Source organism: Pinus tabuliformis, chromosome 6 (genome assembly GCF_031772625.1).
Source record: "Pinus tabuliformis cultivar Carrire ecotype Pingquan chromosome 6, CPIR1, whole genome shotgun sequence".
Taxonomy (NCBI): Eukaryota; Viridiplantae; Streptophyta; class Pinopsida; order Pinales; family Pinaceae; genus Pinus; species Pinus tabuliformis.
Genome location: NC_142292.1, coordinates 451,456,476 through 451,528,564, shown reverse-complemented (window position 1 = coordinate 451,528,564; position 72,089 = coordinate 451,456,476). Strand labels below are relative to the sequence as shown.

Here is a 72,089-nt window from a genome sequence, read left to right as displayed (position 1 = left end):
CATGGTACAACCAGAGTTAGATCAGGATACAAACCTCATGCATTATAACTAAGAGGTCACCCCACCAGCTTCACCAGATCTAGAAGCAGAGCTAGTCCCAAGTGACCAAGGAGACACAAATATTCTTGAAAACAATCTAGAAGTGAATATACACAACATATTTTTGACAAGTCGCAACACAGAGTTGTGCAATCGCACAGAGTGCCTACTCTGGATGTCCACACATCTCCTGCGTAGCTTGTAGAACGAGTGATCGTATTAGATGTGCAAAAACATCCAACAACATTGGTCGATGCTACCAGAGCATATGCAGAGCCCACTAGCTCAAGTGTTTGATTCTTGATAGCAGAGAATTAGTGCATGGGCAAGGAGTTGCAAGCGGCCAAGCAAGGAGGAGAACAGGTTACATCATCCACTAGAGTAGATTTGAAGTGAGCGATACTGTATGAAGTATTGTCCCTTGAAACAGTCATGCAAATGTTCTATTCCATATTGAGCACTGTGCATAAGGAAGTTGTCCATCTCAACGATTGGCAGCTGTGTTGTTCTAGGAGAACACTCATCTTGTCAAATCTACACACTATTGTTGACCGCATGCAGACATGGACAATGAGATACAAAGAAGCCCCATTGTATTTTCCAAAGATGTTGAAGCCGAGGACGGTAGAGTTGAAAGCATGCATCCGGAGTCAGATACAGAACTATGAGGAACTCCCGCGGCTCATCATCAGTTTGCAAGCTTCGCATGCATGGGTATTCAAAAGCATGGATGTCTTTGTGCATGCTCACATGATCCCATCTATTGGCACACTCACTAAAGCGAAGTCGAAGAACCAAGTCTGAACGGAGTTGGACATGTACTTTGACGAGTTGATGCGTGTAGCCACCAGCGCAGTCTTGGAGATCAGCGCAGACACTATGCATAAGTATGTTGTTGGTCTGCCTACACTCAAGACTATGATGCGCATGTTAACAGATGATTTGGACAGAGGTGCAAGATTAGTGTACCCAGATGCAATGAAGGTGAGAGTTCGCTTTCAGTAGGATGTCACCATTGAGCATGCAGACACCATCACAAACTACCAAGCTTGGCATCAGTTCGCCACCATCGATCATCGTGAGGATGTCGAAGAGTTGGTCTTACCATAGCTGTTTGAGTCTAAGTGATAGCTTGCATGGCTTGCTCAAGCCTATTTTGTCTCACATGGGTACATGTGTAGATTGTAATGTAACATCTTGTAAAAGTGAAAGACCAAGTGTTGATGGTCTATAGTAGTTGAAAAGTCATGAGGGTAGGTCAAGAGTCACAAAGGGGAATGTCAAGGGTCACCCCACCCTTTGCTATTTATAGAACCTCATAACTCATTGTACAGGCTTTGGGGAGCCAAGCTTCCTATAGGTGCATCTTAGAGAAAGCTTGGATTGTATTGTAACAAGCATTAGCTTCTCCATAGTGCAGAGCTAGTATATCTTTTTGGAGGAGAAGGTGACAGTGATTGCAACGTTTCGCAATTGGAACTAGTGGTTTGTCATGGTTGCATGTATGATTGGAACTTCCACTTTCTTAATATAACAAAGCCAACACGTTTCGTGCATATGTTTTTATTGTATTTCAAATGTCTTGGTTACTCTAATGATATATGTAGCTATTTTCTTATGCATGTATATATGGACTCTTTCTATATGTGTATGTATGAATCTTGTTGAGATGTGTTGTTGGTTTAACCATCACATTGGATCATTGGTTTCCCTGCTTTCCAGCTAGTGAAGTATCTTTTCTCGTGTGTTCCCTTTCAAAGTGTGTGTTTCCATAGGTTTCCAAGGGGTGCACTTATTCCACCTTCCATGTGTTACAACCCTTCATGCACCTTCCTTGGCTTGCCACGCCGGTCACACCCTTGCTACCAATAAGGACATCCTGCTTGCCTCTTCACGCAACCATGGTCAAGGCGATACCATACGACTCACTGCTAGGACTCCTACACCAAACAGTCTGGGGTCTAAATGGGACTTCTTACCGCGGAGATCCCCTGACATGTTGGCAGGTCCAGCACTATCAACATTTCTAGCGCTAGAAGGAGGGCCAGATGACAAGCTGAGCCCTTACACCCTATTTTGAATCTTCACATGTCTGTCATGGATACTGTTAGACTCATTCCTCTGTGATGTTTCTCTTATGCCGAACATCTCAACATCACGAGGGAGTTTTTTTATCTCTTGTTGGAATTCATGTATGATGGTGAAAGCGAAGTGGCCTGGCCCGAGCACTTACAAGACTTCTATGCATGTATTGATAATGCAAATGCCTTCTCTGATGAAGAGGCCAGTTTCTTGCTTTCGTGCACACTTCGTGAATCCCCACAATGATGGTGCCACAACCTACCTCCCGGTAACGTGCACTCACTTGACCAGTTTTATGATCTCATTGAATCTACTTTCCATCATTTTGATCCAAAACCTCTTGACAAAAAACTGTGAAAACAACGGAAGAATTTGCAAGAATCACCTATGGAGTTTTTTCAGCGCTTCCATGTATTGCAGTTTCAAGCTCCGAAAAGCCATATGAAGTTTCAATATCTTTGGGACATATTCGAATATTGTCTTCGCAAATCAGTCAATCCCAATATGAAGTTGAAGTTCAAACCCCACTCAGCATACTTCAATAATGGAGTTGCACAATCACAGATGGACATAGTCACTGTCAAAGGTGACTTTCCATCTTCCCCTCATCAAACAACTTGACCACTGCAGAGTGATGTGGGAGAACATGCACACACGTCTGTTCAACTGTCATATCCTCCCAACATCAATTCTCTCAATTTTCACGAAAATTCTGTTGTAAATCCCATAGTTTGTCATATGCCTTTGTTACCACAACCTCTATCTTTATTTTTTGTTGATCCTTCGAATTGTGTTGTCTTGTGTTCTTCTGTTCCAGACTCTACACCTATTGTGAATGAGGATCAAGTCATCAAGGGAGTTGGTGTTGCACAACCAACCTGCACTGTCATTTATGATGAGTATGACTGGGAGCTTGAACATCAACCCACGGTGAAGGATGATCTCCTTCTGTCTGTGGCTCCTCTGCTTTTCCCTGACATTTTTGGTGATTCTGCCATCTCTCATTTTCCTTGTGTAAATCTACCAAAGGATGCACCTATTGTTGATCCTTCGCAGAATGCACCAGATGTTAGACCATCATTCAACAGTGGAGAGGACAAGTGCTTCATTGAAAATGCACTTGATTTTTCATCTGTTTTTTCTAGAAACACAAAGGGTGAACATTCTTCCTTCTCATCTACCCATCTGTTTGATTTATCTGATCATGATGATGTCGACGAAATCTTTGATTCTTTTGATCATAGCCATTGTGATTCATTTACTCTCGTTTTCGATCATGATGATGATTCTATCACTGTTGATTTTTCAAATCCACCTCTTTATGATGATCTATCTGGCGACGAAGTCGAAACCCCGTAGAGTGTCAAGGCACTTCAGCCTGAGCTGATTGTTATGTCAAGCCCTCATTGTCCTGAGGTTGGTTTCACTTCCAATTAGGAAATTTTTCAAACACCCAAGGCTCCTCATCACTCATCTTTATGCATTGAAAAATCAATCTCACACACAGATTTCACTTCCCCCACTCGAACTACATGATCCCATCGCTGGTGCATTGGAGGAATCTTACACAACAAGCACATAGGTGCGATGCAATTTTTCTTTGTTTCTCTCCTTTGCTTGCATGTCACAATCAAGAGAATGCATAAGCTTAAAATATGCACGTAATTTCACACAGCACCATGGTAAGTCCACAGGTTGCATGTCATGCGCTTACACTCATCTATGTTCTGTGGATGCATTTAAACTCAGAGTGTCTTTGTCTTCATTGTTATATCTTCTAGGTTTACTCGTTCACACAACTACAATTTTCGTGAACCATACCTTCACCAACATGGGTTGACCAATGTATCGATGGATGCATTGGAAATATCACTTCAGGTGATCTTCCCATGCACGGTTAGCTTAGGAGTAGGAGTAGAGTTTGTTTCTTGTCTTGTTTGCTTACATGCATGTTTGTTTCTTGCTTTGTGTGTTTATTTGCTTGCTTGCTTGTTTGCTTACTCACTTTGCTTTCGCATTTTACTTCTGATCTTCACTATTTTAGTTGTTTGTTTGCTTTTTTACGTTTGTAGGTTAGTTTCACATGAAACCGTGTATGACTCTTCAAACAAATGAGGGTAACGTGAAAGAGGACTTGTGAAATTATCAATACTTGGCTATCTATTGTCATGTCTCTGTGTGTATAACTTGTTAACTGCAGTCCATGATACGCCAATGGAAAATACGTTATGTTTGATGTGAACCTTGATGAAAATGCGAACGCTTGCGCACTAACTAGTATCACCTAATCTAGTTAGTTGTTTTGGGTTAACCCTTTTCAGCTTAGTCAAGTAGAGTAAGGTGAGGGGGAAAACCTTAACAAGTATGTCAGAGGTATGTACAAAATACTTCTCTGAAGGAACAACCTCTTCTGCTCTCAATAAGTCGGGATCCCTCTTCCGCCTCTGAAATGAATAAGTGCTATGCACAGTTATAAAATGAACAAAATGAAAAAATTGAAAATGTGAATTTTTTTGAAAAGAATGAAAAAATGAATAAGGCGAAAGAAGAGAAAGGCCTCCTAGGCAGAGAGGTGATGCAAGTAACTCTGTCGGGGTAACGACTGAGGTCGCTAGTAGCAAAGAGATGCTTGTGTTCCTGCGTGACTCCGCTGGGGTATTGTTCAGGCATGTTGGTAGTGGAGCAACATTAGAGATGAAACTTAAACTCTGACTATCATATTGCTTGTTTACCAATATACCCCTCATCCCAATCGAAACAACTGTGTTGACTTGGATTGGAATGTGTGTCGACCGACCATGAGCATGGTAGATGCTACATCTTTCAATCAAGCTAGTGTGGGAGTCAAGATGATCAGAGAATGGAACGATACTTCTGGAGGTGTTAGACTTCCTTTTCACGAAACAAGTTTCGTTCGCAGAGCTGGAGTTCTACCAGTGTGTCGCCAAGTGTTGTAAAGGCTATAACCACCCCCCAAAATTTTTCCTTATCTTCATTTTTTAGCCCCCCTACCAACCATCCATAGCAGTGTATCTTGCACTGTCAAGTACATAGGCTTCAGTTGAGTTTCAAAGGCTTTCCATCCTATGCATGTCAACTTTCTTGTCTCCCATCACAGGCTGCCTTTCCGGACTTGGGTTATTTTCTGGCTGAGAGGTTCACTCAGAAAATTACGCAATTCTGGAGGGGAACCAGCCTTCCCTCTAGAAATTGTGCAATTTTGCTGGGCTCCAGAATTGCGCAATCCATCCAGGTAGCCCTCCCTCAGAAAACAGCGCAATCCAGCTAGTCACTGGGCTTCAGCCCAAGAATTTCACAATTCTGGGAGGCAGTGACCTACTGACCCTAGAAATTGTACAATTCCTGAGAAACATCGAGCCCTGCTCAGCCCAGAAATTGTGCAAATCCCTTTCCCAGTCTTGTAGACTGCTGAATGTGCCTTCAGGCTAATTGGTTCCCTCCCGAACAGAGTAATCTTGATTTGCATGCATGGGTTGCTTTTTTCCTGAAATAGCAAAAGGAATCATGCAAAAATAATCCTTAAATTTTATTGATCCATTTTTGGTAGCTGGAGGTTACATGCAAAGATCGTTTTAGAAACTTCCCTCTAAGTGTCACTTTTTCCTAGATTTGTGGCATGTGCATCATAAGCCTCAAACTTATTTATTTGATGCTGCAGAGCTCATTCCTCACATCGATCTTGGAGGTCTAACATCCCATGACACATCTAGGAGTATTCGGCACATTCAGCTCAATTGTTTCCGGGTAAGTCTGCTTTTCATGTCATTTGTTTCTTTTCTATCGCTTTTTGTATTTTGCTTTGTATTAATGTCATTTTCTTGGTTTTTTTAATGCATGTTGTCATTTTAATGTATATTAGCTTGTAGAAGCATCGTTTCAGTTTTTGTTTGCATCTCACTGTTGTCGCATGCATGAAATTATTTTTACATTGACGGTCATCATTACAGTGACTCATTTCACACATGCATGTGTTTCCATTTTCTAAATCTAGCATTCACTGTTTGCATGCATGATCATTCACTCTTGCTTACACTCAGTCTCACCATGCATTCAAATCTTTTCATGTTTTCAGTCACCCGTTGGTGGGTCTCGGCTGCCTGGCCCGAACCTTGCATCACCCAGATAGAAATGCACATTTCTAGAAGTGAAGGCTCTTCCTTCACTCCAGAAATTGTGAAAACCTGGCCAGCACTAACATCTAGGCTTCCATTGCTTAATTCTAGGAGGCAGTGCCCTGTTGACCCATAAAATTGCGCATGCAGTTTCTGGGCTTGCATGTCCTTTTCGACTGAAATTGTGCATTGCGCAGTTTCAGCCCTCAGCAGGCATGCTGGACTATGTATTGCAAAAATCCATAGCCATTCAGCCTCCTGACAGCCTGGACTGTGCTTTGTGCAGTTTTGGCAATGAGTCTCCTGGCCTCCCGGTGAAAATTTCCCAATCTTTACTACCAGTCACCTAGGTATGTTGCATGTCAGTCCTCAAATTTGTTTTAGTTTTAGCTAAAATATTTCTTGCCATGAGTGTGACTAAGTATCCAGGTATAGCAGGTGTTCGTTTGTATCTCATTAGTATAGGTACAATGGCCTCCAAGAGAGCAAGGTCAAAGGACACCATTAGAAGTGAAACTGGAGATGCAGTTGAACAAGTGTCTATGGGCCTGCCCATTTATGAAGACACCAAGTTTCTCATAGACAAAGACATCAATATGAAATGGCAAGACATCAATGATACATTCTCAGGCACATTTGAGGAAGATCTAGAAGACAACAGGGTCTATGTCAACATCCACAATTCTGGCTTCTACTGGATTGCATGTAGGTATCCCGCGTTTCCATGCCCAGACATGATACATTGGATATCTCGCACATTGCTCCTGAGACGATGATATTGAATAGTTTCAATGGGACATAGCTTTCTACCTTCAAGGCAAAGGACTATCAGGAGATGTATCACTTGCCACAGTCAGTGATCACAATGGAGAAACTCTTCAGCATACGTAGCAATGAAAACTCGAGAGATATCTCGAAGAGTTGGGTGAAAGAGCCAGCCAAGTTTAGAACAACACCCAGTATGTTTAACAAGATGAATATACTATTGAAGGCGTATCAGTACATGGTCATCTTTTCATGCCACTTGTATGGCCAAGAGAGCACAAAGACCTTACCACAGAGTTGGGTGATTACATTGGACCTACTAGCCAGCGAAGGAATGCCATGCAACTGGTCCGAAATGTTGGCTCTCAGGTTGAAGGAACATGTGACATAAGCTCAACATCCACCCAAAGGTCAGCAAGCAGAGATATACATGTCCACTTATATTCTGGATGCGATCTTATGCAGATTTTTCTCTGAATGCAGCTTCCGCGAAGTCATCACATAGTTGTCAGACCACTTTTTCACCCCGGTGTACAATATGATATTCGAGTAGGATCCACCTTGCATGTCGCAGAGAGAGATGGAGGCGTTGATCGACATAGTAGATTGATATGCCTCACCCCTTAGCATCTTCACACATATGTACAGGGTGGAGAAGCCCTCGTATGTTTTACCGAAATTTTCCATGGACAAGCTCGTCATGCAAGAAGTGTCATATCACATCTCAAAAGGGTTGTCATGTAGACTGTACATAATAAGAAGGCACCTTAGCCCACTCTTCCTTTGTGGATAGGGTTATACAAGATACAGAATCTCAAGCATGCTGATGCTGAGATAAAGGAGTTCAAAAGATTCACTTTCGGCACTAGAAGTTTCAATCTGTATGACCCACATTTCTTTGTAAAATACCACTGTGTGAAAGTGCAATTTCCATGGATCTACTGGGCGTGTTATTGGCCTGAGGAAGACCCATGGAGATATTGTCACAACTTATCTAGGTTCAATGAACCGGTAGGCATAGCTATGGAATGGTTAGAAAAATGATGTGAAGAAGCATCTTAGAGAGCACCATCATCAGCAGCAGCAGACAGTAAGAAACCTGCACATGACAAAGGCAAGAGAAAGGTTGATAACAGCACAGAGGTAGAAGAAAGATGCAAGTTCAAAGAAGATCCAATTGTGATGAACAAAGCTTTGGAGATTGAGGCTAAGAGGTGATAGTGCAACAAGAGGAACACATAAAGGCAAAGAGATAAATGGAGGATGGAGGAAAGAGAAAATGAGTTTCAAGAGTTGAAGCAGCAACTCCAGGAAAAACAGGAGCCGCACAGAAGAGAGAAGCGTAGCAGGGACAGACACAGCAGGAGGTGAAGCATGCGCAAATTGCGTAAACTGTGCCCATACAAGTTGTAGACTCATCTAAGCAACTGGCATGGAGTATACAGGGTGAGAAATCACAGGAGAAAGAATTAGCTCAAGAGATTGAATAGATGCTAGAGCAGATGGATATGGAAATGGTATAACCATAGTTAGATTAGGATACAAACCTCATGCCTCATAACCAAGAGGTCACCCCACTGGCTTCACCTGATCAGGAAGCAGAGCTAGTCCCAAGCGATCAAGGAGACACAAAGATCCTTGAAAACAATACGGAAGTAGATATGCACAACATATCTTTCAACGAGTCACAACAAAAAGTTGTGCAATCCGGTAGAGTGCCTACTCCGGATGTCCACACATATCCTGCACAGTTTGCAAAATGATTGAACGTATCGAATGTGCGCAAACATCCAACAACATTAGCCGATGCTACCAGAGCATATGCCAAGGCCACCAACTCAAGTGTTTGATTCTTGATAGCAGAGAACGAGTGCATGTCCAAGGAGTTGAAGGCAGCCAAGCAGGGAGGAGAACAAGTTACATCATCACCAGAGTAGAGTTGAAGAGAGTGATACTAGATAAAGTATCATCCCTTGAAACATTCATGCGAATGTTGTATTCTAGATTCAGCACCGTGCATAAGGCAGTTGTCCATCTCAATGGTTGGTAGCAGTGTTGTGCTAGGAGAGTGTGCATCTTGTCAAATTTGCACACTATTGTTGACCCCATGTAGACATGGACAATGAGATACAAAGGATCCCCATTGCATTTTCCAAAGATGATGAAGCTGAGGACGATAGAGTTAAAGGCATGCATCTGGATTCAGATCTGGAACTATAAGGAACTCCCGCAGTTCAACACCATTTTGCAAGCTTCGCATGCATGGGTATTCAAAAGCATGGATGTCATTATGCACGCACATGCGATCTCATCTATTGGCACACTCACTGAGGTGAAGTCGAAGAACCAAATATGAACGAAGTTGGACATGTATTTTGACAATTTGATGCATGTAGCCACTAACATAGACTTGGAGATCAATGCAGACACTATGCATAAGTATGTTGGTGGTCCAGCTGCACTCAATACTATGATGCACATGTTAAAAAATGAGTTGGATAGAGGTTCCAGATTAGCGTACCCAGATGCAACGAAGGCGAGAGTTCGCTTTCAGCAGGATGTCACCATTGAGTACGCAGACACCATCACAAACTACCAAGCTTGGCATCAGTTCGCCACCGTCGATCATCGCGAGGATGTCAAAGAGTTGGTATTCCCATAGATGTTGGAGTCTTAGTAATAGCTTTCATGGCTTGCTCAAGCCTATTTTGTCTCACATGGGTACATGTGCAGATTGTAATGTAACATCTTGTAAAACTGAAAGACCAAGTGTTAATGGTCGAATGTAATAGTCATGTAGTAGTTGAAGAGTCATGAGGGTAGGTCAAGAGTCACAAAGGGGAATGTCAAGTGTCACCCCACCCTTTTCTATTTATAGAACCTCATAACTCATTATACAGGCTTTGGGGAGCCAGTTTCCTATAGGTGTATCTTAGAGAAAGATTGGAGTGTATTGTAACGAGGCTTGGCTTCTCCATAGTGTAGAGATAGTATATCTCTTTGGAGGAGCAGGTGGCAGTGATTGTAACGTTTCGTTGTTGGAACTAGTGGTTGGTCATGGTTGCACGTATGATTGGAACTTTCACTTTCTTAATATAACAGAGCCAACATGTTTCATTCATATGTTTTTATTGTATTTCAGTTGTCTTGGTTACTCTAATTATATATGTAGGTGTTTGCCTACCCATGTATGTATGGATTCTTTCCAGCTGGTGATGTATCTTTGCTCCTGTGTTCCTTTTCAAGTTGTGTGTTTCCACAGGTTTTCAAGGGGTGCACTTATTCCACCTTCCATGTGTTAAAACCCTTCATGCACCTTCCTTGGCTTGTCACGCCAGTCACACCCTTTCTACCAATAAGGACATCCTTCTTTCCTCTGCGCGCAACCGTAGTCAAGGCGATACTGTACAACCCACTGCTGGGACTCCCACACCAAATGGTCTGAGGTCTGGTTGGGACTTCTTACCAAGGAGATCGCCTAACATGTTGGTGGGTCCAGCACCATCAACATTGCCAATAGTGGCTAATTTACAGTATCTTATAACACAATCAACTTTTAGTCATATTTAGCTTAGTTATTAATTAGTTGTCTCAATTTTATCATCTAGTAGTATATTTAGTCATAACTTTTGTCATTAATGTAATCATTGATTTAGTCATTAATTGTGACAATTAATGACCAAATACACACAAAAAATATACTACTACATGATCACCCGATAAAACCGATTAATGACCAAATAAATATGACCAAAACGTTGGTCGTGTTATAAGATACTGTAAATTAGCTACTAATAGTCATATATATGAAAATTTTAGTCATCCTTTGAAACCAATCAATGACCAAAGAAATATGACTAAATTTCGGTCATATTATAAGATATTATAAATTAGCTACTAATAGTCATATATATGCAAAATATATTCATCATTTGTAATCACACATTTATCATTTACAGTAGTCATTTATCTTTTTTTAGTAGTTTCATATTCACTATATAAACAAGTGTACATTCTCGATTTGGGGAGAGAAAGCTTGAGGTGCGAGAATGCCTCTGTTCGATTGCCTGCTGCTGCTGAAACCCCAGGTGGAGAGGGCGGCCATTGTCGAGCTTCTCTCTCGTTTGGGAAGGCGCGTTTATTCATTGAACGGAGTCGTGACAGATATCAAGTCACTCGGAAAGGTGTATTTGGGTTACGGCATCAAGAAGCTCGATGGCAGAGACTATCAGGAAGCCTTCAGCCGCGAGCAAATGATGGAGGTTGTGCAGGAGGCGGCAACGAAGCACAGCAATGTTCTCGACTTGGTGCGATCAATAGCCGACGAGAACCCCGAGCAGAGAAAGCTCTTCGTGCGAGGCCTCCACTGGGATACGAATACAGAGTCGCTTATGGCACTCTTCTCGCAGTTCGGGGAACTGGAGGAAGGATTTGTGATCCTTGACAAGAGAACTCGGAAGAGCAAAGGCTACGGTTTCGTCACCTTTAAGCACATTGACGGTGCCCTCAAAGCCCTGGGTAACCTTGTTTTCAACATGTATGCAAAAAGCCAAAGCACGGAGGATGCGCGGCAAGTGTTTGACGAAATACCCCTGGCAACCACCGCACTCTTCCACATGCAGCAGCAGTATTGCCATGATCTGGAGCTGGTTCTGCAGTCCCGCAATCTCATTGTTTCAACCTCGATTCCTCATTCAGGCATCCGAGATCCTATTCATCTCCAGCAGGCGAATTTTCAGATTCAAATAATTCTTCTGACAAGCAAAACCCTGCTCCTTGGGGTCCAGCCGTCTTTCACAGTGAGCCATCTCTTAAAGATACTCGAACAGAGGTTGGGGATCCCGTCCTCCCTTCTGCGGCTACTCTTTGCAGGTAAGCAGCTTGATAACAATCTGCCTCTTTCCTTTTATAATATTGAAAGAAATGCCACAGTGATCCTATCACTTTGACTAAGGGGAGGTGCAGTTGGGCAATCCTCGGCCTCCAAAGGTTTTTCCTACAAAGACGCAGTGCATGCACAGCCTACCAAGAAGTCTGCCCAATCTGCCGAGGCTCCCAAACCTTTCTTGGTGGACAAAATGGAGGAAACCCCTGCCATTGAAATCTCTCATCCATCTCTGGATGATCAATACCAGACATTTGCAGAAACAGCCCTCATCTGCAGATTTAATGGCCTATGGCCCCGCACTGCTGATCTATTCCAGTGGATCCATTCCAATTGGACCGAAAACTGCAAAGTCTTCCTATGCTCGAAAGGCTTCTTTGTTGTAGCCTTTGCCTTCAACGGAGATTACCAGAAAGCCTTAACGGGAGGCCCCTGGTTCTGGGGATTAGCTGGACTCTTCTTCTCCCCCTGGTTCCCAGACTTTGACCCCTCCACTGCGGTCATCATAAAGCTTCCTATCTGGGTCAGGCTTCCAAACCTCCTTGCACATCTATGGCATTTTTCTGTCTTTCAAGGAATCGGGAACACCCTAGGCCGCTTCCTGGCTACAGATACCTCAAGGGCGAAGAAAGGAATATATACCTTTGGCAGAATTTGTGCAGAAATAGACATTAGTAAAGGGTTGCCAGATCAGATCATCCTCAAAGTCGGGGACTTCCATTGGACGCAAACTTTGGACTATGAGAACACAGCTTTCAGGTGTCACCATTGCCATCAGACGGGGCATCTCCAGAACTCATGTGCATCGTTCTCTGACAAAAAGAAGAATATCACTCGCAAATCCAAATCCAAGAGTTGGAAACCTTGTGATATACCCCCTATGGATGACATAGATTCCTCTAGCTCTGATGAGGAGAACATTGAAGTGGAAGAGGAGAATCTGGAGCAACCGAAGGACGCACCCTCAGCCCGCGCCGAGGATCCTTTTGCGCCTCTATTCTCGCAGAAACGTTCTCATGAGTCTTCGCCTTCTGATTCAGACAAGGAGTCTCCTCCTTTAGCACAGAACAATCTGCAAGTAGTTTCGATCCAGCCAGATCAAAATGGTTGGGTCAAAGTCAGTAAAAAGAAAGGTAAAAAATGTAGATTAGAAGATTCTGCCCATGCTGGGTAGACTCCCTAGACTAGCTCGTTCCTTCTGTCCTCTCTGTCATCTTTTTCTTATGTCGTGGTTGCTCCTTGGGACCGAGGTTGATATCATATCATTTCCGGCTCTCTTGCTCTTTAACTTCCCTTCTCTGAAAGCTCTGATTGTACCATATGTCTTTTCTTAATAGAATTAGTCTTATTCAGAAAAAAAATAGATATATATATATATATATATATTCACTATATAAACGACTGATTTAATAGTTTATACTTATTTCATTTAATTTCATTAATAATCATTAAAACGACTAATTTAGTTGTCATATATTCATTTTATTTGTTTTCATCATTAATCAATATAAACTATTAATTTAGTAGTTTTAGATTGATTTTATATGTTCATTATTAATCAACATAAACTAATTAGTATTATTTTGCGACTAAATTTTAAAAAAAAAATGTCATACAATGTACATGTTCATCTAATATGAAATCGCAAAATTACATATGCTAATTACAACATTAAATAATATTAAGTACAACTATAAATAACTTCAACCACATAAATTATATTATATGAAATGTCAAATGTTACAATATGAGTTTCCAACTTAATATTGGTTGGACTAGAATTTACACATGAAATATTGTTTCATCACTTCAAAACATTATCATTGTGTTTCCAAATCATTGCAAATAAATTCACCAACTCTAAAGGCTTGACCATCAGTCTGTATGTGTGTCTCTCATGTGGAATATTGGCTTTAAGGGTATCACTAGATTGGTTCTCTTATCTCTCTCTCTTTTCATTTTCTGCTCCAATGTTATTATTCTCCTGTTTATTCAATTCTTGTTTGGGTATTGTGTGTAGGAAGGGTCATACTCTTGTTTTCTGCCATATTCCATAGCTTCAGTGACTGCTATCAATCACAATAAAGATCATCAAATCACATATCTCAAGCACAATGTCTATCATTACCAAATATTACAAGGAAAAATTCCATATTAAATAAGTAATAGTTTTGAAGTCAAATACTGAATGTGACTAACCTGATAGCATCCAATTACTAAAAGTTACCAACTCCTACAAGGAAAAAAAAAACTATATTAACTAAGTAATAGTTTTGAAGTCAAATATTGAATGTGACTAACCCGATAACATCCAATTACCAAAAATTTTGGATAGCTTGGATGAAATACACGTGAATGGAATTGATTTCCACTACAGCTTAGTTCATGTACACATTCACCACTTTTTCTATAACGAAAATACCACACCCTAACAAAATCCTCACTTAAACTGCAAAATATTCTCCACTTGTATCTCAGCAAACTGAGTGCACATGATTTGTATGCCTCTGAAATAATAAATATATTAAATATACTAATCATTTCCAAGCCTTTCTGTTTCTAAATCCACTAAATGTTTACAGCCACTAAAGATATTTCCATAAAATATTTAAAAAATTAGAAGATACAGGCATCACATGTGGAAACTACAAATATCTTAAGTAACCCAATTTAAGCAAAAGTAAGAGAACCAACAAACTCAGAATATTCATCCAATATTACCTAGAATTTTACTGTGCATAACAAAATATTGAATGTGAATACAAGATAACACAAAACATACCTGCAAAGAATGCAAATTGTACCTCCACCCATAAAGAGGAATTTCTCCCCTTCTTTCCTCAACCAATGTTGATTTGATTTTTCATTATTGATCCATTCATAGGGGACATTCCTATCCCAATAAAAACATTTAAGAAGCAGTAAGTCCGGAAACAATGCCAATTTATTATCATATATCCTCTACAACATTTCGATGAAAGAATACATAGTTACAATTGCTTTAGAACTTCAATATTTTTGTACTTTTTTAATAGGGATGGAAGAAACAATAAATATGGATCAATTATGTACCTGTATCAATACTCATGCTTGCTCTTTGGCCATCTCATAGGTATCTTGTAGCCTTCTGGTGGAGGGATTAAGCATTCGACTCTTTCGGAAAGTGGGGGGTAGTGTCACTCCCTAAATGCAAGCCTGTGAGCATCATACTTCCTCCATCTCTAGAAAAATGAGAGTCGGACCATTTTAGTAGATTGAAATTGAATGACGTAACTCAAAAGGAATACAAAACAACCTAAATATACCATTTCACTACAAACTAACAATTAAAAATAAGATTAAACTTTTTTCAATAGCAACGTTTTGCCATGAAAAATTCATTGAGAAGACCTGCCAAGCAATTCACTGGACCTTGTCTCAGAAGAAAACAAAACAAAAAAAGCAAAAAACAAAAAACAAAAAGATTAATGTCCACAAATGACCAAAATAGGTCAATGGGACCATAAAGTACAACACATCACAATATAGAGAATAAAATTAGTGTGCATCATGTGCCCCAGCAAGGGAAAATCTAACTAGTTCATCCAATGTGGTTGATTGGTAACAAACAAGAAGTTGTGAGATCTACCAGCTCACAAAAATTAAGTCATTTAGTAAATTCACCAAGAAATACAAACTACTATTTTAGTTATATTCAACTCAAAATGTAATGAAAATTGTGTATCATTTATAACTTGGAAGGTTTATGTGATTCTAGCTCCTAAAGGGAGTCAAATGTCCAAATCGGCCAAGTTGTGTCTCAAACTCTTAAAATTATTACAACAAAATCTATCACAATACAAATACCTTTGGATCTATGCATGGAGTGAAATCTTGATATTCATTGTTGCACTCTTCAAACTTCATGGACTTCACTTTGGCAACATTGCAACCAACTTGTAGAGGGGCAAGTGATGTTTTATCTTCTAGAATGAATTTTTTCATCTCAAAACAAAATGTACCACCAAGGTAAAGTGAAAGGGCACATAGGGAGAGGAGCATCATACTGATAGGAACCAATCTCAAGGACTTGTCCATGTACATTGCTAGTTTAAAATATTTATTCTTCATTTTTTTATTGAGAAGTAACTTTTGATTCAATATTTGTTGAAAATTGACATAAGAGATGAGAACCATAGAAAATCTAACATTTATAATATATGAGTAAAATTACTAAACACATATATATTATATAGAAATTTACTATTTTAATGGAACATACTCCAATTCTTAAGAGTAAAATGGTAAGTGGTCGATCTATAATGCTAAGAGACTAATCTCCCATCCAGTTGTCAAGAAAGTCATCAAGATGTCTATGCATATACATCAGTTGAATCACTTCATGCACTTGTCCATCAAGTATCCTTAACTAATGTAAAATAACTAATGTAAAATATTCCATCAGGTCTTGGAAATTTTGTGATGTTGCACGGTTGACCAAGCAAGATTTTATGAACTGTTTGAGTACTTATAACATAAATAAAAGTGTACAAGTTACTCACGGGCATAGTTGCATGAACAAGAGCTGATTGCATTCATATAGACTCCAGGGGGATTACAAACTAGAAATATAGATCAAAGAGGAAAATCTAGTGTGTATGATCAAACTAATATTCGATCAATCGTAGACACGATTCCCACAAGCTATAATCAATGGAATTAGTCATTGGCTCTACAGGGAATAAATTTCCAATGATGTGAGATAGTGCTTCTATGAGAGGTGTGTTTGGGATTACAGTGAAGAGATTGGATCTAGAATGACTCAACTTGGCCAAATTGCATCGAAGGTTGCATGGGATTAATCTACAAAATCATAATTGCATGGACACAAATGGGATGAAAAAATGGGATGAACTGTGACATTAAAAATTTGGAAGTGAGTGGTACCAACCTCCCAAGCCAAGGTGGGAATAAGATACAATTGGAGCCCAGAGATTTGCCAACATAAAATCAAAATCGTAATAGGATCTGAAAACATACATTCTCATTCATGAAAAATGAATAGAACAACCCAATTGTAATAGGATTATGCAGGAATTTCGGTGTGGAAGGATAGATCTTCAAGCCCTGAAGTGACAAGTCATAAGACTCATTACTGCAAAGAACAGAGACTGCCTTTAGGATCACAGTGATCTCTAGGTACTAGCATAAACCCATCTCACCCAACGTGTGATATGCACCTCAAGCTTGATAAGTTACATGTTGCCTAATTTGAGATCTAATATTTGATATACCGATCATTTGTAGTCTCAAGCACAAATATGGATTTAGATGGGTTTCTGTTGCAATGAATGCACCCTCTATATTTAATATACATTTACAAATATGCACACAATATGTGTTTTGATACATCACCCCCACGCTCATGCCCAACTTAAATTCATGGTGTGATAGCTTCTCTTGGTGCAATTAGTAGGCCAATCCATAAACTGATGGGAATTTTCACAAAAAATGTGTATAGATATTTGAAGAAGAATGATTAAACATTTAATAAATACCGAAACCCCCAAATCCATTGTCATCCCAATTCTCCACCGTCATCACACAAGACATCAGGAGCATCTAGCCTCAGGCATTAGCCCAACACATAAAAATATACCCCTAGTCCTTCCAATAATAAAATTAATCAATAAAACATGTGTACTACCGAAATCTGCAAATGCAACAGATCTAGGCAAAACAATACCCAAAATTTGCAATAAACGAGACCCAAGAAATGTAGAGAAGTAATCACCGTGAGCATTGAGTTCCATACCCAAAACAAAGTGAAGACTAGAAATAAATAGTATAAGCAATCAATCACAAACAAACAAGAAATGTAAAATGGATCGCTCACCTGACTCGGTCCACACAGAGCTGGGAAAATATCAATATCAGTACATTTGGAAAATCCCAATGTTCCTCGATATATGTGGCTATTATGGCACATAAGGAGAGGAGTGTCACAGCGATAGGAACCAATCTCAAGGACTTGTCCATGTACCTTGATAGTTTAAAATATTTATCCTTCATTTTTTAATTGAAAAGTAACCTGTCATTCAATCATTGTTGAAAATTGACATGAGAGATGAGATCCAGATAAAAACAGACATTTTTACTAAATGAGTAAGATTATTGAACACATGTATATTATATAGAAATGTACTATTTCAACAAAACATACCCCAAATCTTAGCAGCAAAATGGTAAGTGACTGAACTATAATGCTAAGAGACTGATCTCCCATCTAGCTGTAAGGAAATTCATCAATATATCTATGTATCTACATCATTTGAATCACTTGATGCACTTTCCCATCAAGTATCCCTTAACTAATGGAAAATATTTCATCAGGTCTTGGAAATTATTTGATTGTGCACAATTGACCAAGCAACCTTTCATGAACTAGTTGAGTACTCATAATAGAAAGAAAAGTGTACAAGCTACTCAAGGTCATACTAGCATGAACACGAGTTGATTGCATTCATCCAAACTCCAGAGGGTTTACAAACTAGTAAGAAATATCAGATAGGCAATCCTGGTGTGTACGATCAGACTAATATTTAAGCAATTGCATACACTATTTCAACAAGCTATAATCAGTGGAATTAGTCATTGGCTCTATAGGGACTACTTAGCCAAATCCATAAAAACAATCACTACTTCTTGAAGCACTAAAATCCATAATAACAGGAAACACAAAAGCTACCATATCACGTTTCTCTGTAAATATTTATTTGTTGTCAAGGAATATAATGAAGTATTGGTGACCACCATGCTTGACCAAATCAACTTTGCATGACTTCAAATCAACATTTTCCACAGAAAGTAATATTAAAAAATGAATTGTCTTCCCTTTGGCAAAGTTCAGTGGCCTAGCTAACGAGATCATTATCAGAATGTCAAAAAGAGAGCACAAACACTTACAAGAAAAATGAAGAGAATGGATTGCCCAAAATATTATATTAGTGAATCAAAGTATCATTTCCCTTATCTTGGACCTTCAATTACCTTGTCAAGAGAAAGAATCTTAGTTTGGGTAAACATAAGAATTTTCCGCAAATCTGTCGCAGGTGTTTGTAGCAATTTGACGACATACAGGAAAATGTCAATAGATAAATATTATAAAACAATCTAAAAAAGAAAATAAACTTAACACAAATATAGTTATATATTAATTTCATATAAATAACACAAATTCTCATAACAAAAATTGTGAACCAGATCCATTGCGCAAGGCTCCCATGTCTAGGAATCTTCCTAGAAATAGCAAAAAAATGATAACTATGAGATTGACTAGGTAATCCCCGTATAGATGGGATTGCTCATCTTAAGAATCATTGTAATAGGGAAGAGTACAACAAAAAGGCTAAGTTACATTGAAGAAAGAACCACCTAAACATTGGCATCTATAAGTGTTTACAGAGCACAAATTCAAGCTAGAAAATGACTATAATAAATAACATCAGATGAAATGAATAAAAAGAAACAACTAAAGAAGGGTAGTTCCTTTGTTTTAATTCTCTTTTGTCGATATTGGAAGATGATCTCATCTCAAGGAAACAACTAATTTTTTTAAATTAATAGTAAGCTAGTTACTATCATGACTAGAGATAAGAGCAGGCTGGAAATAACAATGAAAGAAAAATGCACAAAGAAATTTCTCAAAGGCTGATGCCTGCACAAGATCTGGACAATTTTATACAAGTTCAGATGACATTTGTAGAAATGATCCAACAAATTACTATAAAGTAGGTGCCTCAACTTGGAAAAATGGCATTGAATGTGTCTATAAAATATTAATATCCTAAGTCCAATCTATGAACTAGAAACACTGATTAGGGAAAACATTGTCAGTTGGTGAAGCTAGAGGCTTGAAGTTGTCCCATTGTACTCCATTTGCAACAATAGAAAATAAAGATAGGATTATAAATAAACCAGTTCCATTTGAAATATGAGCGATTGAAACCTCACCAAGACCCTTTCAACATCAATCAACCCATCATTTTCTCCAAAGGATTGTTGGAACTAAAGATAGCACATATTTACTATAGATAGTGAGAAATCTGGCACTACAATAGGATGGATCTATGTCAATGACGAGGAATCTATTTCATATCTTAGAGAAAATTCAAGTAAAAAATGATTTCCATAAAGACCAATGCACAGGTTTAGAAGCCCTTAATGATGAAGGCCTTGCTTTCCATTTTTTCACCAATGTATAGACCGCTTGCAGTGCTCAACCTATGATGATATGGATGTGCAACATTTTCTCACTTTTTACTAGAAGAATAATCAAGCAGCAGATATGAGGAAACCCTAAACGCATCCAATCATAATCTACTTGGAGAACCATTGAAACCTGAACACGCTTCTTAAGTTAGAGAAGTGTATTTTGACCAGAAGAAATTGAGATAAGATAATTTTATATGTCCAGTGAATGAAAATAAATAGATCAATGGGACTGAAAGATACAACTGGTATCAGTACAATGTGGGAGTGCAAATGAAACTCCTAGAAAATGCCAAAGCTAAATCTAGGGTAAAATGAAGCAATGAAGAATACAATAATAGGACATCCTCATAAACATGTATATAAATAGATCATGTATAAGGCTACGTGAGGGTAATAAATTTATGGGAATTCATGTAAACATATTTGGTAGCTCAAAATTACATTCTGAGTTTGAGCAAACATAAATATAACACCTACATTGCATTTTGATGTTGATGATGAGTGTGGTACAGATAAAGAGAGGTTTTTTCCTGAGATAGATTGTGAAGTGAAAAAAGTGGGATGCTTCAGCCTAGCCAGTACTCATTTTCAGGAATTGTTAATGACCACCCTATTGATGAATACAAAGAATAGTTTCCTACAAGTTTTTTGGCCTACTTAGCTGGCTTGCTACACTTGGACAGGGATATTCTACATTTATCTTCATTTGAATCCCCCTTGAAAACAATCTAGATTTCCAAATTATTGATAGTGTGAGAAGAGGTACTGAATGAAGAGGAGGAATATCAACAAGAGGCTACGAAAAATCTTTCTCCCAATCTTGCAACCACACAAGAAGACTTAGAACATGATGACAGGGGTGTCATGCCATGTCTTTTTTCTACACTATAAATTCAACCAACATATGGAAAAATCCTAAGCGCAGATGGACATAATGGACCAGACTATAGTTCTAGTTTCCCTAAGAATGAGATTAATAAGACACTCATTAATGAAGGGAAATCCTGAAGATCCCCTAAGGTTCAAGAGACCAACACTCCTATCTATGATTTTGAAAATGATTGAAACTTTGGCACCCATAATGATGTGCATCTCCAATCATAATTGACTATTAATTTTGAACATAATAGTGCAAGATCCTATATTTTTTTCTTTGACGGTCATCCTACATATGACGTGGACTTTGATGAGGAAGAAAATAAGGTTGATCATATCATCAAGCCATTTTGTGAACCATATGAGACAAAGGTAGAAAGGTCCATTCCATTTGTTGAAGGAATCCTTATTGAAGATGAATAATCTTTTCATATTGGAATAACTAACCAATATCCAGGCAAACAAGAGGACTTATGAAAACCCATAACTAATTAACTACACAGTGATTATAATCACTTTCAGGTTTGTCTACTATTGTTCATAGGTATGATAATTGATTTTCAAAGTAGGTTGTTCTCCTAATTATAAATTATATTCAAGTAGCTTTAATTTCCCATATAAAATAGCCCCATGTCTACAACACTGATGTTGATGGCCATCATAAAACTATTCCTATGTTTGGCCCAGAATTGTTGGAACTTATGAACTTGAGGATAACGATAGATATGTGGCCTAAAGCATTCAAGTATTATCCCCTCTATGATTTATTTGAATAATGTCTACCACAACATGATGCTATATTTATCAATACCCTACTTGTCTAGGAGTATTCCCATCTTGAATATGGGCTCCTAAATCTCGCTAAAAAGATCCCAGCAAAATTCCCTGATCTAGGCCTAATTTATCTGAATGTTTCATTCATGAAGATAGGGTCACAACAAAATTACTAAGATAAATGTCTGCAAGAAGTTTATGGATGATTTCTCTACATGCATAGGGTTGAGCTATGGAAGGTCACCATTCATAAAAAACTACCCCAATCCATATTGGAGTGATGAAGTTGATAATTTAGTGAAGACAAGAATGTCTCAAAGCTTAAGCATACCACAAATTCTCTAGAAGAATTGGGTGGATCTATATTGCAACTCTACATACATATGACCTAAAATCAAGAGAGGAAGGTGTTGATGCTCAAGAAGAATTTCAAGTGCGATGGAGATCCAAAGAAGGTCGTTATATAGAACTCTAAAAAAGAAAACAAAAACAGAGTATGAAAATATGAGAAAAGATTACTATAACTCCACACATTTATTGCACGCTTATTTGCATTATCTATATATTAGAGTACACAATTAGGAGACAATGATAAGTTTGACCATGTATATAATAAAATACAATAAAATAAGTGAATGACCACTTTGGACCAATTCACCCAAAAGTGATGAAGTACTAAAGTACAAAAAACCTGAAGTACAAAAGCTTTTTAAACTACAATCGTAATGCAAGTTCAATAGACTAAGTCCTTAAGAGGAAATTGTGCTTCATTCCTACAGTAATTGTAGTTATACCACTTTCAACGAAATACAAGATAAATCTTGGGCTATGTGTAACTGGGGCCTTTGTATTGACCATAATTTATGTTTAACATAGGTCTGCATAAACTAATGGAAAAAAAATGATTGGAAGGGCTCCCCACTTTTAAAAAAAAAAAGTATAGAAGCTTATAGATTTGAAGGGTTCCACTTTTAAATAATTCTTATTTGTCGAGATTGTAGATTGTGGTGTTTTCAATAAGTTTGATTTTAAGAGTGGATTCTAAAAAATAGGAATTGGTGCAAAAGAATATTGAAAACTGATTTTGTTGTACCTCATGGTCACTATAGTGTAAAGTTGGGATAAGGAAGCATCCATCCATTAAAAACAAGTAGTTTACAAGAACAAAGAGATTATGGCAATGGCAGAATGTAATTGGAGCAAGAGACTCGAGATCCTTTTGAAGATTAGATACCTAGCCCCATGATCATTGATGAAGGTAGCTACCTCAGCTTGAAACTACCAAATAGTAAGCCCACACTAGTAAGGCCTAACATACAAAGTATCTCTCTAACTAGATGTTTTATGAATGTGTCACAAAACTCAAATTCATAGTTTTTGTTTATTTTAAAACTTTTTATTATAATATTTCAAGAAAATTATTATAGAGGTTTCAAAGGCCATAAGTTATTATCACTGTAGTGGCCTATTTAGCAGGGCCTTATGAAAATTGTTTTGATGTTCATAAAGGACATCGCTGGAATTCATCCAGGAGAAATTAAATTTTTTAATGAATTTACAATTAATAACTCAGAATGTGGAACTAAAATATTATAAAAATATTCTATTTTCCTAATAACAATAGAAAAAAATTCAGTTTATATCCTCGATGAAATTTGGAGAGAAAATTCATGAAAATGTAAAAGCTTTTGCTAGGCTGAAAAAAATAGGCACCTTGTGAAAAGCCATGCAACAGAGACACATCCCCAATAATATTTCTTATTGAGGGTAGAGGACCATGTATGTCCACTCCTTGGTTGTCAATAGATTTGTCAATATTTTTGTTTCAAAAGTTCAGTTTCTATGGATACCACTAGAATTGAGTCTGATTCATTAATTATCTGCCACTTTTGGTTTTCTCGTGTTTTCAATTTACCTTATGTCTCATAAAACTTACAAAGCTAATAAATAATAAATATCTTACATATGTAATTAGAATCCTTTCTTAAACATGATGTTGAATATCAAGGGGTTATCTTATAAATGCAAAGAGAATGTCAAGATTTAGATGCAAAGATAAGATGACTAATGTAACTTTACCCTTTACTATGATGTTTTATGTTATGATTTTTCTCATTAACACCAAAACACATCACAACCTTTAAAAAGTTTGAACCGGTGGGTTTGATGTTGGTGTATTATCCTACGTACAAACAAAGACTCTCAAGAATTTTATCTCAACAAAAGTTGTAAGTTGTAACCCTAAACACTTTTTCATGTATTTACACCTTTACTAATGTTTACAAGATGAAAAAAACCTTTACGGATGACATGATTCACTATCATAATCAAAATAGAAGAATGTAGAGTGAAAACAACACAAATTTACATTAGATGACACACCTATGCCTCCTACGAAGGGCCTCCTAAAGTCTCCAAATTATCCTCTTCCCCGACCTTGACATCCATTGTGCCATAGAATTTATTCTCTGATAACTCTATTTGTAATTATATACCATCTTCTTTTGTATCCTTTTAGTCTTCTCATCAAGAAAATCTACAGATATTTCTTTTAACCCTGGAATTTGGAGTAATCCTTCTCCTATCTATTCATTTTGTTTGCTTTTCTATAATTTTATTATGCTTCTAATGCATACATGAATACATCACGTACATAAAGTAGTTTCAATATTGCCATCTCAACTTAGATTTGAAAATGCATCCCATCAAGGTGTTTGGTTAAAGTCTATTCTTTTGAGTGATGCATGTTCATCATAACATACCCAATCCCCTATCCTACCGTTGAGGTAACAAGGTACTCTAAACCCTTTCCAAAATGCTCTAATACTGTATTGTAATCATTAATGTACTTATTTCCATAATTAAACTATAATCAGAATGATAACATAGAATTTATAGGCAATTAGGGTCTAGCTAGAGAAGATATGTTGCCTATTACAAATTTGTCCACTACGCATGGGAACATTCAACAATTTCAACACATAAACCATATTTCCTGCTCATATAAGGAATACTAACAGTTTATTCATGGAAAACACAACAGAATTTGTATCTAAAGTATTTCCATGGAAATATTACATTCTTTCATGGTTCGAGTATCTTCTATGATACCCACAATGTCTATTACATCAATATGGCATAGTTGGAGATTAAAGTACATAAAAAAGCCATAATCATGCCACCGTCATTAGAAATCATAGTTGTAACAACCTCAAAATATTCATATAAATATTTTCGAGTCGTCCTAGATTTTATTGTTGAATCCAATGCTAATTATAAACTTGTAATTTCCCTATTAAACACATAATCTTTTATCAAAGTAAAGCCACTAATATTAATATTCAACAACTAAACAACAAAAACTAAATTACTTAATTGATTTAATGGATACACTTGAGAAAATAGCTCTAGGGAAATGTTTTCTTTCTAGCCATAGGCACCAACTCATATAGCTGACACCTCCACGCAAATGAATGAAATAACAAGGGTGAATTGACTGGCTATGGCTTCCCCATTCATCCCAACATCTAAACATGTCACAAGAAAATAATTAACCTTTTATCCCATTATTGCTATAGAAGTCCCATTTGCTAGTATATCTTCCTCCTCAACCCTGCACAACACATGGAATAGGATCCCATTATCTACTAAACAATCCCTTAGGTTATCTGCTTTCCCTCTAATTCCCCAGTAAAGGTTGGCCAGGTAATTTATATTGCTCAAATCAAGGAATCTTAGCTATTACTTGTTCATTACCCATAAGCTCCATCATGGATTCTACATTCAGTCATGGAAGCATACTCAACCTTGGCACAATACATTCTAAGCACCAGCATACCCAACCACAGCTCAACCATCAAAATTTGAACGATTTTCCCAAAGGTGGAACAACTTCCTTCACTGAGCCTTCAATGAATATTACGCATCCACACATAAAAAGCTTGAAAAAATAGCGTAGAGTCACAGAAGACAAAAGTAAGATGAAGGAATTTGGTAATCACCTTTGCAAACAAATAAAATATTAGTATTTTATGACTCCCTACTTCCCTACTCATTAGTTCATTGCCCCATTGGTTTTTTTGAGGAGTTCTAGTAAGTGCACATTTTATTCTTATATAATTATCATTCTATGACAAACCCAATATAATAAAATGGAAAATCACTTACCAACTTACCACATACTCATTATTCTCAGGCTTAGAGGGGACATTACATTCATTCTAATTTTCAATTGTCCGAACCGCTCTATATACTTCCAATGACAAGACCTATCTTTCTAAATTTAAAAATTACCTGAACAAGGCCTGATCATTGTTTGAGTGTTGGAATTTGATCCTGAGTATTTTTTCCCGAAATTTGATTTTCTCCTTGCCGTGACTCGCTTTATTTTCTGCAAGGGGTCCAACCATAAGGCTGGATGGTAGCTATATTCTCCATGTCACAAAACTTCTCAAGCTCTTGAACCCAACTATCAAGGCATCTGAGCTCAAACCCACTAGAAATAATGACTCCTCTAACTTCATTGGTGCTCCTTATGTTGATATAGTTTCCAGGAAAATCTTTACTGAGTCATGTTCTCCAGTCAAAATAATGTCAGAAATCACTTCTCCATCATCAAAATCATCAAGATAGTAATCTCCTCTCTATGGCCAATAATCCTCTATAAAATTGATCATCCATATACCTTTTTTCTCCAATGATCCACATCTATCATCTTCTCCAACCAAAAATAAACCCTCTTAATCACACCCATTGCTTTGATGATAACAACGGAATTCAGCAATAACTAAATTTCCTTCATGTCTTTCCATAGATGAAGTTGCCCTACTCTTTCACCTGCAATGAACAGCAAATAGACAAACATTTTTTTCTACACAACCAACGCTAGAGAGCTAAGGAAGGTTGAAAAAATAAGGTAATGATGGTAGAAATATCAAAAACTATAATTCCTTGTCGTATTGCACCAAAAAAATATAAAAAGTTTCAAAACAAAATAAGGTTACCTTAATATTGATGCATTGCATCCAAAAATCATACTAGATATGAAAACAATACATTGAAGATTAAAAACAGAAAGAATCTTCCCATTTGGGTTTAAATCAAAAGCTTGCCTCCATTATGATTTTAAGGAGAACTATTTACATATAGGTATGCTTGCTAATGATACAACTTGTCTACATATTAAGCTATTTTGCTGATATTCTAAAACTAATTGGATTTCATGAATCTATCGTTGAAAAGTACATTGAAACTTGAAGCTCCATTTCCATGGGAATCGGACCCACTTAACCTAACAAGATGTAATAATATTCAAATTCATCCTAAACAAAGCACTGACCTATAAAATAAAATCACCTAGAAAAATAGTTTTCCCTTAATATCTATCCAAATTTTCACAATATTGTCTTGGATGGGACAACATAACACAAAATACAAGACATGTACAAGGCTCAGAATATCAAAGAGTTGGTGGAAAAGGTATGACCAAACCATTTACTCAAAACCTATCTTATTTTGAAACTTTTTTTCATATTCTATGAGTGCCTAAGGAACACATTCGATATATCCAACTTCCTTTCATGTTTCATGTAATAACCCCAGATATCTCACCACATAGGTAGATTCTCTAGGGATCACAGTCATCTAACAGGCATATATATATGTTGACTTAATCAGGGTACAATCATGTATGCAATGTAAATAATGCCTTACACTATATGGTCAATGTAAATATTTGCCTTGCCAATTTTATATGTACATTTGATATATGTGCCTAGTGCCACAAGTCAATTCCAGTATCAGTTCTTAGGGTTGGTTACAGAGATGCATATGCCAAACACCGCACCACTTGAAATACCAAGACAGACTAAGTTTCTATGATGGTAAACATTGACATTCTTATAATTGGGAACATTATGTGTTAAGTGTTTCATGTTTTAAGTTATTAAGATTTTTTAGTTATAATTACCATAGGGTAAAGGTTTAATTGAGATACTTAAGGAAAAGGGAGCTACTTAGAATGGAGAGAGTGAGAAAAAAAAAAACTAGAGGAAATAGGGGGGTATATCGAATGGTGTGTGAGGGGAGGCACTGGGAAATGGTAGGGGAGACTTCGAGAGAGAGATAACAAAGAGAAAGGGATATATTTTGCTATTTTTAGAGAACATGGAGAAGGAGAGAATGGGCATGCCTAGCAGATTCTAGAAGGGGGCATGTAAAGGTGGTGCATGGAAAAAACACTAGAAACACAAAGAGCCAAATGGAAAAAAGATCCATGAGATAGGGCATTGGCCTAACTAACCAGAGGTGGAGGATGACAGTAGAAAAGTGGGGAATTGAGGATGAGGAGGGCACGGTGGGAAAGAAGAAAGGAAGAAAGACTAGGTAATGCAAAGATGAAGAATGAAGTTGGGGGATCGATTGCACAATGGAGGGAACCTGGTCTTGTTGAGACATCTTCGAGAGGAATATAATAGATCATAGATATATATTGTCGCAGGTTACTTTTGGAAACCTATAGAAAATTTTAGAGCAATAACCTCTCTCTATTATTGTTGTCTTTGTGTGATGTTGTATGCATGGATTTTAGCAACAAGTTTGTAACTCATACCCTTGTTGTTGGGTCATTTGCATATCGCATTTACTTGTACTAGATTGTGTTGGTTGCATAAGGAATTTCCTTTCTATTGTACTAGAACCCTTGTTGTTGCATACATGTTGTTATTTTCATATTGGATTGTGTGAGGGTTAATTAACCCTATGCCTACAATCTTTTTACGGTTTTTCATATCGAATTATGTGGGGTTAAATGACTCCTAGACTCAGCATCTAAGATGCTCTCAGGACTGAACTTTCCAAATGGACCTATTGTAAGGTCCCAGAGGGCTACATAAGCTCCAAAAATTCCATAAAGGGAATATACAAGCCCAGAGAATTTATATCGTAGATAGGTATCTCGTGTGTGAAGACAACAAGAATCTGCTCAGTTATATTATCAAGTGCTTCAATCCTTTACCCGAAATTATTCTCCCCTATACACTTAATTTATCTTGATCCATCCTCATAAAGTGCATGGTTTCATGGAATCAATGATTTTTTCTATCGTGGTCTTTGCACGCTAGGTTATGTACCGAGGACCTTGTCATAGCCCCACTCAAGGTTTCATTGTAACATAAATTGTAAAGGAAGATGGAATTATTAAATGGATTGAGTTAAATGGATAAATTGAACCGTAAACTAGTACTGGTCTCGGGGTGGAAATAGAAAACCTAAGTAAATATAGGGTGGAGACAATATCTCTAGAATCCCTGTTTCCTAAAGGGTGCAGATATTGATCTCTGGAATCCATGTTTCTTAAAGGGTGGAGATATTGACCTCTAGAGCCCCTTTATGTTTAAAATTTAAAAGGTGGAGACATTGATCTCTGGAGTCCCTTACTGGTTAATGGGTGGAGATAGATATCTCTAGAGTCCCTATATTGACTAGTGGGTGGGGATAGACATCTATGGGATCCTTAAATTAACTAGTGGGTGGCAATAGACATCTCTAGAATCCCTAATCTGACTAGTGGGTGGAGATAGACACCTATAGAAACCCATACCTATTGGTGGGTGGAGATACACATCTCTAGAGTCCCACACAAACTGTAGGGTGGAGGAAGCTTACCTCTATAATCCCTGGAAGCTTGGGCATTGGGATAGTATTCATAAGCTAGGGGGTGACAACTATGTTGGTAGTTTGTCAATGGTTGGGGTGGGAATCAATGACTATACCCCAATGGCCATCCTAGTTACAACCAAGTTGAGTACCTTACTAACTGTGATATACCATTATATCCAGACTTTCTATGTGTGTAACTTTCTATATTGCACGATAGAATGGATTGGACAGAGGTTATCATTATAGTATTATGTGTGATTTGGAAATTAGATTATTGTGTGTGTTAGTGCATAAGTTAATAAAAATAACCATTTGACATATAAAATTATTGTGCAGTACTCATAAAATCATGGCTTCCCTAAGGTTGGGGTTATAGGGGTTGCAGGAATGATTTGGTACCTTAAGGGATTGTTGCATAGCACTGCATGAAATTCATATTTAACTGTTACATCTTGATTAGATTTTATACATTAAGTATTTGGAGTGTTTGATAACCCTATGGTCCTTTCTCATGCCCATTGATATAATGATTTAGCCTATTACTCCTTTGTGACTAATATTTTTATGTGCATAAATTCAGTTGATTCCCTTCACACCTCAACTTGGTTGGGTAAAAAAGGGTAAGACATTGTTGAAGGTTTTCTCTTCTTTTGACCATATCAACATACCATCTACTTGAATGTGTCTCAAAGAAATTACAATATCAGTTGTATTTTCTTGGGTTATCTATTTCCTTCTTTTTTCTCCAATTTCTTCATGCATACTTTTTTCCTTTATGCCAAGAATTTGTTAGCCAAATGGTGCCCACACTAGATCTCTTCAAAATTACTGAATTCAGTGGAATTACTGTGAAATGGAAATCAATTCTGGACGATAACATTAATTCCCCAATTATTAGCTGAGGATATTCTATATAGGAAAGGACGTATGGAACGAATTGATAATGGATTAAATTTTTGGTCACACGGTGCTTACCTAGAAAATATTTGAATCTCACATGTAACATATTGTTGACCTGCACTAAATTGCATTCCAAATGACGTTGTAGGATGAATGATAGTAAGGGTATTAGTATAAGTTTTCTGAAGGATAATTTGGACAACGTCTATGCCTTTATCGATTAATCTAATCTCAATGATTTCACATGATTTCATGATGACTTCCCATCTCAAAGAAACATTAATTTATCGCATGGTGTATCTATTACCCATCCATACCTTATTAAGGATGAGGAGGATCACATTATTAACCAGACTAAAAGAGAGTTCCAGTATATGTTTTGGCTTGACAGCAAGTGTAAGCAACCTGTATATAAGTAGTTGAAATGTTGTTTTCTAAATAATAATGAATTGATACGATTGCAGTAGGCTAGAGTAACGTAAGTAGTACAAAGCTATCAGAGAAAGAAATTGAAGCAAGCCTACAGTCTATGCACTTGGTCATTAATTTGAAAAATGTTAGGTTAGTTAACTTATAGAATATACCGGTCCCAAAAATAATTGCATTGACACAATAGGATTTCCACCATCTTCTGTGGATAAGTTGAGCATTTTACATGACCACAAGCTTGTGTAAAAGAGATCAACTGAAATAGATTATTGTGAGGCTTTATTAACTACTAGGCTACAATCTTGGCAGGCTTACATTCATGGAATACTATAGAAGAAATCATGAAACCATCTTCATACTGATCTCATTAAGTTTTGGAAGGCGCATTGTACACAAATAGAATTCTTAGTTATCTGCAACTAGTTTGCCTAGAAGGAACCACAGATTAGCCAATCCATGATTCCCATGTATGTTCTATATTTCAGTTGTGCTTGTGTTATTCAGGTGGAAGAAATATCACCTATGTGCTAATAATGTTTGGAATTGACACATTTAAAAGATAATAATAATAATTGTCCAGAATTGTAGTTGGAGGGGGGGGGGGGGGGGGGGGGGGGGGGGGGTGTGCTACACTTCATCTTCATTGCAAGTTCTTCAAATATATCAGGTCTGTTGGGTTTTGTTATATTCTTTCCATGACTAGCCTACGTAGCTAACCAGGGGGTTAGAAGTGGGGCAGAGCCCCCCCTTCATTGCGTCGATTGCATAGTGGGGGGAGTCACTAGGGGTTTGAGGGGTGCAGGTAACCCCACTTTATGGGGTCTGGGGTAGCGCCCCAGAAAATTTTGGTTTTGGAACCTATGTTAGGTTGGGTGGACCCACCTATGGTTTTGTGCATGATTTTCGCACATGGTTTTCGGTCCATGGTATTGGATGCTTTGGCATGTATAAATATGTATTATAACATTGAAAGGAACATAATGAAAATCAAGTTGGTAGTCCCTGTTTTGGGATACGGGGAAAAATCTCTATGTATATGTGTTTTATGTGTTAGTTCTCGCATTGTTTATTTTCTGTGTTTTAGAATTCGTATGCAAGTAATTTCTGTACGAGGTTAAAACCTACAAGGTCTACCTGCTCCTGAAACATCAGAGAGGAATTTGTTGTAATCAAAACACAGAGCCTTCGTAACTTTGTCAATCATGATTTCTATATAGGCACAAGCCTCCTCAGATCTGCCTTCCCTAATCAGCCCTCCAATGAACACATTGTGAGAATTAACATTGAGACAACAGTTGTTTTGACCCATTTGATCCCATATAGTGAAACCCATCTTAGGGTTCCTTGCACGGAAATACAATTTCATAATCATGTTGTAGGTGTGAGTGGTAGGTTGAAACCCACAATGGCTAATTTCCTCAAAAAAATTAGGGCTTCATCTGGTTTGTGCAGAACTAGCATCATTTTCATTATAACATTGTAAGTCTTGTAGTCATGAAGAATCCCTTTCTCTTTCATTTCCTGTAACAACCCATAAGCCTTATCCAACTTCTTCTTCTTTCCATTATCATTTCTCAAACAAGTGTAAACAATAGCATCAAGTGGGGAGCCCTGTTTAAAAGACAACCAACTCTACAATCAGTAACAGATTTCAACACCAATATCTTACAAGCATCTACGTACTAAAATTTTCATAAAATACCAATCAATCTATGTGAAACATGTACTAAATCATACGAAAGTTAAATTTGTTTGCAAGTATATAAAATTAAATACAAAAAAACATGTCAGAAGTATGTTAAGTTTCTATTAGAAACACTTGGTGTTACCATTGTACAAATTTTATTTAATACAGTTTCACCTGTTCAAAACATATGTTATTAGTCTTTCCAATAGCTTACCATTAGAAAATATACTATAACGATTAATTTCAAAGTTGAGAGAATTATTGTCTAATATCATATTTGGTTTGTTTTCATAAATGGAGTAATATCAGTCATCGAAGTTGTTGACACTGACCAGGGTTGTACCACAAGTTCTTTGTTACAATAAAGAAAAAAAATGTTCCACAAGGATGTACTCTTCTAGATTATTTCCTCAAAAACTTGAAATTCCATTCCCACGTTGGAAGGGATGTAAAGAGAAACCATACGCTGCATCCTATTGTGTTTATTGGTTGTACTTAAAAAGTTGTAACTACACTAAACATCTTATGCAAAGAATTTTTTAGTCAATCATTTTCTCAAGATATTTTCAAGATTATTAGCTCACAATTTGACTCCATGGTAAAAATTTTGGCAACATCTGTAGCAAACCTCTTGTGCGGCCGCAAGGTTTTGTGGCATATCTCACAGAAGCTAAATCATAAATGGTTTAGTTCATTGATTTTAACAAAAAAATATTGTCAATATTATAAACTATCATTACATACCACCCTTTTTCATTTTCTATAAGTGCTAATTTAGTTTAAATTACCAAGTAGGAATAGTGGTAAACATTATTTGTATCACTGTTGCAGTGGTACATTCAAAGGCCCAACAAAATAGTTTCTATCAAGCCTCCTTTCTCAACTAACAAAATTTATTAATGTTCTACGCTTTATTTTTCATCGCACAGCAAAAGAGGAAAAGGAAAATGGGTGTTGTCATTTATAATATTATTTTTAAAAATTTGGGATGCCAAAGTTCAGGGCTCAAGCATAAATCCACACTTATTAGGGACCCATGTTCTCACTGTCTTGGGATATCTACAAATTTTGATCGTCACAGGATATCCATTTTCAAGTTCATTCTAAGTGGTCCAGGTGATTGAAGGCAGTTTCTAGATCACCTTCCCACCCAGAAAATGATCCAAAAAATCCATCTCGAGGAGTAGGTGAAATTTTTTCCCAATTATTGATCTTTGAATTTCATCCCTTATGCAGCATGGCATGTTGATCTTCTTTGTACTATTCCAACTTTATTGGCCAGTTCAACTACTTTTGAAAAATTACCAATATTTAGCCAAAGTTGTAGCCTAATTCAATAGATTTTAATCTTGTTTTGATTTGGGTTCAAACATAAATTTTCTTATTAGGAACACACATTGTTGTTATGGCTTGGGAGGTCCACCACCATCCACTTAAAAAAATTTCATGATCATGGTTTCTACTCTCACAACTGAATAAGTGATCAGTTAAGGCATGTCTAGATAGACATTGATTGCATTTAGCCCCTTGAACCATAAACCTAAGTTTATTCATTCTCGAATCCATATTTTGTTGGAAATAATACTGAGAGGGGGGGTGAATCAGTATTATATAATTCTTTTAATTTGTTCTTTGAATTATTTTTGCATGTCAGTACCATAAAATAATGAGCATGAACAAAAGAAAACTGATAGTCACACCAAAGAACACAAGATGTAAGGTGGAAACCCAATGTGGGTGAAAACCACCTGCTGCAATATGTCTCTATCTTCTTTCAAATTAGAAACTCCTTTTACAATGGTTTTGTACTGGTGCAGTCCTTCACCAGTACGCAGGCTGCAACCTGCAGAGAGCTACAACTCTTTCTCGTTTTCCAGTCTCTCCTGGAAGGGAGCTACAACCCCCTACTTCTTTTCATAAAGCATCAAATGATCATCAAGAATATAACAGTTACAGTCCACTACAGTTATCAGATCAGCAATAACAGAACTAACCCAGAACACCTTATCAACAGAGAAATTCAATCAACAGAACATCTTAAGACAGAGACGCAGTTTTCCCTTCTGTGGCCTGCGTCGCGACGCAATTCTCCTTCTGCTTTCCTGCGTACACCCGCAGGTATCCTTCTACTGCACTGCGTGCCCACGCACTGTTCCTTGAACTGCACTGCGTCCTGTTGCTGCAGAGACGCACCCAGAAACACTATCGCGTCGCGTATTTTGCTGCAGGGACGCACCCAGAAATGCTATCGCGCCGCGTCCTTTTGCTCCAGGGACGCACCTGAACCTTAGTCGCTCTGTGTCCCCACGCAGATCTCCTGTTACTGCACTGCGTCCCGGACGCACCTGAACCCTTCTGCGCCTGTGTCCCAGCGCACCTGAACCCTTCTGCGCCTGCGTACTGACGCACCTGAACCCTTACTGCACCTGCGTACCTCCGGGCATAGATGATTTCAAGACTTCAGAAGTAACCCAGACAGTCAGCTCTACAAATCTGAACATGCGCCGAAGAGATCTTGGTCCATCAGTAGATTCGCCTTGTTTAGATCTAGACCAAATCTAGCCCTCATAAGATATTCAACCCAAAAAAACATACTCAAGCCAAATGATCTCCTTTGCTTTATATAGGAAAGCTCTTCCTTAAAACATGGATCAATACCACGAGCCGACACCATAATAACCCAATACCGTCGGCTAAATACCAAGAGTAAAACATAAGAAACCCCATGTGTGCTTTTCTCTGCCTTGAAATGTGTGCACTGGGGGGACGCATCTCCTGAACGGCTGCCCTGCATATCTGGACGCAGTCCCTGCATGGTGTACCTGTGGGTACGCACCTTCTGAACTGCTTTCCTGCGTCCTTCTTAATTTTCAACAAATTGAGAACCTTGCCATGGGAGTTGCCATCAAGTACAACATCTGTAACATATAGCCATACCAGAAACATAATGCCAACAATCTCCCCCTTTGGACTTGATGGCAACCTCACAAACTTCAGCTTCATTCTCCCCCTTTGACATCAAGGGCATAGGGGTATGCTCCCCCTAAGATCATGCTCCTCCTGAAAATGAACCAGATCTGCAGCAAAGAACCATAATCCATAATGAAAGAGATAGAGACATATTGCAGCTATTTCCAAGATCTCCTTCTGACCATCCTCCATAATGCCAACAATGCATTATATGCTCCTCCTGAACCTGTGCCATCAATCAGAAAAGGTTCAACAATAAGATGATGCATCAACAACCCCCAGCTTTTGCCTGAGGTATTCAAAAGTGTCCCTGGGCAATGGTTTGGTGAGAATATCAGCAACTTGTTCCTTAGAAGGAACATACTCCAACTTGACCTTCTGTTCAAGTACTTGCTCCCGGAGAAAATGGTACTTGATTGGTATGTGCTTGGTTTTTGAATGCATAACAGGATTCTTTGAGATGCTGATTGCACTTGTGTTGTCACATAAGATGGGGATTGGTGGTGTACAAGTGATTTGAAAATCCTGCAAAGTCTGCATCATCCAAAGGAGTTGGGTGCAACAAGATGCAGCAGCAACATATTCCGCTTCAGCTGTAGACAAGGCAATTGAACTTTGTTTCTTGCTGAACCAAGATACCAGTCTGGAACCCATAAAGAACGCACCACCACTTGTGCTTTTCCTGTCATCCACACTTCCGGCCCAATCTGCATCTGTATAAGCATGAAGTGTAAGATCTGTATCTCTAGGATACCATAAGCCATAATGTTGAGTCCCTTGAAGATATTTGAAAATTCTCTTCACTGCTTGAAGATGAGTCTCCTTCGGATTTGCCTGAAATCTTCCAACTATTCCAACTGCATGCATGATGTCCGGCCGGGTACCTGTCAAATAAAGTAAACTTCCAATCATAGATCTGTAGGTTGGTTGATGTACTGCTGCAGATTCATCATTTGCACTAAGGCTACATCCTGTGACCATGGGTGTACATACTGGTTTTGCATCTTCCATACCATATTTCTTCAAAATCTGTTTGAGGTACTTGGTTTGAGATAAAAAGATTCCTCCTTCTTTTTGTTGGATTTGCAAACCAAGGAAATATGTCAGTTCTCCTAGCAAGGACATTTCAAATTCTTTCTGCATGACCGAGGCAAAGTTTTGACTCATAGCTTCTTCATTGCTCCCAAAAATAATGTCATCTACATATACAACAAGTATTAGCAATTTGTCATTTTCAACTTTTATATAAAGATTGATATCTGCTGATCCTTTTGAAAAGCCTTGTTGATGAAGATATTTGTCCAAACGGTAGTACCAAGCTCTTGGAGCTTGTTTGAGACCATAGAGAGCCTTTTTCAATCTGCATACAAGATTTGGATCATTTCCAAGAATGAACCCATCTGGCTGTTCAATGTACACTTCTTCTTCCAAGTCTCCATTCAGAAAGGCTGATTTCACGTCCATTTGAAATACTTTGAAGTTTTGAAAACTTGAGAGAGAAAGGAACATTCGGATGGCCTCAAGTCTTGCAACAGGAGCAAAGGTTTCTTCAAAGTCTATTCCTTCTTGCTGCGCATACCCTTTACAAACAAGTCTGGCTTTGTTTCTAATTACTTCTCCATTTTCATTCAATTTATTTTTGAAGACCCATTTTGTTCCGATAACATTCTTATCTTTTGTTCTAGGAACCAACTCCCAAGTGTTGTTCTTTTCGATCTGCTCAAGTTCTTCATCCATTGCTTTCACCCAACATTCATCTTTGCATGCCTCTTTCACATTTTGTGGTTCAGTAGAGGAGAGTAATGCCAAATAGCTTGAAGCTTCTGCAACTATTCTTCTTGTTTGTACACCTGCTTCTTTCTGCCCCATAATCTGAGATTCTGGATGATTCTTCTGAACATATCTGGATGGAGTCTTTTCTTCTATTCTTGTTTGCTCCTCTGGTTCTTCTTCTTGAGGTTCTTCTTGAGGTTCTTCTTCTTCATCATTCTGTCGTTGGGGGTAGCCTTCATCTTCTTCGATGTCTTCATGATGTACTTGCCTAGGAATGTATCCCTTTTCATCAACCACTACATCAATGCTGTCAACAATTCTGCCAAGTATTTTATTGTAGCATTTGTATGCTTTGCTATGTGGAGAGTAACCAAGAAGAATGCCTTCATCTGCTCTAGGTTCAAGTTTGCCAAGCTGCTCATCCGTATTCTTGATATAGCATTTGCTCCCAAAGATTTTGAAGTGCTTTACCGAAGGAGTCCTACCACTCCAGAGCTCATGAGGAGTTTGAGTGCTGTTCACCCGGACATTTGTTTTGTTGAGAATAACAACCGCAGCATGTGCAGCTTCACCCTAGAAGGTTGCGGGAGTTCCTAATTCATCAAGCATAGCACGAGCCATTTGTTGGATTGTTCTGTTCATCCTTTCCACAACTCCATTTTGCTGAGGAGTTCTTGCTGTAGAGAATTCTCTTCTTATCCCATGTTCTTCACAGAAATCGAAAAATTCATTTGAAGTAAATTCCCCACCTCTATCAGATCTGAGGCACTTAATTTTGTGACCTGATTGATTTTCAACCAAGGCTTTGAAGGATTTGAATTTTTCGAATGCTTCATCTTTGTGCTTCATAAGTCCTAACCAGACAAACCTGGAGAAATCGTCAATGAATAATATCAAGTATTCTTCTCTTCGAGGTGTTCTTTTCCTGAAAGGACCGCATGTATCTGTATGTACTAGCTCAAGAGGCATGCTAGCTGATCCTTCTTTCTCTGGAAAGTTAGTTCTGGTTTGTTTTCCAAAATGACATGATTTGCATATGGTGTTGTCAGGAATTTTGATATCTGGAAGATCACGAACTGCCTGATATTTGCATGCTTTCCTTATTTGTGAAAAGCTTAGATGTCCCAATCTCCGATGCCATAACCAGTGCTCATCATCCTTGCTCAGATAGCATTGTTGTTGTCCTTCTTCAAATATGTACAGATTATTTGGAGTTCTTTTGCCTTTGATCACTGTTTTACCTGTATCAAGATCACGAACAAGACATCCATTTGATCTGAATATAACCTCGGTTCTTTGATCACACATCTGGCTGACACTTAGAAGATTATGCTTCAATCCATCAACATACAAAACATTTCCAGCCTTGACCTTTTCTTTTAACTGAGCAATGCCTTTTCCTTTTATAGTTGCAGGAGTATCATTTCCAAAAGAGACTTTCTTTCCCTTTTCTAGAGTATAATAAGACTCAAGTTTTTCTTTATCACCTGTCATATGCTTCGAACATCCACTGTCAATGTACCATAGATTTTCCTGTCCCTCTGCATAAAATGCTATCCCACATCTTTCTGTTTGAGGTTCCTTTATTCTCCATGTTTTGGTGCTTGAGGCTTGTTCCTTTTTCTGCTGAAACCTGCTCCTGCATTCAGAGTCTTCATGACCAAAGTTATTGCAAATAGAACATTCAACTTCATTTTCAAGAACCGAAAAGTTGTTATAGGTCCTTTTTGTAATCCTCGTCATACTTCTTTGTTTTTGAGCTTCCCTAGTCATGATCGTTTTATATGCAACACATTGATCTGCTTTGTGACCAAAGTTATGGCAAGAAAAGCATTGTCCATTGAAGAAACTTCTGCGGTTATCGAATCTACCAGCCAACTGATTGTAATTTCTATTTTCATTTATTCTTGAACCAAATTGAGAAGATTTTACCTGTGGCTGGTTGTAGCTTTTGTTCACCCTTAAGATGGATTGCCCCTGATAGTTTCTGTTTGTAATTCGTCCCTGCTTTACCTGATGATCTTCATTGTTCTTTTGCCCATTTCTTCTTGCCGCATCAAGATAACTCTTTGAGGTGGATGCTTGAGAGGTTTCTCCATTATAGCCCAGACCTGTCTTGTTTAGAGGAGACCGCTGCACATTGATAATCTCATCCAAAGTTTCAGATCCTTTGACAAACTTAAGATTAATAGCTTTTGTTTTCTCAATCTCTTTTCTAAGACCAACAATTTCACCTTCTAGTTTTTCAAGATGTTTTTCTTTTTCATCAATTTGAAATTGTAGAGTATCAATGATCACATTCTTTTCTTCTATACATCTCTTGAGTCTAGTAATTTCCTCATAAAGGTTATCCACATCTACAGCATCCATATAATCATCATCTTCAAATGCCATTAACAACTTATATTCATTACCTCGTTCATCTTCATCACTGTTCGATAGACCATCACTATCTTCATGGGTGTAGTAGCTTTTCTTATTTGCACTTTGTTTCTTGTTCCATCTAGCAGGTTCCTTTCCTTTATCCTTATAAGGACATTTTGCAGCATAATGACCTACTCTTCCACAAGCAAAGCATTTAAAAGGTAACTTACCTCTGAATCTTCCAGAACCCCTTTGAAGATTTCTGACAAAATTTGATTCTTCTTCTTCTGGGACGTGGCTTGCTTCATAATAATCTTCTTTACCTGATGCCTTGAAAGCAGCTTCTCTTCTGTCTGACGGACCTCCCTTTCTCATTTCATAAGCCGTTAGAATTCCATGTAGCTGAGACATAGTGAGAATTCGTAGATTTTCCTTTTCTTCTATTGCAGATACTTTAGATTCAAACTTGGGGGACAATGATCTTAGAACCTTTTCAACCACTATAGCCTCTTTTATTTCTTCACCCAAATTTTTCATACAATTAACAATCTCATCTACCTGAAGAAAATAATTAGCCACACTTTCATCATTATACATCTTGAGAGTCTCATACTGAATCCTGAGAGTTTGAAGTTTAGCACGCTTTACCTGTTCATCTCCTTCATAGCTCGTGACAATTTTGTCCCATATCTCTTTTGCGGATTTGTAGTGCATTACCTTCATGAATTCTGTTTGGGATATACATCCTAATAGACTACTGACTGCTTTCACATTTGTTTCATACTTCTTCTTCTCAGCTGCATCTGTAGGAGTAGCTGAAGGAAAAGCGTAGCCTGTTTCTACAATGTCCCAAACTTCTGTACCAAGAGATTGAAGATATGCAGTAACTCTTACCTTCCAATAATTGAAGTTTGTCCCATCAAAAACCGGTGGCCTGATTGATGCTTCTCTCTCGTAGTTGCTCATGATGAACGATCTACCTTCAAGCGATCAAGCTTCTCTAAAGGACCTGCTCTGATACCAATTGTTGGAAATAATACTGAGAGGGGGGGTGAATCAGTATTATATAATTCTTTTAATTTGTTCTTTGAATTATTTTTGCATGTCAGTACCATAAAATAATGAGCATGAACAAAAGAAAACTGATAGTCACACCAAAGAACACAAGATGTAAGGTGGAAACCCAATGTGGGTGAAAACCACCTGCTGCAATATGTCTCTATCTTCTTTCAAATTAGAAACTCCTTTTACAATGGTTTTGTACTGGTGCAGTCCTTTACCAGTACGCAGGCTGCAACCTGCAGAGAGCTACAACTCTTTCTCGTTTTCCAGTCTCTCCTGGAAGGGAGCTACAACCCCCTACTTCTTTTCATAAAGCATCAAATGATCATCAAGAATATAACAGTTACAGTCCACTACAGTTATCAGATAAGCAATAACAGAACTAACCCAAAACACCTTATCAACAGAGAAATTCAATCAACAGAACATCTTAAGATAGAGACGCAGTTTTCCCTTCTATGGCCTGTGTCGCGACGCAATTCTCCTTCTGCTTTCCTGCGTACACCCGCAGGTATCCTTCTGATGCATTGCGTGCCCACGCACTGTTCCTTGAACTGCACTGCGTCCTGTTTCTGCAGAGACGCACCCAGAAACACTATCGCGCCACGTATTTTGCTGTAGGGACGCACCCAGAAATGCTATCGCGTCGCGTCCTTTTGCTCCAGGGACGCACCTAAACCTTAGTCGCTCTGCGTCCCCACGCAGATCTCCTGTTACTACACTGCGTCCCGGACGCACCTGAACCCTTCTGCGCCTGCGTCCCGGTGCACCTGAACCCTTCTGCGCCTGCTTACCGACGCACCTGAACCCTTACTGCACCTGCGTACCTCCGGGCATAGATGATTTCAAGACTTCAGAAGTAACCCAGACAGTCAGCTCTACAGATCTGAACATGCGCCGAAGAGATCTTGGTCCATCAGTAGATTCGCCTTGTTTAGATCTAGACCAGATCTAGCCCTCATAAGATATTCAACCCAAAAAAACATACTCAAGCCAAATGATCTCCTTTGCTTTATATAGGAAAGCTCTTCCTTAAAACATGGATCAATACCACGAGCCGACACCATAATAATCCAATATTGTCAGCTAAATACCAAGAGTAAAACATAAGAAACCCCATGTGTGCTTTTCTCTGCCTTGAAATGTGTGCACTGGGGGGACGCACCTCCTGAACGGCTGCCCTGCGTATCTGGACGCAGTCCCTGCATGGTGTACCTGCGGGTATGCACCTTCTGAACTGCTTTCCTACGTCCTTCTTAATTTTCAACAAATTGAGAACCTTGCCATGGGAGTTGCCATCAAGTACAACATCTGTAACATATAGCCATACCAGAAACATAATGCCAACATATTTGTATTCTTCCATATGAAGATAATAAAATCATCTCCCTCCAAGACCATAGAACTATAATTACAGAATCGATTTCTATAAAGCAATAAGTTTATAGTACAAAACAATGAGGCACTGGTCTCAACAGATATACATATTATGCATTAGGAAATCTAACAACAAAGATCACCAATAATTGAGCAACAAAATTTAAATCTTGAAATTGAAAATTTAGAATCTCATGGGCGAATGTTAAAGAAAACATAGAAATAAGACTAAAAATAGAAATAAGAGGTCTCAATACCCTAATGATGATAATGCAGCAATTTATGTTTATGTTTTTCATCTTTCATGGATTCCTAATAGCTATATTCAATATGTGTAGAGACTGAGGGGGATTCCTCTTGATTTTCACCTTCTTTGGCAGTCTCCTACCCTTTTTCCTCCCTGTTCGCAATCCAAATGACCATCCCCTTCTGCACATTTCTTGAGCTCTCTCGAAACCCCATTAGATTGCAGGGCTTCTGAATTGTTTAAGCCCTATGGATTTTCTCTATAGGCACTTGATTTCATGAGGCTTCTTTGATCTACGACATCTTCATTGGTGGGATTTATGGTCACCATTTTGTGTGAGTGTAGAAAACTAGAATCTATGGAAAATGTATCACAAGTTTAGTAGGAAAGAAATTATGACAAGATGTTTGTTCTTCATCTCTGCTTTGGATGCATTTTAAAATGAAAGTATGACCATCATAGTTAACATTTCCAAATATATAACCATATACATGTGAACCAAGTTCACCATTTGGACAAGAATTTAGTAATGATGTGCCAATGCCAACCTTTTTCCCTAGGCGGTGAACAGAAAATATTGCCATAAGAAAAGATAAATAGCTCTACATTAAACTAGAAGTATTTAAGGGTTTCATATAAGTTAGGAAAAACAATTCATGGTAAAAAAACCAAAGTCATTATAAACTAACTATTTTGTATAGCTAGTAATAAATATCCTAAAGGCAGAAGTATGGTTTGCTGAGAAAATCGTAAAGGAATAAACAGTATCATGGTATAATAGTAAGTGGAACCAAGAACAAGTATGATTCTTGTGAACATGATGTAAAGGAGTAATATTCTTTGTTATAGGGTATGGAAAAAAAAATGTCTTTTTGAGGTACATTACATTTGGGCACTTAATTCATCTTTAAGAATTGTCAAAATAGAGACTATCGAATTTCTATCACTAAATAAGTGTTTAAGAAAGTATAACCTTTCAACCAATATATAACAACATTTAAATCCCCTATCACTTGTAATTTTAGATTGTTGAAGTGACAATAAAAATTATTAACATAAATGGCTTATTCATATTATTGTAGTACTTGTTAAGTAGTTGTATTTTTGTTCCTAGACTAAATTAATCATTCATGTTAGTCATTTTTAGTTGTATTACTTATTAGATAGTCATATATTTTAACATGGTATTAAATTAGTCATTTATGTTAGTCATTTTTAGTTGGGTCACTTAAGATTTCTCATTTTTAGTAGTATTTCACTTGGAAAAGCTATAGAGACTAACTTTTTTAGTCACCTAGTCACTAATTTATCATTTTCTACTAGTGTGTCTATTACAACATCATAAGCCCATGCACATGGCTACCAAATGACTCCATAAATTTTCCTATCACCTTGACAACTCAAACCACTAAAGACTGAACTCTTCAACTAACATAAAATGATGAATCAATGGTAGACATATGGTTGTAATAAACATCATATAATAGCTCATACATGGTTATTCCATGTTTCAAGTTACCTCTATGCATCATGTACCAAGTATCTCATTGCATGCATGGATGTACAACTTTTCAACCAACTGTTACTGAAGACCAAAACCGTATATATGGCTGAAAAATGTACCATTTTCCACTCATGAAAACACATAGAAATATGATATAAATGTATGAGTCAAAAACATTGAGGAATATGTCAAATAATATAGGAAAATGTCATACCATGCATAGCTCCCCATGAGCTCAATATACCTCCAATAGTCAGGTTGATCTTGTGGACCTAAATGTGCATTAGGCTCAAATGAACTCATCATATGTTGCTGCAAAAAATTGTACTCATCAAACTATCACACTACTACCATACACTCCCCTTGAGGTTATGATCTCATGAACTATGTAGTTCTCTATAAATATGCAAGAAATAATTATGGATTGTAAGAGGGGTTGTCATGGAGGTAAATCCTCTCTACGGACAGAGACGATCCCTACTAGCCCAGACCGGTTCTAGCAACAATCACACAATGCTATCACGCAAGTTCCTAATTGCAAATAAAAAGTAGATGGTGAGAACCTACTTGGATTCCAACACTAATGTTTGTAGAAGAGACGTCGCTCTCGTTCCTTTGCCTCAGCTGGTCACGATCCCCACGATCTCCGTGATTGGACACCTGCACATGCAAAGAACAAAACAAATACAAGCGTAAAATCCAATAGATGCAATCATATATCAGTCAGAAAAGATATAACTCAACATCAATCATAAAACAATGAGAGTGGAACCATAATGATAGTCATCTATTATTGATAAATAACAAAGAAGAATACAACCATAGTTCTGACGTCAAATCCTCCTTTGGCTGGGTAGTCAGCTACACAAGTCTTCCAAAGCTTGTTGGGATGGGAAACAAGCCTCTCTCTCTTGGGTGACAAGAATCTCCTCACTTAGATTTCGCCTTATGGGTGCAAAGAAGGCTCTTGCAGCTTCAAACTCTTGAACTCCTGGTATTCTCTATCTCTATGTTGGAACTACTGACTAGCTGGATCAAGGCATAGAGACAAGCTTTTATAGATAGAGAGGAAAGAGATAGGATCAACCACAATATTCATGGGATTGGCTTTATCACTAAGAAGCTTCCATGAAAGGTGGCAAACCACTTCCCTTCTATGGAGATTCGAAGCAAAACCATCCTATCTCAAAATAGATTCAGTTGATGAATGGGTTAGGGAGAACCTTCGGAAGTTTGATTGTTAAAAACTTTACCCAACTGGGTTGGCGCGAGTGCGACTCTGGGACAGAGCGCCAAATGGCGCGCCCTCTTTAGAGGTTTTCCCCCATTGGCGCGGGAAGTACACTGCGGACCCGCTCTAATGAAAAAAGGGTTGTTTTTATGGGTATACTGCAGGAGCTGTCTTCAGGTCATATGAAGCTCACACTTAGAGGAATATAATGCAAGTGGTTTCAGGTTATGTCACTTCTCACAAGTCCCGGAATGAGTCCTCCAATGTACGGAAGAGGGGAAACAGGGGCGGTGATAAACGATGACAAATTACTGTGTAACAGATGCCCCCTAAAGAATGAGGCCCGAGGGAGAGAGAGGGGTGAAATTCTTTACAAGAACATGCGTAACTGAAAACACGGCCGCCGAAGAACCTGCGTAAAGAAGTACAACTGATATCTCAAGTACATGATATATGTGGTATGGGTGCAGCCATCCGTAACAGAGTACATAACAAACTAGATCCAAGGTATGGGCGCAGCCATCCAAAGAGGATCTATAAATAGACTCAGGCATGGTTACAACCATCCAGTGAATGAGTCATGTAATGATCATAATAAGCCACAAATCGCAACCTGGATCCCGACAAACAAAATCCAGGGTCTTGTGCTCCATCTCGACCCGAACAAAGTACAAGTTCAAGCATGTGAATACATGAGTTGAAGTCGAACATGCATGAACATCGTCTGATTACCAGTCAATGATGAAAATTGTTAACAGACGCGAGAGGTACCACCAATAATGACAATGGCCCTCAAGGTACTATAGGTACAATCTACGGCGTGCGAATGAGTGAGCTGGCGTCGAACACCCGTAGAATCATTCGATCGGAGGCTAATAATGAAAACCTCGCGTCGAACACGAAGAACCTGCCATTGAGGCATGCAGGCTCTAAGGCACCAGAAGGGAGTCTCTAGATCAGCTTCCTGGATAATGAGCTGAAGTCGACAGGAAGTGACCTTGATCAAAGGTGGGCCATAGTGTTTCCCACATCATTGACATGAGACAGAGGAAAGATGTTGTGGTGAAACAGAATTATGTGAGGTATCAGAGGGAGGTTGTGATGTTGTAGAGGTCAACTTCTCTTGAACATATCGGCAGCACAACAGTGGACTTGGCAGTATTTGACATCAAATGAGCAGAGGTCACGGTGACAAGGCAATGAGCAGATGAGAGGTCAAACAGGATCACCCAAACCCACGGAGGCAAGTGTAAAAACAAGATGAGATGTCCCCACCCAGACACGAATGCAGACAAGTGCCATGTTCAAGAGCGACATACTGCCGACACGACAATAATTATGGGTCCATTTCCCCACCATTTCTGGCGAGTACCCCAGTTATTTTTAACAAGCTTGACGGGGATAGCATATGCTTGTGAGGCATCATTCCGACAGGATCCGATGTCATCAGGTTTTAACGAGCCTGACAAAGGAAGAACTCGGCGTCTTTTCATCTTTAGAGAGTTTGAAAAGACAGCATAAAAGTGAACTCCAGGGGGGTCCTTTTTCGTAAAGTTGTGTCTCGCGAGCCCGAAAAAGTATAAAACAATGCTCGAAAGAACCGCTCGATCATTACGATCGAGGAGTACTTTTCATATGTAGTGACATCGACCTGAAAAAGTAAAAAAATGATCGATATCACGTCGTTTCGTAACCATTAACGAGCCTGAAACAACAAAGACCCGACAATCTTTTCGTTTTTACACGGTCGGAAAAGGGTTTAAAGACGACCGCCTCTTATTTACGTTTAACGAGTCAAGAGGAAAAACTCGGCAATCTTTTCATCTTTAAACGGTCAGAAAAGAGCTGAAAGCAGACCTCCATTTTTATTCTATTTAACGAGTCAAAAAGGGAAAATACTCGGCAATATTTTCATATTTTACGAGTCAGAAAAGAGCTTAAAGGTGACTCGTCCTGGAGGAACGAGTGGTATAAAGGGTCGCAAACTGGTTCCGGTAATGGTGGAACTGCTCAAAACATATACTGGTCAAGAGGTTGGCTAATAAAGCCACTCATCGCTGCGGTTCCTCAGGAAAGGAAAAACAACCAAGTGAAAGCATATGATTGGCCAAAGAGATGGTAGCGATGGGATGAAAACAACCAAGGCTCATCTAGCAGAATTCAGCGGATAAAAATGGCAATCACGAGATGTAAATCGGGTATGGATTCATTTTTACACAAGATTGAACCATGGAGAACTCTGCTTGGATTCAGTTTCATGTTTACACAAGCTTGAAATGAAAAACTATGCTTGTTATAAGCTCGCATGCCCCCAACATAATGACGCAAATCGAGGTACATGCCCCCCAAGCTTCATTGCATTCAACAAAGTGGATGGAATGAAGGTTCACTCTCGAGATTGATGAAAGACTCGACTTGTATTTTACGAGACCTTAATCAAAAGACTCGATTTGGAAAGGGAGTTGTTTATTTGTTTAATGAGGTTGACACAGTAAAAGAACTATCCTCACAACCCTTGTTTCACTTTTTAACGAGCTTGACACAAGATCAGGAACTATGCTCTGCCAAACCTAGTTTCATTTTTTTAAGGAGCTTGACACCGGAAAGGAACTATGCTCCACCAAACCTCATCATAATGAATAGAAAGTCAGGGCTTCCAAGATTGCCACTCCCAGTGGAAGGGAAACATCTTGGAAGTCAGAGCCCAATGCCCCCAGGACACTATGCACGATGGCGGCATCACTAGATCCAGGCATGGGATAGGTGGCCACGTAGTTGATCCGTGGTGGGGTAGATGCAACTGGTGGATGAAAACTAGGAGGGGACGACAACGGCGCAGGAGGCATCGGGGGACTAACGAATGACACTTGATCGATAGTCACAATTCTTCCTTCGTGCGAAAAGCAAACCACACAGAAAAGCGAAGAAACGAGGGCCCCCATGGCGTAAACATAGTTGCGACCAAGGAGAAGACTAAAGTCTAAAACACCTTGGGTAACCAAGACGTCTATATAGACGGTTTTTCCTCCTAAAGTAATAGGGAACTTTGGGAGAACTCCTAGAGATGGACAGGCTCCTCCGTCGAAGGCCAACAGATTCTGAGTGACTGGCCCAAGCTGCGGGGAACCTAAAGCTTGCCAAGTAGTGTACAGCATAAGACTGACAAATGCCCCTTCATCCAAAACAGTGCTAGGTACTGCCTTAGCACAGGCATGTACTGTGATCTGGAAAGGCATATGGGATGGAAGGCGACTAGCGATCAGGCGATTCCAATCAAAGGAAGCGACCAGACTACTTGGTGGGGGAATCATATGATTACCCCCATGTGCTAAAGGAACCGAAGGAGAACCTTCGGGAACAGCTATATTAGGAGAGTCATTTCGGGACTCAGGAGAATTTGAAGAGACGAGAAGAACATGGGCATGATTCTCTTCCGAAACAGAGTGAGCGAGCGGCGGACTCGAGTCGACACTCTTTCTGACCAATAGTTGGTCTGGAACAGGTTGGGGACAGCCGGGTTCGGGAAGAGGGGCCTGGACAAGAGAAGAATTTGAAGCAATCTCTTTGTCAGCAGGGGGACGATCTGCGGCTACAGAGAGACGTTGATAACTAGCGGGAAGTTGGGGTGAAGGAGCTGTAAGACTTTCCAAGACAACGGAGGCTTTATCCATGAGCGGACAAAGGTGAATAGGATGATTGCCTTCACAAAGTCTACAGGGGATTCGAATCTTCCCTTTTCCCTTGCCATTCCCAACTGATAAGGTAGCATCGCCGTGAACTTCAGAGGACGATGAGGGGCGGGCTGGATCGCGAGACCATACTTCTAGTACCCTGGGAATGCCAGGACAATCGCGAAGAAGATGGTCCTCCTTGCACAATCGACAAGGAAACTTGACCTTCCGCAGAGGAGCGGAAGGGGGCCCGACTTCAGGTGTACTCGAGGGGGTAGCTGCACTTGTAACCTCTCCCTTAGGAGCCTTCTTCTTCTTCATCTTCTTCTTCTTCTTCTTAGCCCCCTGGTTACTCGAATCTAGACTTTCACCAGGTGAAGTAGAAGATGAGGACGTAGAAGTGGGTGTAGAAGGGGAGAGATCCACCTTAGAATCAACATGATGTTGTTCAGGTGGAGGGACGGATTGACTAGACGGTGAGATGGTAGGGACCAAAGAGGTTGAGAACAACCAAACCGGCAACCCAACAGTTAACCCTGGAAGGGACAACGTCGCCATATAAGGAGCACCAACATTTCCAGAAGGAGCGAAATGACGAGGGTTCCCGTCAGAGGGGATCCCTGGGTTGGTGAACCCTGGAAAAGTTGCCATCGAGAACGAAAAAGAAACCTACCCAAGCTAACGCGAACGAGATCTAACCGAGTAATGTTAATTGCGGCCAAATAAATTTTAAGACACAAGGACACAACTTGATCTTTTCATGTTTTAAGAGTCGAGAAAAGGACAAAAAGATGACTCTAGTCTCCTTCGAATGTTTAGTGAGCCCGAAGTGACAAGTGCTCAAGTGAGCCTTTTCTTTTAAGAAGTCCGAAAAGGATCAAAAGTGACTACTCTGGAGAACTAGGCAAAAGGTTTACCAAACAAATCCGTAAAACTGCATATACACCTTGGCAGTCATATGAAAACCAAGGACTTCCCGTACGGCAATCAATCTTCCCGAATGTTGTGTTCGGTGCGTTACGGCTTGTGAGGCGGCAAACACGGCTTCCTGTGGATCAAGGATGATAACCTAGTGGGGTCTCCCCATATACTCGATGGTACGTGGGAGCTCAAGTCCGTGCTAGACCACTTCTTGCGTCACGGAAGGAGGAATCACCCAACCTTAAGTGAAACAAAAGTGACTAGGTTTAACGACGCCAGAGCATGTCTCTAGCCTAGACCTCTAAACAGTGAGCGTTATGTTCCAATGCATTTTTAAGTTCATTCAGTTCATTTTAAGGTTGATCTTTGATTAGGTTTCGGTTTCCAGGTCCTACCGTATGTAATCCCTCACAATTCCCTAAATGCAAGCTATATGCCAAAATATATCATTTCGTTCGATGAATGCTAACTACGCGAGGGTTGAGAGCTTTCACACAAACAAAAATGACCATAAAACAATCAACAATAACTCTAATGCAGCTAATGGCAATTAACAAAACTTTTCTCTAAAGTTACTAATCGCTAATAACAACGAAAAGCTTTATTTTCCATTAACTAATGCAAAGCAAAAGAGATTGTTTGTTTCTTTTTTGATGGCAAAATGCACTAAACAAATTTTGAGAGATAATAACACCGAGTAAAAGAGACAAATTTCACTCAATGAGAACGCAATCAAGTCCCCAAATACCAAGGCAGTCCTTCAGAACCAAGAGAAGATCTCAAAGACCTCAATGGGCCATGTAATCTAAGCCCAAAACGAAGCCAAGCGAAATCCAAGCGAAAAGAAGAGAATCACTCGAATAACACAATAAAAAGTTTAACAATCACTGAACAAGTGCAAGAGAGTAACCAAAAAGTTGACTGGACCAACAGAAGACCAAAACTCCTAAGGAAGGCTCGATGCACAAAGCCACTAGATGCCCTAGGGCTAAAATGTGAAATCGGTGGAAAATGGCAAACACCCAAAGTATGCAAATGTAATCTATGCACACTTTTCATTCATATCCTGAAAATGAGAATTCTAATTATGCAAGTGTGATCTATGCAAGAGAATTCTCAAACACACGATGATTCTAATGTAATCTAAGAACCAATCAAGTGCAAATCAAGAAAAACGGGTGTGAGTTCCAAAGATCATAAACTAAAAACACTCAAAGGCGATTAACACTCATACACAATTTAGCCCCCCCGGCGAATGAGGGGAAACTTTTTTTGCAAAAACAAAAGCAAAAATATGCAAAATTGTGAAAAGACTGAGACAAACCTCCAAGTAATGATCAAAGGAAATCAAATTAATAATTTGCCAAAAAAACTCAAAACCAGTCAAACAAGACTCTGACACACTCAAGTGATTGAAAAAGGTGTAGCTAGACACAAAACCCAAGCTTGGAAGGCTGCAAACAAGAAAACTGGAAAATCTCACAGGCCTGGTGTGACTGTCAGGCGGAAAACTAGCGCCAATTGAGGATTGGTGCGGGTTATACTAGCAAGTGGCGCCAATTGGCGCGACTGTCATGCAAAAAAGAGCGCCAATCAAGTTTGCTAGCTTAAAAATAAAACAAGCAGTCCAAGGCTTGGTCGACAGTATCCAGACAGACCAGGCAGCAAGAGACAACAAAGCATCCAACCCAGAAAGCTATCTAAGCAATCAAAACAAGAGAAACCAAAGAGACAAGACAAACTCCAAGTTGTTTAGTTCGTAAACCAAACCAGAGATTGACTGAAGTAGCGTTGATCTACTTCGCTAATGCAAAGCAATAGCGTTTCGAAGGCTATCTGGTCGTACTTCAGGCTCCGTCTAAAGTTTACAAATCAAACAACAAGCTAACTCCCCAGCGGAGTCGCCAAATTGTTGTGGAGGTAAATCCTCTCTGCGGACAGAGACGATCCCTACTAGCCCAGACCGGGTCTAGCAACAATCACACAATGCTATCACGCAAGTTCCTAATTGCAAATAAAAAGTGGATGGTGAGAACTTACTTGGATTCCAACGCTAATGTTCGTAGAAAAGACATCGCTCTTGTTCCTTTGCCTCGGCCGGTCACGATCCCCACGATCTCCGTGATTGGACACCTGCACACGCAAAGAAAAACACGAATACAAGCATAAAATCTAGTAGATGCAATTATATATCAGTCAGAAAAGATATAACTCAACATCAAACATAGGACAATGAGAGTGGAACCATAATGATAGTCATCTATTATTGATAAATAACAAACAAGAATACAACCATTGTTCTGACGTCAAATCCTCCTTTGGCTGGGTAGTCAGCTACACAAGTCTTGCAAAGCTTGTTGGGATGGGAAACAAGCCTCTCTCTCTTGGGTGACAAGAATCTCCTCACTTATATTTGGCCTTATGGGTGCAAAGAAGGCTCTTGCAGCTTCAAACTCTTGAACTCCTGGTATTCTCTATCTCTATGCTGGAACCATTGACTAGCTTGCTCAAGGCATAGAGACAAGCTTTTATAGATAGAGAGGAAAGAGATAGGATCAACCACATTATTCATGGGATTGGCTTTATCACTTGGAAGCTTCCATGAAAGGTGGCAAACCACTTCCCTTCTATGGAGATTCAAAGCAAAACCATCCTATCTCAACATAGATTCAGTTGATGAATGGGTTAGGGAGAACCTTCGGAAGTTTGTTTGTTAAAAACTTTACCCAACTGGGTTGGCGCGAGTGCGACTCTGGGACAGAGCGCCAACTGGCGTGCCCTCTTTAGAGGTTTTCCCCCATTGGCGCGGGAAGTACACTTCGGACCCGCGCTAATGCAAAAAGGGTTGTTTTTATGGGTATACTGCAGGAGCTGTCCCGGAATGAGTCCTCCAATGTACGGAAGAGGGGAAACAGGGGCGGTGATAAACGGTGACAAATTACTGTGTAACAGGGGTTTCTCTTCACTACTTAATGAGTTGTTTCTCCTTCTTTCTCCACATGGTCTTTGGCTGCTTCTTTTCTTCCTTCACTGGTTTTCTACTATGTCCTCTTTGTTTTTGTTGCTTTTGTCATCTTTCCCTAAATAATGGGGCAACAACGAGTATTTTTCCATGTGGCCAAAGTTATGACATGTATAGCACTCCACATGAACAATATATGAAGCAAGATGATCAAATCTCCTACTGCCCATGCCATATCTATACCTTGCATGCAATGTGCCTCTCCTCCATTGGTTAGATATGTAATCAGATGCCTTATGGACAAACAGGTTACATGAACAACAATAACCATAAAAATCATGATTATACTTGTTATCCAACCTCCTTGGTTGTTTATATTGTTGCAATCTTTGTTGATTAGATCTATACATTTTTCTTTTACAGTTGGAGGCAACATGCCAAAATTTGTGACAACTGTAACATTATACCTTATGCATAAAATGAACAAAAATACTTTCTTTCCTTTGAAATTTTACAAATATGTTATGATCCTCTCTTGGAGAAAAATATATTCTAAATGTAGGTTCTCCTTGAGGTTTTCTTTTCTACTGTTGTTGGTTTCGTTGGTTGATTTGTTGTTGGTTTCTTTCTTTGTTGCTCTTGTTGCTAGCATTGTTTGCCATAGGTTGTTTTGGTTCTACTTTAGTTTTCTTACCTGCATGCAAACTGGACTCACCTTTTTGAAATCCAAGCCATATTCATCCAATGGTGATCTTTGGATTTCAAGCAAACTATCCAAGGTCACAGTTTTATTCTCCATCTTCTGCTACTTTCTCAATGACATCACTTTAGCTTCTAATCTCTCAACATGATCTTTCTTCTCTTAGTATTTCTTCGTCATACCTTCCTCAACTCTTTCTGATTCGGCCAATTTAATCGTTAGGTTGAAAATCTCCTGCTTTATCTTGTCCTCTTTATCATCACAAATATACAATAGTTTTTCTTGATCCTTGCATGCAGTTGTTAGTCTACAAATATCAGCTCTTAGAAGCTTAATATCATTCTCATCTTCACTCGGAACTTTAGCATGATCAAAATTTGAATCATAAAAACTATAACTCAAAATAAAATCATTAATATTTATACTTTTGGATTCAAGATTTTCTAATTTATTGTCATCATCAGCTGAATTATTTGCACTATAATAATGAGACTCTTGTAACGGATATTCTTGATTTTGTAGGCCCTTCTTCATATTCTTCTTTTTGTTCATTAGGGGAGTTTTGAGATCTAAAATGGGCCTCCTAAGAAAAATGTGCAACCAAAATAAACTTTATAAGAACAATAGGATTCAAGATGATGATATCAAACATGGGGGATGATTTGCCATTTTTGGAGTAAAAAAATAAAATAATAAAACTACTTTTTCAACTCATATTTCAACTTATCTCCCTAAGGTTTAACTCAAATTTCGAGCGGGAGTACTCGTTGGATGCAAAATTTATGTCCTCATCCAAGGAGTACCCATGTTGCATACTTTTGATGGACACTGCTACACGAAAAATGAGAAATACATGAAAAATGTGATTGCAATCACGTTTTTCATGTATTTCTTATTTTTCGTGTAGCAGGGTTCATCGAAAGTATACAACATGGGTACTCCTTGGATGAGGAATCAAAATTTGCATCCAAAAAGTATATCCTCTCGAAATTTGAGTAAACCCATAGGGAGATAAGTTGAAAATATAGTTTTTTCTTTTTTCTCTCTAAAATTTGATGATATAATCTAATATTATTTTATTATTTCCACTATTATTTAATAATTTCCTTAGGAGGCCCATTTTCAAACTTAAAATTCCCCTAATGCTTCTTATTGTTTCTCCTTTTCTCACACTTTTTATTGTTGCCAGTACTATCTCCAAGTATGGACTCTACCTTGTCCCACATTTCTTTGGCATATTTCAAACCTACTAGTTTCTTCAAATAATCATCGTAAATATTCTTGTAGATTATACATCTAGCTTGCGCATCCTACTACAAATTTTCAGGTGTAATTGAATCCTTGCCACATCCTTAACATAGCAATCTCCAAATGTTAGATCCACAAGACAAAAATTGAGATTTAACATTTTTGAAAAAAAAAAAAAAAAAAACAACAACAACAACAGATCTACTCTCCAGTGATCAAGCTACAACCAAGAGCCCTGCTCTGATACCAATTGTTGGAAACATTTGAGCACTACTAAAGGGTGGGCGAGTGTTATAGACATTTTTGTGCCTTATAGCTCTAAGCATGAAATGTCCATAAACCAAGGGATCCTAAGTCCCTAAAATTGTTGTTCCTACCCCTAGAGGAACAAGGTCAACCAACTACAGCTTCTCCCAGAAGTTCTCCACCAGAAACTGCTCATAATCAGTCAAATCAGGATCATTTCAGCTGCTCCACTAGCTAGTTGCGTTGCATAGCACCCAAGTACACTAGCTAGGTGCGTTGCAACGCACCTAAATGCACTACCAGGGTGCGCTGAGCGGGAAATGACAAATGGCAGTGTCATTCCGCGAGGTGGACAGACAATGGAAGCTTCCAGAATCTTCCCCAATGACACTTGCCTCACTGAGTTCGACCAAGGATGAGTAAGAGGCTCTCAGTCTCCAAGTGGAAGCAAGAACTGACAGAGAGAAGCCACTAGTCAAACCATAAGCTGACTCATCCTCTTTGCATACATCTATATATGGATCCCTCATCCCAGAGATCCAGGGGCTGGAATTTTGTACATTGTAGAGAATTGCTGTTGGTTTTGAGATAAAGATCAGTGTATTGGGTGATTTATGCTTTGTTGGAGGTGAAGAGGGGATTCCTTTGCTGGGGGGTTGATGCTGGATCAGGAATCATCGGTTGTAACTCCTCCTGGACCTTCTTGTTATATCAATAAAACTATTTGAGTTTCTCCTACATGCTTGTGTATCAATGATGTTTTGTTATATTTGCATGTTTAGCTTAAATCTGATCCTAAGCTATTTATGAATATAAATCCATGTCTTTGTGTAGTTTTCTTCTTTTGTGATCTTGTAGGAACTTGGTGAAGCTGGGCAAGTAAGGGAGCAGGTAGCTGGAAGCTGTCAAAGAGGAGAGAGATTGGATCAAAGGACTAGCGCAAGACACAGGTTGGTTCATCCTATTCCTCTTCGTTTATAGTTCATAAAGAAGAATACGAAAATAGTTTTCTCTGTTTGTTTCTAAGGTATTGTCACACCTTAGTGGGATAGGGGCGTTCTGAGTAGACACTTTTCCCGTTAACAGCGAGGGTGTGAATCAATAGTGTGACTTCTTAAAAAAATTTACCACTTTAAATTTTTCTATTGAATCGTGCACATAACTAGTAGCATGTCACATAAACCATAAAATAATAATAAACCATGTAAGCAGCTAAAATGAAATATTCATGAGAGCAAAAATAATCAACACATCAAGGAACAATAATAACAATAACATCACACAAGATATCTCGTGGAAAGCCTTCATTGGGAAAAAACAACCCTTGATACTGTTGCACTGCTTTGAATCTCTATTAAGAAAAAGATGTCTTTTTCATATATTTGTTGACTCCCATCAGCTAGGAGACTCAACCTCAAATACAATCAGTTGACCCCCATCAACTAGGAGACTTGATTCTACTGATCAGATCAAAAGACTATGTTCTCACATGGATCTACGGACCACCATCCACTAAAAGCCACCACGATCAACAATCCTTTCCCACCTCTAATTGGATGGAGAAATTGTTCCTTTCGCTAAAGCTTAGAAATCACCACTCCACTCTCATGAAGTCACTACTCCTCTACTCTATTCTCAACTCTGATTTAGCTCTGCAATCAAATATCAACAACAAGACTCTCTGCAAATCATATAAAAATACCACAACAACATGCTCTCTACTCAAGCAATCAATGGCCACAGTCTGTCCAATGAAAACTAAACAATATCATCACCATCAACTAAAATGAATATCACACTCAACCATAACATCAAACCGTCACTCCAAAATATAATCACTGCATAATACAATCAACAACATAAAATGTAATGGCTATGTGCCAAATTCTTTAGCAACACTTACAAAACAAATGAGAGAGCCATAAACTTTGGAGCTATTCCAAGATATCCACCAATACCAACTACTCTGCTACAGCTCTTTGTATATCTAATCTGCAATGTGAAACTCTACATCAATACTATGCTTCAGTAAATAGATCTGCTCATTTTGTTTCCATTAGAACTCATACACAAGATATTGTTGCTCTCCACTAGGTCTGAATCATTCCTCTACTTCTCAGCAGCCTTCTCACTCACATGCTAACTTCATCAACCTCACCTAGCTCCAAAAAGAAGTATATAAAACATGTTGGGTGAAATTCACCTTTGGCCTAGGATTAAGGGTGCACAAATTTGAGAAAATCAATCCTCAACCATCATTACTTGTGCACTAAATGCATTCACACCCATTAGAATACTTTTCAAACCAATTCTAACCTTTTTCAATTAATCTAGAAGCCTCCCGATATTTCCAAGTCGAACTAATCCTGATGTGTGCGAGGAATGCAGAAAAATTCTAGCTAAAGACAAAACTGCATGCATTAAATTGGTTGATCCTAGTTGCAACCACACACATCGCCTTCTCTCCATGTGGTTTGAGCCTTTCAACTGCACACACAAGCCTGCATGGGTGTGGTTGGGGTAGAGGATGGTGAGAACCCAAAAACTCCAACTCAAAACTGCCTCCAAATTCTTGCTTACCTTCTCCACCTCCTATACATGCCTCCAAAACTCTGTCACGTCCTTTAACACCTCTGGAAATGGATCAAACATGTATCTTAAGTGACATTGTCAAGTTTACCTAAGGGCCAACAGAAAAGGGTTTTCATGACTGCCAACAAGTCCTCTAATCTCCACAAACACTTGCACAAGATAATGTTGGACAATTGGCATTACCCAGATGGCTAGTGGCAAAAAATATGTTGGCATTAATTTCAACAGTCATGTTGGAGGATATGTTGGGTAGTTGGCATTGTCTGACAATTGGAAAGAGTGTTGGCATTGATGTCAAGCAGACTAGCATCGATGTTTGTGGCAGAAGTTGTTGGCTTTTATGTTCACTAGCCCAGTTGTGATGGTAACTAGGCTAGTATTAATGTGCTTGATGTGCCAAGCCCAAGGGGAGTCTCGTGGTCATTTCAGTCTCTTCTCGAGAATCATCATAGTAGAAGGCTTATTGGAGAAGCCATAATATGATGACTGTGATAGTTGGGAGTCTCACGCTTTGGAGGAGATTATGCCTCAAGAGATAAAATCATATACTCTCGTAGATGGTGCAGTTGAATAGTGCTCAGAAAGATATTTCCAACGATATATGTAAGTTTGCAAATGGCCTCCTATATCAAAAGTTATTTCCATTCATAGTGGAAGAGCTAAAAGTGGTAGGAGTACCCCTTAGAGTGCGTTATTTTGGTGTTTTTCTAAAAGAAGCAGAGAAATTTGGCAGAGCTTATTAGCAGAGCCTCTATGTGAAGCTCTGGGATGACATGGAGAGATAGTGCAGTAATGGTAGATCGCAGGCAGATCCCACAGTATAGGTTGCCATGGCAGGCTTACCCCAGAGGGTTCACCCTAGTGGAATCACTTTAGAGCCCAAGTCTAAGCAACTAGGAAAGGAGGACCAGGATGACGCCATCTCAGTGGACATACCTCAGAGGGTTCACCCTAGATGTTACAGTTGCAGTGCAAAGTGTAAGGCATTAGGATGCATTAAGTGGGTGGAGCCCACCTAGAAGTTCTAGCTTGGAAGTTTGGTTAGGGCACATCCAGCTAAGTGTCGGGAGGAAAGCATCAAGATACATGGCATATTTTTCGTGGCATTGGAAACAATCTATTAGATGGGATCTATGGTCCTGAAAGTGGTTTACTTGCACATTTGATCGTGCATATCAACAGCGGCGAGCTACTCCATGGGCACCCCTCCCAAAACCACAGTCTTCTCAGGGGTGGTGTCGGAGATAAAGGTTTGAACCCGATGGTTTTAAAAAAAATGAAATAACAAAGGAAATGGTCATAAAACAAGGCCTCAAAGGACCCTTTCTCTCACCTCCAGGAGGAAACATGGAAGAATTTTATTGGCTCACAGTAAATGATGGTGGAAGATGATGTTAGCATGATGTGGTTGTACAAGGGACATGTGGAAGTCAGATTCATCATTTTTGGGTGGCCTAATGGGCCAAATCTGAGTGACACATGTCACCTATCACAGGCCAACAGATAACACAGGTGATGACATCCCACTGGTCCGAGCGCGGAAGAAATTAATGTTTCACTTGAAGAGGTTAACGAGTTGACTGGGCGTAGGGTAGATGTGGGTGTGACAAAGCATGGGCCAATGGAAAAAGAATTGGGCTAATCCCATAGGATGTGTATGCCGCAAGGCTCAGCCTGAAGGTTTATAAATAGGTGCACAAAGTTTTGGGTCGGAAGGATAGAGCCGAGACATGTCAACAAGCCAGCACACAAGCGGTGACCAATGAAAAAAGAGAGGGTGGACCCCAAGGGACAGCTAAGCCTACTAAGAGGAACCCAGAAGTTTGATATGGATGCATAAAGGGAATGCATCAGGGCACGTCATCAAAGAAATCTCACATCAGCAGGCCTTTGATTGGCCAGTGAAAGCCCATTCTTATCTTTAATGCAGTTGTAGTGGTCTAGAAAATTGACACAGCAACAGAATGGAGATCCATGCCGAGAGTATGCTCTCGGGTAGTGTGGATGGTAGCAGAGACAACATTGTTCACTGTTAGTGACAGTGGAACAAAACTCATGATTTCCGGTGTGCAATGTGGGGGAATGCAACATTATTGGGAGAGCTGAGTGGAGAGCTCTATATGGTATGTGTTGTTGAGAAAAGGTTGTGTTATCTTGTGTTGTATAGAAGACGCCGAGAGTGTGCCTATGCTATTGTGAGATTCCAAGAGATCCTGTGGAATAGAAGGGGCCGAGTGTTGAATTTATGCTACTAAGAGCAGAGGGCTGAGAGATGAGTGTGCGCAGTTGAGAGAAAAGTGTTGAGTATAGTGCGTTGTTGTAGAGTGTGTAGAGTGGAAAGAGAGTGTTGTGAGGGTTATGATGAGCAACTGTTGTTGAGCATAATAGAGGGCCGAGTGCAAAGGAGAACATAACTGATATTAGGTAGAGTGGTTTCCATGTACAATGAACATTAGTTTCCTTATTGTGGGTTGTATCCTCTATAAAGGAAGTTGGTGGCTCCATCTCTAGTGGGTGTCTAAGGAAGCCTTAGGGGTTTGTTCCTCCTAAGGGTTGATGCTTGCATAAATCCAAGGAGCTGCAATTTGGTTCTTGCAACAAATCCATGAATTTGGTGCTTCATATGGTGCTTCTGGTAAGTTGATCACGTGTTTACAAAAGGAGGGATTTGGTTCTTCTTGCTAGTGGGTTCTAGCAAAAAATCAAGGGGGGTTGTTGCTTCTTGTGAGTAGTGGCTCACAAACAAATTTGATGTAATAGAGTAGGTGCTCTTATTTACATCATAACAACAAACAAGATTTGGTGTCTTTTCTCCCGGAAGGGTTTCCATGTTAAACCTTTGTGTCCAATGTGTATGTTTCTCATGGTGTGTGTTCATGTGTTGATTTCATATTGCTGCCACATGATATGTTGTTGATGGTTTTATGGATGGTTTCCAAGTCTAAATGTTAGATATAAATTGGTAGAAAAAATTAAATTAGCCTTAATATTGATTAAACCCCCCCCCCCCCGCCCCCCGCGCCCACCCCCCCACTAGTATTAACATCGTTTCTAACAATTGGTATGAGTGCCTAGTTCCTTCAAGCACATTTTAACTACTCGAAGGTAGATCAAAGGGAAACAATGGCTAATCAAGTTTAGCTAACAACAAAAGGAGTTCCATTTCTAAATGGATCAAACTATGAGCTATGGAAGATTAGAATGGACTCCTATTTGATGGTAATCAATGAAAACATTTTGTTGTCTGTAATATATGGAGAGAGGAATGTTTTTAAGGAAGAAGCCAAGGAGATTATCTTGAAAGGGCTATCTAAGCCAGATGTTGATAAAGTGAGGCACTGTGGGTCAATAAAGGAAATTTTGAACATATTGCAATGTCTGTCTGAAGGAGAAAGCTACACAGCTCAAGAGAAGGTTGAATAACCTTGTTGCTCAAGTAGTGAAGAAAAACATGTAGCTGCTGGTGAGAAGAAGAAAAGGAAGAAAAAGGAGAAGGCATCTAAAAGGAAATATGCTGAAAAGATTGAAGATGTTTCTTCCTGTGATAAAAATGTTGATCTTCACTCCAAGGATGGTGAAGAAGAAGACTTGGATGAGAGGCCTTGCTGCTCATGAGGTAATATATAGATTTGTGATAAATGTAAAAAGGAAGGTCATTTATCTTCTAGATGTTTATGTGAATTTTATGAAGATAGAGATAGCCATACATCTAGTGTTTGTGAAGATAAAACTACATTTGTAGTGATATAAAATGAGGTATCCTCTGAAGAAGGAGATAATAGGAGTATCCCTGGAAGTGATGAAGGTGGAATACTCCTCAGAACTGTGGGAGATTCCGTGGACACAAAGATGGATTTAGATCTCTATGGTGGTTCATCTAGCACCTCGAACAACAAAGGAATGGTTTTAGATGAAAGAATATACTTTAGAAAGAAGTTTATCTTTTTTCTAAAAGAGATCAAGGATCTGTTAGAGGATAATCTCAAGCAAAAGCAGCAGTTTCTTATTTATGAGCTTGAGAATGAAAAGTTGAGCAAAACAATAGTTGATCTTAATGCTCAACAAGAAGAGGCTAGCAGACTGAATGGGATGTTAACCAATCAGCTGAGTGAGAAGGAAGCTTATTGTGAGAGACTATAAACTAAAGTAGTCTCATTGAGATATGACCTAGAAAGGGAAAATAAAGATATGTATCAATATCATAAGCTTGAGGAGAGCATAAAGGCTTTGAATGAGATGCTTGTTAAGTAGAGATCCCTTCTCATCAAGGCTGGTTTGGGTTTAAAATAAAATTTAAGATCCAAGAATGCAAAGGATGAAGGGTCAACCACCCGTGAAAGGGCAGTTGGAAATTACAACAACAACAAAGGAGGAGAAGTTGTTGGACATTAGCAACAGAAAGGAAAGCATCAACAACAGGAGAAGAAAAGGCAACAGTATAATGGTAAGCAGCAACAACAAGGAGAGTAGCAGAAGAGAGCTAAGATGTTGCAAGAAAGAGTGCAAGAAAGCAATGAAAACTACCATGGAAGGAACATAAAGAACCTATATAAATCCTTTACCCCTCAAGGAAAAAGTCTTCAAATAAAAGGTGACTTCTCTCATCAAAATCATTTTCATGGTTATTATTTTTCTTGCAACAATTATGGGCATAAAGCCATAGGTTGTAAATGGAATGCAAGAAAACAAGATGTGTTGGATAGTAGAAATCCAACAATGTGCAAAGGGAATAGGAGAAAGTATGATGGTTGTACGAGTTGTTCTATTAGGAATGTTGCCAAAAATGACAATCTTTTTCCTTCATTCCTAAGTCTTGCTAAACGTTACAATTGTGGCAATTTTGGGCACAAGGTAGCATGCTGCAAATATGAGAAGAAGAAGCTTGCCTCTCAGCATATGCATGAAGATGGAGCATATTAATCCTTAATGATAAGAATAGGCAATGGATCATGAGTACGTATTCAATGCTTTGTGTCAAATGAGCAGGTTGAAAAGAGAAGAAATAAATTAGAAGAGAGATTCACTTACCCTCGTAGTAGACCCATCTGTAAGGAAAAATCGTAGCAAGGAGGTTTGGGTGAAGAAAGAGGAGTTGAAGGAGAAGTATTATCTAGCCCTATGCGGCCAAGAGAAAACCCAAATAAGAGCAAGGAAGAAGTTGGAAGTAAATGCTCTTGTCAGGACTCAAATATTGAAGGTTTGGAAGAAGAAGGGGGATGATCTACTTAGGGGGAGTATATCCTCTGTTTCTCTTCATTAAAGGAAGAGAATGGCCTCAAGGGAGGTTGAATAATTCAAATGAAAGAAACAAAAGAAGAGTAAACATAAGTAATTACAATATTAAATTGGTTTATTTCAAGTATATCAACATTGCGAGAAATAGGAAAGTGCATCCAGCGCAGTTTCATGGGGAGTAAATAACAATACTCTATGTTTTGTAAGAAAAAGATGATCTACTGCAAAAGTGTGGAATGAAAAGAAGCCCACATTCAATTCAAGTCTAAAGGATATGTCCCCACGCAGATGCAAGGAAGAAGCTCAAGAAGATCAGAGAGAATTGGATCAGGGGGGAGTTTCTCTATTAAGCAGTCCTCATGAAGAAATATCTGCATAGGAAATGAAAGGTTTTCATCTTGGGTCAAATACCCTTATTTTCATTTAAGATGTGAATTTGATTTTGTCGAGCAATATTGTGTTCATGAACACAATTTGTATAATCTTTGCATGTACCTTAGCTTTCAATTGGGATCATTATGTCAATTGGTGGTCTAGGTTCATATGGACTCATATTTTTATGAAAATGGGCATTACTTTTTTAGAAAGAGCTATTAGACTTTGTCTAGTATGTTTTCCAATTTGTATCAACTTGTTGGTGCAATTGGTGTGATTTAAGAAGCGATCCCTTTTTGGAGATGTATGATCTCAGGGGGAGTAGATTTACTTAATGTATATGCTCAAGATAAATGAGCATAGAGGATGAAGCAACAACAACACTAAAGAATAGGCTCAATGCATCATTATTGGATGGTATTTGCAGTGGAAATATCATGATCAATTTTAATTGGTATCGATTTCTTTTTAATTGGTACAAGAGATGAATTGCTAGAGAGAGTATTCAGCTAGCATCCATAAGGTGCACAAAACTGGAGGATTATCAAGGAGGAGGAAGTATATGTTTAGGGGGAGCATATCGCATATATCTAGTTTCTATAGTAGTAACAGTAGCTACAAGAAGGCACAAGGACATATTTTACCAATGTCTTGTTTTGTAGATTTCTTTGACCATGATGAGTGTAGCTAATCTGGAATGACAGACTTGAAGTGCCTCATTAGAAATATCAGCCCTTGAAAAGAAGTCTACAGAGAAGAATGCACATCAACAGCCAAACCCTTTGTCATTGACAGTCACTAATTGAATGGGGGAGAAAAAGTAGCTTGTTTCCCTTTGCCATTGATTTCAAAGAGGAGGAGAATTATTACAGAAGTTGTGATGGCCCATGCAGAGGAGAGAAAGCCATTGGTGACTCATGCTATGAGAAGTGTGGAAGCAGCATGAGGATTTGCCATCAAAGTGGAGATGTGATGAAGTGTTGACATCAATGCCAAAGGGGGAGATTTTTGGACGGTTGGAGAATATTCCAATTTAATCTGTCCTTGAATTAAATTGTGAATTAAAATCGAATTTAGTCTTAACAACTACTTGGAAATAACAGCCCCAAGGGTTAGTTCGGTTGGTCAAAAACCATGCCTCGCCATCGGGAGGTCAGAGGGTCGATTCTGCCCGAAGCCCTTGGGGTTAGGTCTTGCCAATAGGCTGAGGGGAGATTAGCCCATATTTTTCCATGGACATAGCGACCACTCACTGACCAGGGTGTTCATGAACCACATTAAAAAAAAAATGCTACTTGGAAATAATTAGTTAATTTATTTTAAATTAATTAGTTGGAGAAATTCAAGTTAGAATTCTTTCTGAAGTCATGCAAGAGTTATCCCTTAAATTAAGGAGATAATATTGAGTTATATTTGAGTTGTAATAAGTTAACTCAGTTTACTGAGTTAAGTCCAGTTAAATTAGTTCCAAATTGTTTGAGGAACTAATAGTGAGTTAACAGTCAGTTGATGCATTAATGCACTCAACTAGTGCTACTCCGGTTAGCTGAAGATTCCCTCATCAGAAACTCATGCATGTCTATTCTGAGAAATACCCAGTTGAGATTAATGTCCAAGGGCAGTTTACTATCAGTTGCATGTGTTTTCTCATGCAAAAAACTCATGCATGCAGTCAAGGATTCATCCTTTAGGATTGCACAGTTTTGAAGGCTTGTTTTTCCACTTGGTAAAAGGCTAATCATCCACAAGGAAATAGGAGCTTGGAGGGCAGAGAGAAAGGCTGGAGAGAAGCCAAGATTTCCTGTGAGCATCTATGAGGATTGTACTGAGAGCTGGCTAGCTGTGAGAGCTAAGGCTTTGTATAATTCTTATGTATTTCCACCATGTATGATAATACAATAGTGTGGGGTTTTTATCTGAGACTTTCCCCCAAGTATTTTCATGTGTATTATGCCATTGATTCTTCTTCTTCTAGTTATATTGTTCAACTCGATATTTAAGCTTCCGCAAATTGATAGTAGAAGTAGGTTATAGTATTCTGCTTTGATTTATATTGCATTATCGGGTTAACCCATCACATATTTTCTACACGGATGGCTAGTGGAAACAAGTGTCTTGACATTGATGTTAACGGTCATGTTGGGGGATGTGTTGGGAAGTTGGTATTGTCTAACAGTTGGCAAGATTGTTGGCATTGATTTCAACAAGACTATCATGGATGTTTGTGGCAACAGATGTTGGATTTGATGTCTACTAGCCTAGCTATGATGGTAACTGGGCTAGTATTGATGTGCTTGATATGTCAAGATTAAGGGGAGCCTCATGGTTGTTGCAATCTCTTGTAGAGAATCATTATAGTAGCAGGCTTATTGGAGAAGCCATAATATGATGACTATGATGGTTGGGAGTCTCATGCTTTCGAGGAGATTATGCCTCAATATATCAACTTAGATACTCTTGGAGATGGCACAATTGGATAGTTCTTGGAAAGTGCTTTCCAATGATATGTGTAAGTCTGCAAATGGCCGCCTGGATCGAAAGTTATCGCTATTCAAAGTGGCAGAGATAAAAGTGGTAGGAGGACCCCTTGGAGTGTGTTAGTTTAGCGTTTTGCCAAAAGAAACACAGAAAATTGGTGGATCTTGTTTATGGATCCTCTACATGAAGCTTCGAGATTACATGGAGAGATAGCGCATCAACAAATATCCCTCCCATAGGCCGGAGGCGGAGCCCATAGTACAGGTTGGCCCAACAGGCTTACCACAGAGGGTTCACCCCGGTAGAATCACTTTAGATCCCAAGTCTAAGCGACCGAGAGAGGAGGGACGGGATGATGCCATCCCAACAGACATACCCCAAAAGCTACAGTTGCGGCGTAAAGTGTAAATCATTCGGGTGCATTGAGTGGGTGGAACCCACCCGACAATGGTAGCTCAAAAGTTTGGTGAGGGCACACAAGGCTAAGCAATGAGAGGAAAGCATCAAGCTATGTGGTAGCTTTCTAGAGACACTGGATACAATCTGTTAAATGGGTTATGTGATCCCGAAAGTGGTTTTCCCACACAGTTGATTACGCAGATAAATGACGGAGAGCTACTCCAAGGGAACCCCTACCAAAACCATAATCTGTTGAGGAGTTGTGCTCGAGACTAAAGGCTTGAACCTGGTGATTTTTAGAAAAAACGAAATAACAAAGGAAATGGTCGCAAAACAAGGCCTCAAAGGACCCATTCTCTCTCCTCCAACAAGATACATGGCAACATTTGATTGGCTCACAGGAAATGACGATGGTAGATGATGTCAGCATGACGTGGTTGTACAGGGGACATGTGGCGGACAGATTTTTCATTTTTAGGTGGCCTAATGGGCCAAATCCGAGTGACACATATACCTATCATAAGCCAACGCGTAGCACAAGTGATGTCAATGTGATGTCATCTCGTTGATCTGAGCTTGAAAGAAATTAACGCAGCACTTGAAGAGGTTGATAGGCTAACTAGACATTGGGAAGACGTGGCCATGACAAAGCACGAGCCAATGGAAAAAGTGTCAGGTGGACTTCATGGGACGCGTAAGCTCATAAGGATCAGTGCATATGTTTATAAATGGGTGCACAGAGTTTTGGGCACAAGGATAGAGTTGGGACACACTGGCAAGTCAACACACAAGCAGCGACCAATGAAAAAAGAGAGGGCGGACCCCATGGGATAGATAAACCCACTAAGAGGAACCCGGAACTTTGATATCGATGCAAAAGGGAATGTGTCGAGACACATCATCAGAGACATCTCACCCTGGTAGGCCTTTGAATGCCCACTGAAATAATGGATGGACCCTACCAGATAACTCATCTCGTAAGGAAGAGCCCAACAGGTTGTCAGTGGTGTTCAAGTGAAAGCATCAGGCAGCAGGTGTCGGGACACAAAATATAGACAGGCTGGAAGACAACACCAATCAAAGCACAAGTGAGTAGTCCCCAAAGGACACATCAACCCGGAAGATAGATCCCGATAATTTAGAAAGAAGGTGTGAGGTAATGCACCGAGAGAGAATGGGCTATGGGCTAAGCCCTTAACCTTGGTAATTTTGCGTAGAAATGAGACCAATGGCATGGAACCAATAACAAAATGAATTTGGCCAGCGAAGGGCGTAGAGTGGCTTAGTGCCTATAGGCTAAGCTAGTGGTCATAGAATCTCATTCCATGTCGAAAAAACAGGTAAAGGTGCTAGCAAAAGGAGCTAAAGGCTGAAATCGATATATTTGGCAACTCAGTTAATGGAAAGCCTTTGGGCTTTGGATGAACAGCTTGGAAACTACTTTGGCATGGTTCTAACATATCTGGAAGAGGCGCCAAAATTGGCCATTCGCAATAACATGGTTATGCATCCATGGATGAGTCGGCAACTGGTGAAGAGCTTAGCTCCTCTGAGCATGAAAATGAGTTGGCAGCTAAAATTAAGAATTGAAGTCAAAAAAAATTACCAAGAAATTATTAATGCAAGGCAACAAGGACCACGATGTGCAGAATGAATTAATGGAGCATGGCATGAACAAAATTTTCCATCTCTAATATTCCCTACATGACATGAAGAATTCAATTGAAAATAATGTTGAGTGCAGAAGATCTGATCCTAGTACAAGAGATCCATTCCTGCATTACATTTGGATCTCTTTGGGAAATTAATCATCATGGGGAGCCTTGTTGTAGTGCACATTTTGACTGAGAATTAATTTTCAGTATGGAGAAACACACAAGTGCCCATTCTTATGTTTAATGCAGTTGTAGTGGTCAAGCAATTTGATGCAACAAAAAAATGGAGATTCATGCTAAGAGTATGCTCTCAGGCAGTGTGGATGGAAACAGAGATAACAACGTTCACTATGTGACAGTGGAACAAAACTCAAGATTGTCAGTATGCGATGTTGGGGAATGCAACATTGTTCAGAGAGCTAAGTGGAGAGCTTTATGTGGTGTGCGTTGTTGAGAAAAGGATGAGATAGCATGTGCTGCATAGAAGAGGCTGAGAGTGTTTCTATGTTGTTGTGAGAGGCCAAGAGAGCTTGTGGAATAGAAGGGGTCAAGTGTTGAATAAATGCCACTGAGAAAAAAGGGTTGAGAGATAAGTGTATATAGTTGAGAGCGGAGTGCTAACTACAATGTGCTACTACAAAGTGTGTAGAGTGGAGAGGGAGTGTTGCAAGGGTTGTAATGAGTGACTTTCATTGAGCATAACAGAGGGTCGAGTGCAGAGGAGAACAAAGCTTATATCAGGCAGAGTGTCTACCATGTATAGTGAACATTAGTTTCCTTATTCAATATGGGTTGGAGCCTGCATACAAGAAGTTGGTGCTTCCATCTATAGTGGGTGTTTGAGGAAGGCTTGGGGGTTGGTGCCTCCTCCAAGTTGGTGCTTGAATAAATCCAAGGATTTGGTGCTTCCTGTGAGTGGTGGCTCACAAACAAAATTGATGTAATAGAGTAGGTGTTCTTATTTACATCATAATAATAAAAAAGGTTTGGTGGTTTTGCTCTCGGAAGGGTTTCCAAATTAAAACTTTGTTTCCAATGTGTATGTTGTTCATGGTGTGTGTTCATGTGTTGATTTCACATTGCTGCCACATGAAATGTTGTTGATGGTTATATGGATGATTACCAAGTCTGAATGTTAAATATAAATTGGAAACAAAAATTGAATTAGCCTTAATACTGATTCACCCCCGCCTCCCCCTCTCAATATTAACATTGTTTCTAACAGCTACAACACATTCATACAAACCTGGAAAACACTGTAGCACCTCAGCAACATCCTCATAAGGCCAAACCATTACTGCAACAAGTCATCCTCTAGTTCCTACACTAGTAGGTATTCATGCACTAGGTCATGAGTAGAACATAAACACCACTAACACATGAGCAACCACCAACCATACCAATGCCATCATCTACCCATCATGAATGTGACATTGTAAGGTTGACATGAATGCCAACACAACCAGCTCAATGTCAAGTCAACCAGCTACAACCATACTACAATGAAGGCATACACACATCAGCTAGACTACATAGGCTTGACATCAATGCTAACATGAGCTAGCTAGAACCATGCACACCATAATGCCAACATTATAGACTTAGAAATTGAGTCTTACCCTCAGTCTATAGTTGAACTCCACCCTACATTTGAAATAAATATTGTTCCACTACCAAAAAAACATATTTGGATACACACCTAACATAAGGAAAAGACACATATTTTAAATATACATTGGCTACCAAAATAGTGTATATCTCAAAAAAAAAAAAGAGAGAGAAAGAAAGAAAGAAAAAGAAAAAAAAAAAAAAGAAAAGGAAGCCTATTAAGTAATTATAAAAATTGATGGATGCAAATAGGAGGAAATTTTTGTATTATCGCTTAAAGTGAATGTGTACGATGAGAAATGGAATATATCTAATTTGATGCAAAGATTTTCCATATTTTTATTATGTTTATGTATCCCCTCACTTTCATTTGTATATCTCTTGAATTTCAAATTTATATTGTGTGTTTGTGTATCCCTTGAATTTCAAACTTATGTTTGTATTTCACAACTCCAATGGTCAGCGAGAGAGAAAAGTATTGATGGATCACTTTAATTTGGGGTGGAATTGTTATGGAGAAGTAGTTAGCTTAACGAATTAAAACTATGCCAGTAACAGCATACCTTATACGAAATTTTAATATATTATTTTATTGATAAACTTTAGAGAAGACTCATGGAGTAGCACATTGGATTGGACTCCTAGAAGTGGCGTTTCAAAGCTTGTGTTCCTACAACATGTGTTCAACCATATATCCATCCCTATAGTATGAAGGTATTAGATAGTTATACTTCCATTCATGTATTGATTGCATGGTCATCTATGTCTAAAACTAGTGAGGGTGCAACTACTTTCTCTACTTCTTGATCATGCTCCCTAGAATAATAATCCTTATTACAATCATTAATAAGAATTGAATCACCATCTCTGGAACTGATGTGAGGTCAAGGTCTTCCTCCTAGATGGAGTGCACTTGTCCATGGGTATAAGGAGTGCATTGGTCTTCTATCTCTTCAACTCGATGGCATAAGAAAAGAGACACAAGTTTAAGTTGGAGGGCCTAGGAAAATTATATTCTAATTTCTAGCCAAGTGCTTATGTATAAAGAGTTTTATTCATGGCTTATATTCTAATTCGAGCCAAGTGCTTATGTATAAAGAGTTTTATTCATGGCAACCACAAATAATTGATGTGATAACTCAAGACCGATTAATGATCTTCTTAATTCAAGACCACAAATAATTGCTTTGATAACTAAAGAGTTGTTAATTTAACCCATTACAACCGTACGAGCATATGACATCGGATACCCTTCACGAGATTAGTCTCAACGGATTTTTTTAGCCATCGGAAACTTCATATGATATCGAATCACGCTTGATCAATGTTTTGTTTTTCATATTTTAATATCTACTGCAAGATTATTCCATTGGAATAGGCAATGAAACTCTCATGATTTATTTTATTGTTTTAAAAGTCATATCACCTTTTAAGAAACGATTAGGAAGGGCTATAACGAGAGAGTTGGTGTTTTTTTTTTTTTTTTTTAAATATATCTCTATAAAGAAAATATTATGGAAGGCAATGACTCGCTATACACTGAGTGCTTTGTTTATGAACAGAATTATGTTCATGTTAGCCGATATAAATATTTAGCAAATTTTTAATATACTTTTTTAATTTTAAATTTTAAATATGTAATTTATAAGAAGTAAATAATTATATATATATGAGAAATATTATAATTTAAATATAAAAATTTGAGTATTTAATAAATTTTAAATTATATGTACTATGGGGTTTTGAATTAATAGAAATGGATATGATGTTAAAGTATTTCTTTTAATGATGAGTTATAGATTCAAATTGGATGATAGGATGTGGTACGAATGTGTTGATCGGTTGTGACTTATGGATAGGATGTGATGGGAATCACGGGGTGTCTGAGGGGTCTGGTCCATCACTTGAATTTCATTGGTATCATTTATTTAGTTTATGCGACAAGAGGTGATGAAACGGGGTTGGATAATCAAGTGTGGGTTTTTTCTCATGACCTTAGATTACCGACAATATATGTTGAGTGGAATCACCTTTTGGTGAAGTTAAGAAAAGTGGGAGTTAGTATAAAGAAGGAATGAAGAAGCCATAATTGTTTGGTCAAAAAATAAACAAGGTGGAGATATTACAGAAAAAAAAAAGACAATGTTATGATACAGGGAAGTCCATCATGCGAATTCAAATGGTGGTATTCCTTAGGATGGAAAGGCCAAGGATTTCTTAAATGCAGAGCCTTTTTATGGTTGGTGCTTGAAGGGAAAATATTAACATGGGATTTTTATCTAAATAAGGATGGGAAAGTATAAGAATGTGTGTTCTTTATTAGAAATATGTTGGCATTGATGGCAAAGGATGGCAAAGGTGATGATAGGTGATGGAAAAAGCCAAGATGATTGCAAGATGAGAAGAGCATGGATGGAGAAGGCGCAGTGACTCTGAAGGCATTTCTAGTCCAGAAGATCACTTTAAAATCAAATGGAACGCACTTAGATGGGAAGAGCTCTGAAAGAACTTTCCAATGGTATGTGGAAGTCATGAAATTGTGTCTGGGATTAGAAGATATTCACAATCAAACATTCGAAACCCCAGTCAAAGATTACAACTAAAATGGAAAAGGAATTAGTTCAAGTCAATTTGGTAGATGACCAAAACTAGCAAAGAAAATGGTGGAAAGACTAGCGGAGGTGACTGCTTAAATGATGGGAATGTTCGTGGGTGGATCAAGCACCACACGTCCCCACCAATGCATCGGTGAAATTGTGCGAGGTCAATGCGCTTGACCGTTAATGCACATCTCACAACAGGTAGTTTTCCTAGACCGTCAATCGCAAGATCAACGACAGAGGTTGATTGCACTACCGCCCCTCCCCCTCCCCCCCCCTCTAAACCACAAACAGCTTGAGGGGGGGTGCGCAAACCACCAAGTGGTTTTCTGTAACCGTGACTGTAACATGACCGTGACCACGTCATGTGATAGCAGACCATATAGGTA

At 38.8% G+C, this 72,089-nt stretch overlaps 1 pseudogene; it reads right to left on the bottom strand.

Moving 5' to 3' along the window:
• Positions 1–27,015: 27,015 nt before the first annotated feature.
• On the bottom strand, positions 27,016–53,363 carry LOC149259257 (uncharacterized; annotated as a pseudogene).
• Between the last annotated feature and the right edge of the window lie 18,726 nt (positions 53,364–72,089).